We start from the raw sequence: 72,089 nt of genomic DNA, 5'->3' as shown, positions 1-72,089 counted from the left end.
TTGTCATTGTTCTTTCTTCTACATTCTGAGCGCATGTGGGCTTTGGATGGAATTTAAGTCTGCTAAAGAGTCTTGCAAGTCCAGACCTGTTCACTCCTGTTTTCTATATATAAAGAAGATCTTTCTTTTAATTTGACTGCCTTTTTTGGGGACCCCAGTTAGCACAACTGGCCATGATTTTGGAATAACTCTCCCTGCCCCGCTTTGAAATTAGGATCTTTTTTATACTCATGAGAGAGAGCAGAGTGTCTCAGTTTAATCTTTAATTCAGGGTGTCACCAGGTATCAGCAAATCACAAAGCAAATTCACCAGTCTCATCCACATCAAAAACAAATAAAAATAACATTGCAGAGCCAGGTTTTCGATAGAGTATGTCAAAGTTATCAGTAATAAAGAAAGCCTGAGCAGTGATTGCAGAGAGCAATGGATAATGCTCACGGTGCTATCGAGTGGTAGGATTTAGTTGCGGTGCACAGTTGTAAAGTTTTCCAATGGAAGTGCCCACAGGTAAATGCTCGCACTCTGTATTTCAGGGGTGCTGCTTCCAGACACTTGCAGTGTGCCCTATTTCTTTAATATATTCATTGAATGCAAAGCAACTCATTTTAACTTCTCGTTCACCAAGATTATCATTTGAAATTCAGTCAAGCCTTTGCTGTGAATGCACAGGGTAGCCAATAGATGGAACAGAACACCAAAGCTTAGAAAAGTAAAGTCATGAATAACAGAAGGATAGTCACCCCATGTTGGAAGAGTCCGTGGATAGCTTAACTCTCCCCTATGTCCTTGTGGTATCTTGAGACGACTCAATGTGGCAAGTAACAAACTAAAAGATGGATTGATTGAGAAGAACTATGTACAACAAAGGCTTTAACAGCACAATAACACAGGTCTATTCCTGACTCTAACTGACGCCTCTCAGTCCTAGGAATGCTTGCCCTCGATTGGCCCCAGGTCACACGCTCACACTTTGGTCACATGACCTGTGGAGGATTGCCACTTAAAGGGGCCACGCTACTCCATGCCTCTAACTACATCTAAAATCATGCTAAATTCCTTGTTCCTTATTGTCTCATGGTTCAAATTTGGGAATATCACCTTTGTGCCCAATATGTGAAAGGCTGGGCAGTTTTATGTATCATATCTGAACTTATATGGAGATGGCCTAAGCCTAATTTAAGTTATGAGGTGACCTAATTGAGGCATACAAGATGATCAGAGGGTTAGATAGGGTAGATATTGAGAGCCTTTTACCTCGGATGGTGATGGCTAACACAAGGGGACATAGCTTTAAATTAAGGGGTGGTAATTATAGGACGGATGTCAGAGGTAGGTTCTTTACTCAGAGGGTAGTAAGGGCGTGGAATGCCCTGCCTGCAGCAGTTGTGGACTTGCCAACTTTAAGGGCGTTCAAATGGTCAGTGGATAGGCCTATGGATAACATTGGAATAGTTTAGGTTAGAGGGTCATTAGATTGGTTCCACTGGTCAGCGCAACATCGAGGGCCAAAGGGCCTGTACTGCGCTGTAATGTTCTACGTTCTATTTAACAAATAACCCTGTTATGTCACGAGGTATCACAGTGAGGACATTGATTTATTGAAGAAAAGTTAAACCTTCATATGAAAATCTCAATGTAGGTTACAGTTGCACCAACTCCCAGTCTCACATGAGTTTCTCTCCTGTGAGGACCCGCACCCTAACACTTGATGGACGCTGGTTCATGCCCTTCCTCCTGATAGGCCCCAGCAGGGTCCCACAACCCACAAACACCCACACCTTAAAGGGCCACATTCGCAAACACACTTAATGAAGAGAATTCTAAGCTAACCACCTGCATGCATTATGTTAAAGTTTTTTTATTAGTCACAAGGAGGCTTACATTCAGACTGCAAAAATAAGTTACTGTAAAAATCTCCTCATCGCCACCGGTTTGAATACACTGAGGGAGAATTTAGCACGGCCAATTCACCTAACCTGCACATGTTTGGGCTGTGGGAGGAAACCAGGGCACCTGGAGGAAACCCATGCAGACACAGGGAGAACGTGCACACAGTGACCCAAGCTGGGAATTGAACCCAAGTCCCTGATACTGTGAGGCAGCGGTGCTAACCACTGTGCCACTGTGCCACCCATAGAACCATAGAAACTTACAGCTCAGAAACAGGCCTTTTGCCCCTTCTTGTCTGTGCCGAACCATTTTTTGCCTAGTCCCACTGACCTGCACTTGGACCATATCCCTCCACACCCCTCTCATCCATGTACCTATCCAAGTTTTTCTTAAATGTTAAAAGTGACCCCGCATTTTTCTGGCACCTCATTCCACACTCCCACCACTCTCTGCGTGAAGAAGCCCCCCTAATATTCCCTTTAAACTTTTCCCCTTTCACCCTTAACCCATGCCCTCTGGTTTTTTTTCTCCCCTAGCCTCAGTGGAAAAAGCCTGCTTGCATTCACTCTATCTATACCCATCAAAATCTTATACACCTCTATCAAATCTCCCCTCATTCTTCTATGTTCCATTTAATCTTATGTTAATTTAAGTCCCCAAATATATATTTCCTGTAGAGTGCAGATCATCAGAATATTTTCAATGGTTGGTATAAAAGAATTTTGCCCGCAGAAATGAAAGCATGTTAGAAATAACCATTTAAAGAAAAACTTTTTAATTTTATTAGGGTAGATAAATGTGAAAGGAGATTATTACAAAAGATCAAATCCAGATAACAAGATATAACCATGGCTTATGTGAATGGGCTTGGGAATTCCACCTCATCATTGAACAAATTAGAGACGTTTGCCTAAATAGAGTAAAAGTTGTGTTAATTTTAATAATTCTAACTTTGATGAGATGTTGAACCTATTTGGTATCAAGTTGACCCTCTGATCGAAGAAGAGTATGAGAGTGACCGGAATTCATCCCTCAGACGCTAGCATTAAAGCAGATTATCTCATCGTTAATGGCTCTGTTGTTTGTGGGATCTTGCTGTGCCCAAGATGGTTGTTGCATTTCCCACACTGCAATAGTGACTGTTCTTCAAAACGTGCCTGCAGAATGGAGTGGAATGGATCCAACAGATAAAGCATGGATAAGGGTGATACGTGGTACAGTGCTTAGCACCACTGCCTCACGGCGCCAAGCACCCATGTTTGGTTCTTGGCTTTGGTCGCTGTCTGTGGGGAGTGTGCATGTTCTCCCCGTGTCTGCATGGGTTTCTTCCCGGCTTCCTTCCACCGTCCAAAAGACGGGCTGGTTGGGTGCATTGGCCATGCTAAATTTGCCATCAGTGTACCCGAACAGGCGCTGAAGTGTGGTGACGAGGGAATTTTCACAACGATTTCATTGCAGTGTTAACATAAGCCAACTTGTGACACTAATAAATAATCTTAAATCACCTCCTGCGTAAGGAACATTTCTGTATATAACCAGACTGATAACCAGCCCAGCAACTGCTCATAGAAATCGGCAGTGAGCTGGAGAAGGGAACGGCATTTTTATGATAAAAAATTTGGCCAGGCTTATATTCAATATGGTCATTGGGATTGTAAATTACCCATTGTCCAAACTGGTATGTTCATCATTGACATTTACAACAGCTGATTACATAACAGGGTGGCTTTTCTTCCTGGAACTCAAATTGCGAAGCTCTGGGCTGCTCTCTCATCAAAAACTCAGTTATCCTCAATTGAACATTCAAATAAAACCGAGAGTGAAATGTCAACCAAAGAGCACCAGTAAGAATGGAGTCTCGGCAGTTTGTGCAGTGCAGAACTACAAAGAAGTCGTTATTGAAATACCTGGATTCTAAAGATTGCCTATACATGGTGATCAGGGCGATAGAATGTTCTCAGTCTGGTTATATAGAAATGTTACTTACTCAGCACACACTCTGGCAGGAAGCAATACTATATTCTGTTCCATTCCACGAGTTCTCAGTCTGAAGACAGAACCATTTCTTATTCCTGGCTGATGTCTCATTTAAAGCTACTTGTGGTGGGTTTTCATTGTCTTGCCATTTCAGGGACAGTTCAAGGATACAGGTCCTGAGTTTACCTCCAGGAGAGGAGCAATCAAAGCCTCACTGTTGGCATTATTCTAAACCACCTACCAACCATCGAACCCACTGTGTCAGTCAGTCCCCACAGTCGTTCAGCATAGATTACATCAAGAATCCTTTGACACTTGAGATACCTTGTCAAAACAAACACTCCCTCAGATACGTTCTGGTGAACATTAATATATAACAAAATTGCACTTCTTAAAGAATAAAAACCCCAGAATGTGAATTAAATTGACTCGAAACGTCAGCTCTGTTCTTGCTCCACAGATGCTGCCAGACCTGCTGAGATTTTCCAGCGTTTTCTGTTTCAGGTGGCACGGTAGCACAGTGGGTTAGCACTACTGCTTCACAGCTCCAGGAACCTGGGTTTGATTCCTGGCTCGGGTCACTGCCTGTGTGGAGTTTGCGCATTCTCCTCGTGTCTGCGTGGGTTTCCTCCGGGTGCTCTGGTTTCCTCCCACAGTCCAAAGATGTGCAGGTTAGGTTGATTGGCCATGCTAAGAAATTGCCCCTTAGTGTCCTGGGGTGTGTAGGTTAGAGGGATTAGTGGGTAAATGTGTGGGGATAGGGACTTGATGAGCCAAAGGGGCCTCTCTCTGCACTGTAGGGTTCTATGGTTTTGGTTTCAGATTCCAACATTTGACAGGGGAGATACTGAAAGGTTGTTTCCCCTCTGGGAGAGCCTCGGAACGGAACGCATAATCTCAAAGTAAGGGGGTTGCATATTTAAGACAGGTGAAGAATCTGAATATTGAATCTGTAGAAATCTTTATGGCAGAGATCATTAAATGTATTCAAAGCTGAGATAGACTGATTATTAATCAAGGAATCAAGGATTATGGGGATAAGGCAGGAAAGTGGAATTGAATATTAAATCAGATCAGTAATGATTTCATTGAATGCAGAATAGACCCATAGGACATAGAGCATTACAGCGCAGTACAGGCCCTTCAGCCCTCGATGTTGTGCTGACCAGTGGAACCAATCTGATGACCCTCTAACCGAAACTATTCCCATGTCATCCATATGCCCATCCAAACTCGATGGGCCGAATGATCTACTTCTGTTCCTACACCTTATGGTCTCGTGAGCCAGGGTAGTGTTTGGCACAAGTAATGATACCCTTAACATGGAATTAAGAGAATTAAATTGTTCGCAGACGTGTATAGTATATGTGATAGCTCAGCCCCTTTAAAGGGACACTCCCTAAGGGCCATGTGATCGGGTTGGATCGTTGAGGCAGGTAGGTTAGCCAATCGAGGATGCGTATCCTGGGTTGGGAAGGATCGATAGTTGGAGTGAGGGAGGAGGAGTCAGGAGTCACATAATCTTTCTATCTGACCCTATTTGGGTATATTGTTAATCATTGTGTCAGTAATTAAACCTTTTGTTCTGAAACCTCATCGAGTCACCTCGATTTATTGCAGTTTAATTTCTAAATCAATTCTAATTCTCTTATTTTATCTTGGCTGCAACCCTTGTGCCAAACTAATTTTTCCCTTTGTAACTAATATGTAAGCAATAAGAAGATTCAGGTCAGAATTAGAAGGGTAATTAAATCAGAATTTGTTCTAATTTATTTGCAAGGATTGTGATCAATCCAAGAAATTGAATTTTGTTGCATTTTAACTCTTAGTGCAGAGCTACTCGCTCCTGAAAGCATTACCGCAGGAGCCGTGTTGGCTGAATGATTCATGCACCTGGCTAAAAAGACAGAATGAAACAGTCTAGCGGAGGGTAGGCAGTGTCAGTCATCCCCTTGTATCTCACACTGGCACATTAGGCACTCTCCCTGCTGATAGCAGAGAAACCTGGAAAAAGGGGAGACCATTACCCCCTGTTCCACCATCCAGCAGGCCAGAACTGACCTACAGCTTGCCTCCATTTACCCACTTTTTTCATAGATCGTAGAATAGAACCCTACAGGGCAGAAAGAGGCCCATCGAGTCTGCACCGAACACAATCCCACCCAGGCCCTACCCTTATATCCCTACATATCATACCCACTAATCCCTCTAACCTACACATCCCTGGACACTAAGGGGCAATTTCTTAGCATGGCCAATCAACCTAACCCGCACATCTTTGGACTGTGGGAGGAAACCAGAGCACCCGGAGGAAACACACACAGACACGAGGAGAATGTGCAAACTCCACACAGACAGTGACTTGAGCCGGGAATCGAACCCAGGACCCTGGAGCTGTGAAGCAGCCGTGCTAAACCACTGTGCTACCGCATCACCCTTTTTTTCTCTCAATCATGATACAAAAACACACTTGATCTCAATCTTGAAAGCTCCAATTGCCCCAGCACCAACCCTCCCCCCAATGCCCTTTTGAGAATTCGAAATTTCCTCTATTCCTTTTTGTGAAAGTGTGGCTTGAATCTCCCCAGCTGTAATTATAACACCTCACTCCTGACCAGTGGACGTAGTTTTTCTGTGCCGACGGATGTCAGTAATATTTGAAGGTAATAACAAGCTATTTGAGATGGAATTCAATTCACTGACAAACGTCTTGTCCACAGATCCACAAATGATTGTATTTCAAAAAAAAATTAAAAACAGAGTGGAATAGTACTTGATGGGCTGAGAAGCCTTCTTCTGCACTGTAGGGATTCAATGGTTCCATTGTTCAAGAGCTTTGAGATGTTCTTGGATGTTGCATCAGTATTATTCTTCATAGCGTATAACCAGTACAATTCCAGTCATGACTCTGACACTGTAGTAACTGTAGCCCTTCCCCCCATGCCCTTGAGTTCAAATTCCACCTCATTATCTCAACCAGTGAGAGGACAGCTACTGAACATGAAGCCAGAAAAACTGGTGCCACTATAGACACGTCTTGGCGTCTTCTTGCCCTCTTGCCATTTTGGGTGGGGGTGGGGGTGGTTTGACCCATAACCACCAACAGGGTTCACTCTCATAGTATCATAGAATCTCTACAATGCAGAAGGAGGCCATGTGGCCCACCAAACCTGCACTGACAACAATCCCACCCAGGCCCTATCCCAATAATCACACAGTCCAAAGATGTGTGGGTTAGGTTGATTGGCCATGCTAAGAAATTGCCCCTTAGTGTCCTGAGATGCGTAGATTGGAGGGATTAGTGGGCAAATATGCAGGGATATGGGCCTGGGTGGGATTGTGGTTGGTGCAGACTCGATGGGCTGAATGGCCTCTTTCTGTACTGTAGGGTTTCTATGATTTCTATGAACTACTCAAGGGTGGACATAAGTACATATTTACCCTGACAGTCAGGGGTAATTCAGGATGGCCTATCCACCTAACCCACACATCTTTGGTAAAAGCAAAATACTGTGGATGCTGAAATCTGAGTCAAAAACAGTCACTCTTCACCTAATGAAGGAGCAGTGCTCCGAAAGCTCGTGATTCCAAATAAACCTGTTGGAGTTTAACCCGGTGTTGTGAGAGTTGTTATTGCTCCCACCCCAGTCCAACACCGACGTCTCTACATAATTTAAGAGTGACATCGAAAAGAACCTATTCACGCAATCGCTGAAGTGTTACATCGCAGGACTAAAATCATGAATAGGTCACTGAGACAGTGGGACGGCGGCGCGGGCTCGTTGGGCCGAAGGGCCTGTTTCCCGTGCTGTGTTGTTCTTTGTTCTTTTGTTCTTTGAGCAGGCCATTCAGCCCATTGTGTCTGCATCATGACTGAGTGCTACCCTCCTGCCTTTTCCCCTGAACCACTTCACATTGTTTCTATTCAAGTAATCATCCAGTATCCTCTCGGATGTCTCAACTGAACCTAGCTTCATCTTATTTACAGGCAGTGCATTCCAGACTTGCTGTGTGATAAAATTTTCTCTCACATCACATTTGCTTCTCTTGCAAATCATTTTAAACCTCTCATTCTCTATCCGTTTCCGAGCGGGAACAGTTTCTCTCTATCTACTATATCCAGTACCCCTCACGATTTCGAACATCTCTATCGAATCTCCTCTTAGCTTTCTTCTCTCCAAGGTGACCAGACCCAGCCTCTCCAGTCTATCCCCATAGCTGAAATTTCTCATCGCTGGAGCCTCTCTTGTAAACTTCTAATGCACTTTTTCCAATGCGTTCACATCTTTCCTAGATGTGAGCGGCATGGTAGCACAGTGGGTTAGCACTGCTGCTTCACAGCTCCAGGGTCCTGGGTTCGATTCCTGGCTCAGGTCACTGTCTGTGTGGAGTTTGCACATTCTCCTCGTGTCTGCGTGGGTTTCCTCCGGGTGCTCCGGTTTCCTCCCACAGTCCAAAGATGTGCGGGTTAGGTTGATTGGCTATGCTAAGGAATTGCCCCTTAGTGTCCTGGGATATGTAGGTTAGAGGGATTAGTGGGTATGATATATGGGGGTAGGGCCTGGGGTGGGATTGTGTTCGGTGCAGACTCGATGGGCTGAAGGGCCTCTTTCTGCACTGTAGGGTTCTATGATTCTAACTGTGGCACCCAGAACTGCACACAATATTCCAGCTGAGGTCTAACTAGTGTCTTGTATAAGTTCAGCTTAACCTCACTGCTGTTATACTCTATGGTCTTATGAATAAAGTCCAGGATACTAAATACTTTGTCAACTGTTTTCTCCCTCTGTCCTGCCACCTTCACTGATCTAATGCACAAGTGCACCCAGGTCCCTCTGCCCCTGTCCCCACTTTTAGAATTTTATCCCTTATTGTCTCTCCATTTTCTTCCGACCAAAAGGCATTGCCTCACACTTCTCCGCACTGACCTTCACCTGCCTTCTGTCTGCCCACTCCACCAATGTTCTTTTGAAGCTCTACACTATTTTAATGATGAGTTGTCGCAAGCACAAAATTCTCTCCCAGAAACTGCTGAAAAGCTGAAGGTTTGAGCTTGATATGGGTGAGAAATGATTGGGGATAATGATGGTGTGTGCGTTACTCTGCTGTCGTACCCCCAAAGTGGACAGAGGGGTGAATTTTCCCATTCCGCCTGCCACGGGAATCACAGCAGGCGGAGAGTGGGCCACGGAAAGGTCCCGTTGACCTTGGGTGGGAATTTCCGGTTTTGTAGAGAGTACGGCTGGAAAATCCCAGCCTGTGAGTTAAATGGTGCTGAACCATCTTCACCCCTGCTGGTGACTGACACTGTGTCTGTCAGTCCACTGGAACTCAACAAACAGATATCTAAATCTTCCTTTATCATTCCTACACTCAGGTTATGTGTAAGATGTTTTTTTTTTCCATTTCCGATTTTACCTCCAGGATATAGAATTCCAGATTAACTGTGCGTTATTAATATATGACATTAATAATTCTAACTCTAATTAACTAATGCCACTGTAATATTAATTAGAATCCCACCTGATTCCAATTCATTATATTTGACATCATGTTAATAAAATCTTCACTGAAAGTCATTTTATTCAAGGCCCTGTAACACTGCATGTTACATTACCACACTGTCACTCAGTCCCAGACACTGTCACTCAGTCCCAGACACTGCCACTCCGTCCCAGACACTGCCACTCAGTCCCAGACACTGTCACTCAGTCCCAGACACTGCCACTCAGTCCCAGACACTGTCACTCAGTCCCAGACTCTGCCACTCAGTCCCAGACACTGCCACTCAGCCCCAGACACTGTCACTCAGTCCCAGACACTGTCACTCAGTCCCAGACACTGTCACTCAGTCCCAGACACTCACTCAGTCCCAGACGTTGTCACTCAGTCTCAGACACTGCCACTCAGCCCCAGACACTGTCACTCAGTCCCAGACGTTGTCACTCAGTCTCAGACACTGCCACTCAGCCCCAGACACTGTCACTCAGCCCCAGACACTGTCACTCAGCCCCAGACACTGTCACTCAGTCTCAGGCACTGTCACTCAGTCCCAGACACTGTCACTCAGCCCCAGACACTGTCACTCAGTCCCAGATGCTGTCACTCAGTCCCAGACACTGTCACTCAGCCCCAGACACTGTCACTCAGTCCCAGACGTTGTCACTCAGTCTCAGACGCTGTCACTCAGTCCCAGACACTGTCACTCAGCCCCAGACACTGTCACTCAGTCCCAGACGTTGTCACTCAGTCTCAGACGCTGTCACTCAGTCCCAGATGCTGTCACTCAGTCCCAGACACTGTCACTCAGCCCCAGACACTGTCACTCAGTCTCAGACACTGTCACTCAGTCCCAGACGTTGTCACTCAGTCTCAGACACTGCCACTCAGCCCCAGACACTGTCACTCAGCCCCAGACACTGTCACTCAGTCCCAGACACTGTCACGCAGTCCCAGACGCTGTCACTCAGTCTCAGGCACTGTCACTCAGTCCCAGACACTGTCACTCAGTCCCAGACGTTGTCACTCAGTCTCAGACACTGCCACTCAGCCCCAGACACTGTCACTCAGTCCCAGACACTGTCACTCAGTCCCAGACACTGTCACTCAGTCCCAGACGCTGTCACTCAGTCTCAGGCACTGTCACTCAGTCCCAGACACTGCCACTCAGTCCCAGACACTGTCACTCAGCCCCAGACGCTGTCACTCAGTCCCAGGCACTGTCACTCAGTCCCAGACACTGCCACTCAGTCCCAGACACTGTCACTCAGCCCCAGACACTGTCACTCAGTCCCAGACACTGTCACTCAGTCTCAGACACTGTCACTCAGTCCCAGACGCTGTCACTCAGTCCCAGACGTTGTCACCCAGTCTCAGACACTGTCACTCAGTCCCAGACGTTGTCACTCAGTCTCAGACACTGTCACTCAGCCCCAGACACTGTCACTCAGTCACAGACACTGTCACTCAGTCCCAGACTCTGCCACTCAGTCCCAGACACTGCCACTCAGCCCCAGACACTGTCACTCAGTCCCAGACACTGTCACTCAGTCCCAGACACTGTCACTCAGTCCCAGACACTCACTCAGTCCCAGACGTTGTCACTCAGTCTCAGACACTGCCACTCAGCCCCAGACACTGTCACTCAGTCCCAGACGTTGTCACTCAGTCTCAGACACTGCCACTCAGCCCCAGACACTGTCACTCAGCCCCAGACACTGTCACTCAGCCCCAGACACTGTCACTCAGTCTCAGGCACTGTCACTCAGTCCCAGACACTGTCACTCAGCCCCAGACACTGTCACTCAGTCCCAGATGCTGTCACTCAGTCCCAGACACTGTCACTCAGCCCCAGACACTGTCACTCAGTCCCAGACGTTGTCACTCAGTCTCAGACGCTGTCACTCAGTCCCAGACACTGTCACTCAGCCCCAGACACTGTCACTCAGTCCCAGACGTTGTCACTCAGTCTCAGACGCTGTCACTCAGTCCCAGATGCTGTCACTCAGTCCCAGACACTGTCACTCAGCCCCAGACACTGTCACTCAGTCTCAGACACTGTCACTCAGTCCCAGACGTTGTCACTCAGTCTCAGACACTGCCACTCAGCCCCAGACACTGTCACTCAGCCCCAGACACTGTCACTCAGTCCCAGACACTGTCACTCAGTCCCAGACGCTGTCACTCAGTCTCAGGCACTGTCACTCAGTCCCAGACACTGTCACTCAGTCCCAGACGTTGTCACTCAGTCTCAGACACTGCCACTCAGCCCCAGACACTGTCACTCAGTCCCAGACACTGTCACTCAGTCCCAGACACTGTCACTCAGTCCCAGACGCTGTCACTCAGTCTCAGGCACTGTCACTCAGTCCCAGACACTGCCACTCAGTCCCAGACACTGTCACTCAGCCCCAGACGCTGTCACTCAGTCCCAGGCACTGTCACTCAGTCCCAGACACTGCCACTCAGTCCCAGACACTGTCACTCAGCCCCAGACACTGTCACTCAGTCCCAGACACTGTCACTCAGTCTCAGACACTGTCACTCAGTCCCAGACGTTGTCACCCAGTCTCAGACACTGTCACTCAGTCCCAGACGTTGTCACTCAGTCTCAGACACTGTCACTCAGCCCCAGACACTGTCACTCAGTCACAGACACTGTCACTCAGTCCCAGACACTGTCACTCAGTCCCAGACACTGCCACTCAGTCCCAGACACTTTCACCCAGTCTCAGACACTGTCACTCAGTCCCAGACGTTGTCACCCAGTCTCAGACACTGCCACTCAGTCCCAGACACTTTCACCCAGTCTCAGACACTGTCACTCAGTCCCAGACGTTGTCACCCAGTCCCAGACACTGTCACTCAGTCCCAGACGCTGCCACTCAGTCCCAGACACTGTCACTCAGTCCCAGACACTGCCACTCAGCCCCAGACACTGTCACTCAGTCCCAGACACTGTCACTCAGTCTCAGACACTGTCACTCAGTCCCAGACGTTGTCACCCAGTCTCAGACACTGCCACTCAGTCCCAGACACTTTCACCCAGTCTCAGACACTGTCACTCAGTCCCAGACGTTGTCACCCAGTCCCAGACACTGTCACTCAGTCCCAGACGCTGCCACTCAGTCCCAGACACTGTCACTCAGTCCCAGACACTGCCACTCAGCCCCAGACACTGTCACTCAGTCCCAGACGTTGTCACTCAGTCTCACACACTGCCACTCAGCCCCAGACACTGTCACTCAGTCCCAGACACTGTCACTCAGTCCCAGACGCTGTCACTCAGTCTCAGGCACTGTCACTCAGTCCCAGACACTGTCACTCAGTCCCAGACACTGCCACTCAGTCCCAGACACTGCCACTCAGTCCCAGACACTGTCACTCAGCCCCAGACGCTGTCACTCAGTCCCAGGCACTGTCACTCAGTCCCAGACACTGTCACTCAGTCTCAGACACTGTCACTCAGTCCCAGACGCTGTCACTCAGTCCCAGACGTTGTCACCCAGTCTCAGACACTGTCACTCAGTCCCAGACGTTGTCACTCAGTCTCAGACACTGTCACTCAGCCCCAGACACTGTCACTCAGTCCCAGACACTGTCACTCAGTCCCAGACACTGCCACTCAGTCCCAGACACTTTCACCCAGTCTCAGACACTGTCACTCAGTCCCAGACGTTGTCACCCAGTCTCAGACACTGCCACTCAGTCCCAGACACTGTCACTCAGTCTCAGACACTGCCACTCAGTCCCAGACACTTTCACCCAGTCTCAGACACTGCCACTCAGTCCCAGACACTGCCACTCAGTCCCAGACGCTGCCACTCAGTCCCAGACACTGCCACTCAGTCCCAGACACTGTCACTCAGTCTCAGACACTGCCACTCAGCCCCAGACACTGTCACCCAGTCTCAGACACTGTCACTCAGTCCCAGACGCTGCCACTCAGTCCCAGACACTATCACTCAGTCCCAGACACTGTCACCCAGTCTCAGACACTGCCACTCAGCCCCAGACACTGTCACTCAGTCTCAGACACTGTCACTCAGCCCCAGACACTGTCACTCAGTCCCAGACGCTGTCACTCAGTCCCAGACACTGTCACTCAGCCCCAGACACTGTCACTCAGTCCCAGACACTGTCACTCAGTCCCAGACTCTGCCACTCAGCCCCAGACGCTGCCACTCAGTCCCAGACGCTGCCACTCAGTCCCAGACACTCACTCAGTCCCAGACTCTGCCACTCAGCCCCAGACACTGCCACTCAGTCCCAGACACTATCACTCAGTCCCAGACACTGTCACCCAGTCTCAGACACTGCCACTCAGCCCCAGACACTGTCACTCAGTCTCAGACACTGTCACTCAGCCCCAGACACTGTCACTCAGTCCCAGACGCTGTCACTCAGTCCCAGACACTGTCACTCAGCCCCAGACACTGTCACTCAGTCCCAGACACTGTCACTCAGTCCCAGACTCTGCCACTCAGCCCCAGACGCTGCCACTCAGTCCCAGACGCTGCCACTCAGTCCCAGACACTCACTCAGTCCCAGACTCTGCCACTCAGCCCCAGACACTGCCACTCAGTCCCAGACACTGCCACTCAGTCTCAGACACTGCCACTCAGCCCCAGACACTGCCACTCCGTCCCAGACACCGCCACTCAGCCCCAGACACTGCCACTCAGTCCCAGACACTGTCACTCAGTCCCAGACACTGCCACTCAGTCCCAGACACTGTCACTCAGTCCCAGACACTGCCACTCAGTCTCAGACACTGCCACTCAGTCCCAGACGCTGCCACTCAGTCCCAGACACAGCCATTCAGTCCCAGACACAGCCACTCAGTCCCAGACACTGCCACGCAGTCTAGACACAGCCACTCAGTCCCAGACACTATCACTCAGTCTCAGCCACAGCCATTCAGTCCCAGACACACCCATTCAGTCCCAGACACAGCCATTCAGTCCCAGACACTGCCACGCAGTCTAGACACAGCCACTCAGTCCCAGACACTGCCACTCAGTCCCAGACACAGCCATTCAGTCCCAGACACAGCCACTCAGTCCCAGACACTGCCACTCAACCCCAGATACTGTCACTCAGTCCCAGACACTGTCACTCAGTCCCAGATGCTGCCATTCAGTCCCAGACGCTGCCATTCAGCCCCAGATGCTGCCACTCAGTTCCAGACACCGCCACTCAGTCCCAGACGCTGCCACTCAGCCCCAGACGCTGCCATTCAGCCCCAGATGCTGCCACTCAGTTCCAGACACCGCCACTCAGTCCCAGACGCTGCCACTCAGCCCCAGACACTGTCACTCAGCCCCAGACGCTGTCACTCAGCCCCAGATGCTGCCACTCAGCCCCAGACACCGCCACTCAGTCCCAGACACCGCCACTCAGTCCCAGACACTGCCACTCAGTCCCAGACTCTGTCACTCAGTCCCAGACACTGCCACTCAGTCCCAGACACTGCCACTCAGTCCCAGACACTGTCACTCAGCCCCAGACACCGCCACTCAGTCCCAGACACTGTCACTCAGTCCCAGATACTGCCACTCAGTCCCAGACGCTGCCACTCAGTCCCAGACACTGCCACTCAGTCCCAGACGCTGTCACTCAGTCCCAGACACTGCCACTCAGTCCCAGACGCTGTCACTCAGTCCCAGACACTGCCACTCAGTCCCAGACACTGCCACTCAGTCCCAGACACTGTCACTCAGTCCCAGACACTGCCACTCAGTTCCAGACACTGCCACTCAGTCCCAGACGCTGTCACTCAGTCCCAGACACTGTCACTCAGTCCCAGACACTGCCACTCAGTTCCAGACACTGCCACTCAGCCCCAGACACTGCCACTCAGTCCCAGACACTGCAATTCAGTCCCAGACGTCGTCACTCAGTCCCAGACACTGCCACTCAGCCCCAGACACTGTCACTCAGTCTCAGACACTGCCACTCAGTCCCAGACACTGTCACTCAGTCCCAGACGCTGCCACTCAGTCCCAGACACTATCACTCAGTCCCAGACACTGTCACCCAGTCTCAGACACTGTCACTCAGTCCCAGACGCTGCCACTCAGTCCCAGACACTATCACTCAGTCCCAGACACTGTCACCCAGTCTCAGACACTGCCACTCAGCCCCAGACACTGTCACTCAGTCTCAGACACTGTCACTCAGCCCCAGACACTGTCACTCAGTCCCAGACGCTGTCACTCAGTCCCAGACACTGTCACTCAGCCCCAGACACTGTCACTCAGTCCCAGACACTGTCACTCAGTCCCAGACTCTGCCACTCAGCCCCAGACGCTGCCACTCAGTCCCAGACGCTGCCACTCAGTCCCAGACACTCACTCAGTCCCAGACTCTGCCACTCAGCCCCAGACACTGCCACTCAGTCCCAGACACTGCCACTCAGTCTCAGACACTGCCACTCAGCCCCAGACACTGCCACTCCGTCCCAGACACCGCCACTCAGCCCCAGACACTGCCACTCAGTCCCAGACACTGTCACTCAGTCCCAGACACTGCCACTCAGTCCCAGACACTGTCACTCAGTCCCAGACACTGCCACTCAGTCTCAGACACTGCCACTCAGTCCCAGACGCTGCCACTCAGTCCCAGACACAGCCATTCAGTCCCAGACACAGCCACTCAGTCCCAGACACTGCCACGCAGTCTAGACACAGCCACTCAGTCCCAGACACTATCACTCAGTCTCAGCCACAGCCATTCAGTCCCAGACACACCCATTCAGTCCCAGACACAGCCATTCAGTCCCAGACACTGCCACGCAGTCTAGACACAGCCACTCAGTCCCAGACACTGCCACTCAGTCCCAGACACAGCCATTCAGTCCCAGACACAGCCACTCAGTCCCAGACACTGCCACTCAACCCCAGATACTGTCACTCAGTCCCAGACACTGTCACTCAGTCCCAGATGCTGCCATTCAGTCCCAGACGCTGCCATTCAGCCCCAGATGCTGCCACTCAGTTCCAGACACCGCCACTCAGTCCCAGACGCTGCCACTCAGCCCCAGACGCTGTCACTCAGCCCCAGACGCTGTCACTCAGCCCCAGATGCTGCCACTCAGCCCCAGACACCGCCACTCAGTCCCAGACACCGCCACTCAGTCCCAGACACTGCCACTCAGTCCCAGACTCTGTCACTCAGTCCCAGACACTGCCACTCAGTCCCAGACACTGCCACTCAGTCCCAGACACTGTCACTCAGCCCCAGACACCGCCACTCAGTCCCAGACACTGTCACTCAGTCCCAGACACCGCCACTCAGTCCCAGACGCTGCCACTCAGTCCCAGACACTGCCACTCAGTCCCAGACGCTGTCACTCAGTCCCAGACACTGCCACTCAGTCCCAGACGCTGTCACTCAGTCCCAGACACTGCCACTCAGTCCCAGACACTGCCACTCAGTCCCAGACACTGCCACTCAGTTCCAGACACTGCCACTCAGTCCCAGACGCTGTCACTCAGTCCCAGACACTGTCACTCAGTCCCAGACACTGTCACTCAGTCCCAGACACTGCCACTCAGTTCCAGACACTGCCACTCAGTCCCAGACACTGCAATTCAGTCCCAGACGTCGTCACTCAGTCCCAGACACTGCCACTCAGCCCCAGACACTGCCACTCAGTCCCAGACACTGCCACTCAGTCCCAGACGCTGTCACTCAGTCCCAGACACTGTCACTCAGTCCCAGACACTGTCACTCAGTCCCAGACACTGCCACTCAGTTCCAGACACTGCCACTCAGTCCCAGACACTGCAATTCAGTCCCAGACGTCGTCACTCAGTCCCAGACACTGCCACTCAGCCCCAGACACTGCCACTCAGTCCCAGACACTGCAATTCAGTCCCAGACGTCGTCACTCAGTCCCAGACACTGCCACTCAGCCCCAGACGCTGTCACTCAGTCCCAGACTCTGCCACTCAGTCCCAGACACTGTCACTCAGTCCCAGACACTGTCACTCAGCCCCAGACACTGCCACTCAGTCCCAGACACCGCCACTCAGTCCCAGACACCGCCACTCAGTCCCAGACGCTGCCACTCAGTCCCAGACGCTGCCACTCAGTCCCAGACACTGACCATTAGTCACTGTGTGATTTGTGGTGATTGTCCCTTTAAGGATGTTATGGAATGTTATAGTCAGCATCTTCCTGTATAAATGTACAAACAAAGAACAAAGAACAACACAGCACGGGAAACAGGCCCTTCGGCCCAACGAGCCCACGCCGCTATCTTAACAATGTATTTTTCCCCCTCCACCGTTGACCTGTGTCTATGCTTATGATACCCCCATTGGAAACCAGATTCAGGGGAGACTAATTTAGGGGCAATTTGTTACACCAATCAGCCTAACAGCACATCTTTGGGGTGTGGGAGGAAACTGGAGCACCCGGAGGAAACCCACGCAAGCACGGGGAGAATGTGCAAACTCCCACAGACACCGGCCCAAATCCATGTTTCTGCACAGCAAACAGTGATAGTCACTGAGATGTCGTGGTGCCTATCTGCTGGTCCAGTTTTAAGCGTACACAAACGATGCGAAGTACTAGGCTACTCTCGAAACATCCAAGAGCAGCCCTCGTATGACCCACCGCGTGCATGCCCCTCATTAGGCAACAAGGGTGGACCGAATGGGTGGAGAGGGGGACTGGTGGTGTTGAGATGGCGGCGCGGGCTCGTTGGTCCGAAGGGCCTGTTTCCCGGGCTGATTTTGTTCTTTTGTTCTTTGAATGGTCTGACATAATTGACAGATTGAGAATTGAGAACTCTCCATTCATTTGACGGAGGGACGAACCCCGAAAGCTTGTGAGTGTACTATCAAATAAATCGGTTGGACTTTAACCTGGTGTTATTAAAGTTCTAACTGTCATTAATTGCTGCACTCTCTCGGTAACCCCACAATCATCAGGCATCGTAACCCAGGTGATTTGGCATTATCTGCGCCACTCGACTCGTATTATTTGGGTCGAGAATAATCGAAATCACTTGTCGGTTTGGGCAATGTTTGGCCACCTGCTGTCAATTATGTCAGTTCTTAATAAGCTTCAGATCCATACAAAGGGCAGGAATGTGTTAATAGCCTCCTCTTCAAAGCTGAGCAGACACTGATGTGTCACATCCAATCGGACAGACTGCAGTGCCATTTCTCAATGAGGTGTCTAACTGTCAACACACTTAATGTCATTTGCTTTGGCTCATAAAAAATCCACTGTCACGCGCAGTGAAAGGTCTGGACTGTCACTTCTTAAAAAATGGCCATCAACTGCAGAAATCCCTCTCCGTTTAAAACAAATAGATTGTACAACAAAGTCTGTTTGAAGACCCAAATTAGGAATCACTTTCCAAGCGACAGAACAATGAGTAATATCAGATCAATTACTCGCGCTGAGATCAGGGTAGAGCGTGGGGTCAATTATTAGCAGCGAGATCGGTGACTAATTTGGCTCCAACGAGTACTGATGTTTAGTAAAGACAAAACAAGCGAAACGCCTAATCAAAGATGAATGAGGAAAATGTGGCATCAATTATTTGCAGAAATCAATGCTCTCCCTTTGACAAAACGGCTTTGAAAATAGATAACTGCTTTGCATAAAATGGCTTCTGATGAGTGTTCTATGCAATTGAACATTCCCAAAGCAGGATTTTAATATGTCATCAATGTCTTGTATAACAATTCATTCAACAAGTCAGGCATTTCCAATTCGATTTAGCAATGAATGATCAAGACCAGTGTTGGGTTCGCCAGTGATTATTAGGCAAGCAACATTGAAAATAAATTATCAACACAGTTGATTTAGAATGAAAATTGAATTTTTTTTTGTAAATTATTTTTGCTTTTCAGACAGGGTTTGCTGCAGGATCAGAACCTCACTTAGAAGATTTGGTCTGGATCCTCACCATCTCAGTAGCAAAGGGGGTATATTTCTGAAGGGAGTTTGCAGGCCCAGGTGACTATTTCTCAGACATTCGATGGAAAATCCCTGCAGAAATTCCCCTCCGCCAACATTATGTTTCCGACAGCAAATTATTCGTCCTCTCAAACTGGGATTTGACTTAACGCAGGAAAAGTTGACACAGGATGTGAGCAGAGAATCTTTTACACTTGGGTTACCACCTGTACTGAAATGGTGAAGGGTTAGTATTTCTATAATGCCAAACACAAACTGGAGAAGTCGTTTATACACAATGATGTAATTCTGACGCGTTGTTATTGTTGTGGGGTGCAAAATGAACAAAGAACAAAAAAAATTACAGCACAGGAAAAGGCCCTTTGGCCCTCTAAGCATGTACTGCCCAACTTAACTAAAACCCCTACCCTTTCGGGCACCATATCCCTCTATTCCCACCCTATTCATGTGTTTGTCAAGACGTCCCTTAAAAGTCACTTTCGGATCTGCTTCCACTACCTTTCTGAGCAGTGAGTTCCAGGCACCTCTGTGTAAAAAACTTGCCTCGTACATCTCCTTTAAACTTCGCCGCTCACACTTTAAACCTCTGCCCCCTCGTAATTGGCTCTTCCACCCTGGGAAAAAACTTCTGATCATCCACTTTGTCCATGCCCCTCTTAATCTTTTGGGCTTCTATCAGTCGACCCCCAATCTCTGTCATTCCGGAGAGAAGAAACCAAGTTTCTCCTTATAGCTGATGCCCTCCATACCAGGCAACATCCTGGTAAATCTTTTCTGCACCCTCTCCAAAACCTCCACATCCTCCTGGTAGTGTGGCGACCAGAATTGAACACTATATTCCAAGTGCGGCCTAACTAAGGTTCCATAAAGCTGCAACACGAATTGCCAATTTTTAAACTCAATTTAATCGATTTGTCCATAATAATCTCTAATAAATTGCTCACTTAATGATTGCTGATGTTTGTGATTTTACAGCAGGGAAATCTCCCTTAACATAGTGATGAAATAACTTTTCTCTTCATTTGAGAGAGCTGGCTTTGTTTAACATCTAATTCAGCAGACAGAATGATGTAAATTAGTTCAATGTCCTGGGATGCTGTATTTGTATCACGTAGAAATTACCGGGTTGCAAAATCTGATGACAAGGAGCAATCAACAATAAGGGTTTATTAACAGCTCTTTACATGCTTGTGATTTGATCTATTATTGTCACCTGTATTTGTATACAGTGGCTTGGTAGGTATAGATGTGATTGGCGCAACTTGTGGGCCAAAGGGACTGTTTGTGCTGTAGTGTTCTATGTTCTATGATTCCCGGCTTGGGTCGCTGTCTGTGTGGAGTTTGCACATTCTCCTCGTGTCTGCGTGGGTTTCCTCCGGTTTCCTCTCACAGTCCGAAAGACGTGCTGGTTAGGGTGCATCGGGCAGTGCTAAATTCTCCCTCAGTGTACCTGAACAGAGGTCAGAGTGTGGCGACAAGGGGATTTTCACAGTAACATCATTGCAGTGTTAATGTAAGCCAACTTGTGACACTAATAAATACACTTATAAAAACAACAGAGGGGGCCATGTGACACAATTGGTCAATGAGGAATGGGAATGGGGATCTTAGTGCAGAGGGTGGACTTTCCCAGCCCGATTGATTCTCAAGCTGAGATTAAAGATATTACAAATATACGCAGAGTATTATCATCAAACAGTAATAAACCCTCTGTTTTCTGTTAGCTAACTGCTGGTCGTCAAATATTGCAATTTCCACGTACACATAAGCAGAATTGTTTATGACATATCTTTACAGAATGATATCAAGAGTTTTGAGAAGAATAGAATTAAAAAATAATCTAACACAATTTATCAATTTACATATTATACTGTTCAAAATACAAGTGAACCTCCCATGGTGGTATACCGGGGTGGTGGAGATCTGGAGCTTTTGGGAATTGTTTTCATTGTTTACCATTCCCAATCGCCAGCCTGGTGTTCACTCATTTGAACACAATAATTAACGTGCTGACTGTAGTGGTACCCTGGATTAGCAATTCTGATCAGGACCCTGGACGGGAGACTCTAATTCTCATACCTCTCTGTGTCAAGGTTTGGAAAAAACCTTACAAGCGATACATTTCCTGCATGCGATTTGGTGATAAACTTTCTTTAAAAAATGTGCAAGCTGCTTCTTCAGAGCTTTGCTAACCAGTTCAATCCTTCAGTTTTATTGGTTAGAGGGATAGATTATTAAGCTTCCAAGATCACCAATGCTCTGCTGACCCTGAAAACTAAAGGAAATAGTCCAACTGACTCGGTGCGAGATGGCCCACTCCTGCACACTCTGGGCCAACATAAACTTGCTTGGGTCTTTTAAAAGACTTCTGGATGAGTACATGGGATTTAATGGGATTGAGAGTTACAGATAGTTCTATGGCTTGGTAGGTATAGATGTGATCGGCGCAACTTGTGGGCCGTAGGGCATGTTTGTGCTGTAGTTTTCTATGTTCTATGTTTTAAATCTTGGAGCACTGTCCTGCACAATTGTACACCCACAGCAGGTGAGAGTATAGAAACACAGAGGGACCTGGGTGTGCAAGTCCATAAATCTTTGAAGGTGGCAGCGCAGGTGGAGAAGGTGGTGAAGATGGCACATGGTATGCTTGCCTTTCTAGGATGGGGTATAGAGAATAAAAACTGGAGTCTGATGTTGCAGCTGCATAGAACGCTGGTTAGGCCACATTTGGAGTTCCGGTCGCCACATTACCAGAAGGACGTGGAGGCTTTGGAGAGAGTGCAGAGGAGGTTTACCAGGATGCTGCCTGGTATGGAGGATCTTAGCTATGAGGGGAGATTGGGTAAACTGGGGTTGTTCTCCCTGGAAAGACAGAGAATGAGGGCAGACCTAATAGAGGTGTATAAAATTATGAAGGGTATAGATAGGATGAACAGTGGGAAGCCTTTTCCCAGGTCGGAGGTGACAATCACAAGGGGGTCACAGGTTCAAGGTGAGGGGGGGGCGAGGTTTAACTCCGATATCACAGCGACGTATTTTACACAGAGGGTGGTGGGGGCCTGGAATGCACTGCCAAGTAGGGTGGTGGTGATGGACACGCTGGGATCGTTTAAGACTTATCTAGATAGTTACATGAGCAGACTGGGAATGGAGGGATACAAACGAATGGTTTAGTTGGACCAAAGAGCGGCACAGGCTTGGAGGGCCGAAGGGCCTGTTTCCTGTGCTGTACTGTTCTTATTGCTCCGATAGAAATGAATGAGAATTAGACCCGGATTTCCCCAATCGGAATATTCCAAATGGGATTATGGGGAATCCTTCCAGACCAGCAGGAACATGAGGTTATATCTGCTGACTAACAGTGTCAAACCGTGAGTGCGGTGGAGGTTGGAGGCCGGCCAAATCCACTTGTGCAGCAGAAAGGCTGAACAGATCCCTCGATCACAAATCCACAGCAGATTACCTGTGACCCACCGCACCTGCCTCGGCCATTCCACTAAACATGGCAGCTCCTTAAGCAGTTCTCACCAGAGACAGTCACACGGAAGAAGCCACGAATGGAAAGGATGGTGCCTTGTCTGGGGGAACGGGAGAAACTATAACAATAAACTCATTTTGTGTTTCTTGCAGCCTGATTGGCTCCAGGACGTCCGGTCAGCCCTCATCTCCCAATTCATGGATGCCAACAAGGTACCATTCCACCAGTTATTTCACACTAATATAAAAATGTTTCACTGTTTCACTATTAGTCGGTCCGCCTTGTGTCCAACGAGGGGCATACACGCGATGGGTCGTACTGGGGCTGCTCTTGGTTGTTCGAGAGTGGCCTAGTGCTTCATGTCGTTAGTGTGTGCTTAAACTGGACCAGATACTGGGCAAGACGACAGCTCAGTGACTATCGCTGATTGCTGTACAGACACATGGATTTGGGTCGGTGTCTGTGGGAGTTTGCGCATTCTCCCCGTGCTTGCGTGGGTTTTCTCCGGGTGCTCCGGTTTCCTCCCACACCCCAAAGATGTGCTGTTAGGCTGATTGGCAGGAATAAATTGTCCCTAAATTAGTTTCCCTCAATGTGGATGGCCATAAAACAATAGATAGGGGTCATGGATGGAGGGGGGGACTGGTGGTGTTAAGATGGCGGCGCGGGCTCGTTGGGCCGAAGGGCCTGTTTCCCAGGCTGATTTTGTTCTTTGTTCTTTGCTCCTCCTGGGTTTTTGATGCTGCGAGTGCAGGAGGGGATGGGAACCAGCTCCAGGTGAGAATGAGGGGAGCTCTGTTGTTTTTGTTAACTGTACAGAAATTTTTTATTATTATTTATTTTGAATCAAAAATCCAACTTGACCCCACAAGGAAGACATTGCTAATCCAAATCGACAAGGCAGGGCCCATACTTCCTGTCTCGGGCTCAATCAACAAGATCCAAGCTGGTAAGATGAGGCATTACACCCCTTCCTGGGCTTGATCTGAGCTTCATCTTCGCCAAAAGGCCCCTGGTTTTTTAAAAAATTACTTCAGGTGAATGTTCAGTGTAAGTTCATTGGCTTCTGTCTTGTGCAGGATTAGATACTACACTTGATCTTAGCCGAAACATCTTAGGGGCCAGCATGGTGGCACAGTGGTTAGCACTGCTGCCTCGCAGTGCCAGGAACCCGGGTTCAACTCCGGCCTCAGTCACTGTTTGCACATTCTCCTCGTGTTTGCCTGGGTTTCCTCCGGGTACTCCGGTTCCCTCCCATAATCCAAAGATGGGCGGGTTAGGTTGATTGGCCATGCTAAAAAATACCCCTTAGAGTCGTGAGATGCATGGATTAGCGGGTAAATATGTAGGGATGTGCGGGTTAGGTTGGTTGGCCATGCTAAATTGACCCTAGTATCATGGGATTAGCAGGATAAATATATCGGGTTACTGGTATAGGGCCTGTGTGGGATTGTGGTCGGTGGAGACTCGATGGGCCAAATGGCCTCCTTCTGCACTGTAGGGGTTCTGTGAAAAGGCTGAGAATGATAAAGAACAAAGAAAATTACAGCACAGGAACAGGCCCTTCGGCCCTCCAAGCCTGCACTGACCATGGTGCCCGACTGAACTAAAACCGCCTTCCGGGGACCATATCCCTCTATTCCCAACCTACTCATGTACTCGCCCCTTAAAATTCACTCCCATATCCACCTTCTACCTTCCCCGGCAATGGGTTCCAGACATCCACCAACTTCTGTGTAAAAAAAACTTGCCTGTCCTTTAAACCTTGCCCCTTGCACCTTAAATCTATATCCCCTCGTAATAGACTCTGGGAAAAAAAACTTCTGCCTATCCACTCTGTCCATGTCCCTCAGAATCTTGTAGACTTCTTTCAAGTCACCCCTCAACCTCTGTCATTCCAGAGAACAAACCAACTTTCTCCAACCTCTCCTCATAGCTAATGCCCTCCATACCAGGCAACATCCTGGTAAATCTTTTCTGTGCCCTCTCCAAAGCCTCCACATCTGGTATAGTGTGGCGATCAGAATTGAACGCTACATTCCACGTGCGACCTAAGGTTCTATAAAGTTGCAACATGACTTGACAATTTTTAAACTCAGTGCCCCGGCCGATGAAGGCAAGCATGCCGTATATCTTTTTGACTATCTTCTCCACCTGCATTGCCACTTTCAGTGACCTGTGTACCTGTACACCCAGATCCTGCTCCTATCAATACTCTTAAAGGTTCTGCCATTTACTGTATATTTCCTATCTGTATTAGACCTTCCAAAATGCATTACCTCACATTTGCCCGGATTAAACTCCATCTGCCATCTCTCCGCCCATCTCCAACTGATCCATATCCTGCTGTATCCTCTGATGGTCCTCATCGCTATCCGCAAATTCACCAATCTTTGTGTCATTCACTACCCTCTGTCTTCTATGGCATTCTGTATACACAGGATCTGCTCAGATGAGGAGGGTTGCAACAGACACCTCCAGACCCTGAAAGATGCCCTCCTAAGAGTAGGATATGGTGCTCAACTCATCGATCGACAGTTCCGATGCACCACAGCGAAAAACCACACCGATCTCTTCAGAAGACAAACACGGGACACGGCGGACAGAGTACCCTTCATCGTCCAGTACTTCCCCGGAGCGGAGAAGCTACGACATCTTCTCCAATGTCTTCAACATGTCATTGATGAAGACGGACATCTCACCAGGGCCATCCCCACACCCCCACTTCTTGCCTTTAAACAACCGCACAACCTCAAACAGACCATTGTCCGCAGCAAACTACCCAGCCTTCAGGAGAACAGTGACCACAACACCACACAACCCTGCCACAGCAACCTCTGTAAGACATGCCGGATCATCGACATGGATGCCATCATCACACGTGAGAATACCATCCACCAGGTACATGGTAAATACTCTTGCAACTCGGCCAACATTGTCTACCTGATACACTGCGGGAAAGGATGTCCTAAAGCATGGTACATTGGGGAGACCATGCAGACACTACGACAACGGATGAATGAACACCACTCGACAATCACCAGGCAAGACTGTTCCCTTCCTGTTGGCGAACACTTCAGTGGTCACGGGCATTCGGCCTCTGATCTTCGGGTAAGCGTTCTCCAAGGTGGCTTTCACGACACACGACAGCGCAGAGTCACTGTGCAGAGACTGATAACCAAGTTCCACACACATGGGGACGGCCTCAACCGGGATCTTGGGTTCATGTCACACTATCTGTAACCCCCGTGACTTGCCTGGGCTTGCAAAATCTCACTAACTGTCCTGTCTGGAGACAATACACATCTCTTTAACCTGTGCTTAACCCTCCCTCCACTCACACTGTCTGTACCGTTAAGACTTGATTACCTGTAAAGACTCACATTCCATTATTTTGTAAATTGAGTTTGTGTCTTTATATGCCCTGTTTGTGAACCGAACTCCCATTCACCTGACGATGGAGCAGCGCTCTGAAAGCTAGTGGCTTGTGCTACCAAATAAACCTGTTGGACTTTAACCTGGTGTTGTGAGACTTCTTACTGTGTTTAACCCAGTCCAACACCAGCATCTCCACATCATGAAGATGTCGGATATTGAGGTGTGAATTTGGTCCCCGTGGCTGTTCCGTGTGTCTGGATGAAGAACTGATTGTTGAAGGTGAGAACGCCACGGTCCAGGATGAAGCGGACGAGCGGTAAAACTGCATCTGGAGATTAGCAGTTGTCGGCGTTGAGTACTGAGCAGTTGCAGCAATGCCGTCACGATGCTTCACTTCTCCAGCTTCCACCATAAGCATGTTAACGGGGCCATCCCCAACCAACAAGCCCTCTGGGTACACAGGTCTGCTCAGATGCGGGGGGGAGAGGTCGCGGAAGTCACCTCCGGACGCTGAAAGATGCCCTCATAAGAACAGGATAGATCGAACCAGGGCATAGAGCGTAGAACACAGAACAGAGAACATTACAGCGCAGTACAAGTTCTTCGGCCCTCGATGTTGTGTCAACCTGTCAAGCGAATCTAAAGCCCATCTAACCTACACTATTCCAATGTCATCCATATGTTATATATATATGTTATAGGACGGATTCTGCGCTGTAATGTTCTATGTTCTATATGTTTATCCAATGACCCTATAAATGCCCTTAATGTTGACGAGTCCACCACTGCTGCAGGAAGGGCATTCTACGCCCTTACTACTCTTTGTGTAGAGAGCAGGACTTATTCAGGGAGTTGGGGAGAGTTACAGAACTAAGAGATCTAGGAGTACATAGCTCCTTGAAAGAAGAGTCACAGATGGACAGAGTGGTGAAGAAGGCCTCAACAAGCTTGGTTTCATTGGTCAGGACATGGAATCAGAAGTTGGGTTGTCTTGTGTAAGACATTGGTAAGGCCACACTTGGAATACTGTGTACACTTCTGGTCACCCGATTATAGAAAGGATATTATTAAACTAGAAAGAGTGCCGAAAAGATTTACTACAATGCTACCGGGATTTGATTGTTTGAGTTATAAGGAGAGGCTGGATAGACTGGGACTTTTCTCTCTGGAGTGTAGAAGGCTGAGGGGTGATCTTATAGAGGTCTATAAAATAATGAGGGGCACAGACCAGCTAGATAGTCAATACCTTTTCCCAAAGGTAGGGAAGTCTAAAACTAGAGGGCATGGGTTTAAGGTGAGAGGGGAGAAATATAAATGTGTCCAGAGGGGCAATTTTTTCACACAGAGGGTGGTGAGTGTCTGGAACAAACTGCCAGAGGTGGTATTAGAGGTGGGTACAATGTTGTCCATTAAAAAGCATTTAGACAGTTACATGGGTAAGATGTGTACAGAGGGATATGGGCCAAATGCAGGCAATTGTGATTAGGTTAGGGGTTTAAAAAAAGGGTAGCATGGACAAGTTGGGCCAAAGGGCCTGTTTCCATGATGTAAACCTCTATGACTCGATAAAACTGCAGGAATAGACACACAGCTAGTTATGCCACAAAGATGCCTGTGCGCAAACCACCTCCCAGATTCACAGATGCTCACCAAGAACACCTACTGAGTGCCATGGAGGAGAGGCGTGAGTGGATCTTCCCCAGCCAGGACCCTCACCCAAGGGATGAGATCTTATTGAAACTTACAGGATACTGCAAGGCCTGGATAGACCGGATGTGGGGGAGAGGATGTTTCCACTAGCAGGAAAATCCAGAACCAGAGGGCACAACCTCAGGCTAAAGGGGCGCTCCTTTAAAACAGAGATGAGGAGGAATTTCTTCAGCCAGAGGGTGGGAAATCTGTGGAACTCTTTGCCACAGAAGGCTGTGGAGGCCGGGTCAGTGAGTGTCTTTAAGACAGGGGTAGATAGATTGTTGATTAATAAGGGGGTCAGTGGTTATATTGAAAAGGCAGGAGAACGGGGATGAGAGAAATATCAGCCATGATTGAATCTTGGAACAGACTCGATGGGCTGAGTGGCCTAATTCTGCTTCTATGTCTTATGGTCTTAATATTAAGGTATGGAAAGTCATACAAATCAACGGCACACCAGTTTTCCGTGCATTCCCAGTGGTGCCATTTTTCTCCCGTTGGGAGATGTGCCTGTGTTGTAAAAGCTCACAGGGAACCCGTGAAATGACTGACACGTACATCTCCCAGCCCGACCTGCCAGAAAAGTTACAGGTCGCGATGGGAAAATCAGGCCCCACATGTCCAAACCAAGTCTTTTCTCTCTGTTCAAACCCACAACCCTTAACATAGTTAAAACATTACAGAAAGAGGATTTATCTCATTCCTGTGTGCAGCCTGTGCAGTCCCTGTGCACTGTCTGTGCCATCCCATTACACGGTCTGTACAATCCCATTACACGGTCTGTGCAATCCCATTACACTATCTGTGCAATCCCATTACACCGTCTGTGCAATCCCATTACACTGTCTGTGCAATCCTATTACACTGTCTGTGCAATCTCATTACACTGTCTGTACAATCCTATTACACAATCTGTGCAATCCCATTACACTGTCTGTACAATCCTATTACACTGTCTATGCAATCTCATCACACTATCTGTGCAATCCCATTACACTATCTGTGCAATCCCATTACACTGTCTGTACAATCCTATTACACTACCTGTGCAATCCCATTACACTGTCTGTACAATCCCAGTACACTGTCTGTACAATCCCATTACACTATCTATGCAATCCCATTACACTGTCTGTACAATCCCATTACACCGTCTGTACAATCCTATTACACTGTCTGTGCAATCTCATTACACTGTCTGTACAATCCCATTACACCGTCTGTGCAATCCCATTACACTGTCTGCGCAGTCGCACTGCACTGTCTGCACAATTCCTGTCTGCATCCTGTGCGTTGGCTATGCAGACCCAATGCGTGTATGAAACATGAGTTTAATTTGCACAGTGGCAGGTTCAGCAGTTTGGACAGGCCTGGCCCTTAAATGGTTCAGGACTGAAACGAGACCGATGGGAATTTAAGGTGAGCACAAAGGCTGGTAAAAATAGTCCCTGGTGAACTTAGCAGACTGTTCAAACGTAGACACAAGTCGGATGTGGGCTGCATCGCACCCGTTTTGTGGCTGTGAAACAAATGTTTGAATGATGGATTTATGCCCCAGAGTCTCCAGGAGTTCAGGGACCTCAGTGACAACGAAGAGTAATGGTTTCACTCTCTTTATATGGGGGAACAGATTTGCCATGGGCTGGATTGGATGCCCAGCCTGCTGTGTTCCTGAGTGCGCTGCTATTCGGAGGCTGTGCCTGGACAGCAAGTACTACATCATATCCAATAAGGGGATCAGAGGAGTCATCCACATGGATTCCTCGTGGGTGAGAGATTTCAGGGTGCACGGACAAAGAGGGAGATGCACAGTCCTCTGAGAATGCTGCGTGTTACATAGAGAACAGAGAGCTTAGAAACAGCTTAATGAGAAAGCTTCAACTCCAAAAATAATAAACGATGTGATTCGAAAATGTTCCATCTTGCTTGAATTTCAATCAGCTCCATTTAACCTCAGTTCTAACAACAGGTTGCAAGAGAACTTCACTTTGTAACGGCTAAACATGAGCACTGTTGAAGGCCACACGCCCTCATTTATTATTTCAGAATCCATTGACATTAAGACTAACATCACTGTTCGTCACGCAGGGAATTAGCATCCACTCCAGCAGACAATGAATGTTCTGGCAAGAAATCAGCAGCCGTTGTTTTACACGCCCACTTCAGAATGATTTGATAGCAATAAAACTGGAGGCTGAATCGAACACATTTCGCAAGTTGCAAAAACACAAAGGAGATTTTCTTATTGTGGTGTGAAAATGCAGCGCAGAGAGTCACCTCCAAGCGCAGATTAATAACTGTCATTAGGAGAATGTGTTTTAAAGAATATTCTACAGTAAATGCTCACCCTGGCCTCTGCAATTATTCTGCACGCACGCAATGAGTTCAAATCATGCATGTTCAAGGTAGCCAAAACATACTACTGTGGCCTCTTGGGAAGATTCAGTCGGTCTGGCGAAAGACTGGAGCTGAGTCTTTCACTCTCACGCTCCATTGCCTCGATATCTGAAACCTTTGTCACTGTAATATTCTCCCTCACAAGCTACAGGTACGGGAAAAGAGATTGATTAATGGGTCCTATCTTTTTCTCTACTCCCGCAGTCACTATGTCCTGGGTAAATTTCAAGAGAAACTTAATGGGATCATTTTACTTTGAAAATGTTAATCAAATTGTAAAGTAAGCCAAACCTTCCTTTGAAATGCAGGTCAAGTCATTTCAACAACACCAACAAAAAGCAACACAGCACGGGAAACAGGCCCTTCGGCCCGACGAGCCTGCACCGCCATTTTAACATTATGAGTCCCCCCTCCACCCATGACCCTTGTCTATGCTTATGGCATTCCACATTGAGGGAAGACTAGTTTAGGGACAATTTGTTACACCAATCGGCCTAACAGCACATCTTTGGGTTGTGGGAGGAAACCGGAGCACCCGGAGAAAACCCACACAAGCACGGGGAGAATGCGCAAACTCCCGCAGACACTGGCCCAAATCCATGTGTCTGCACAGCAAACAGCGATGGCACGGTGTCGCAGTGGTTAGCACTGCTGCCTCACAGCGCCAGGGACCTGCATTCGATTTCCGGCTTGGGTCACTGTCTGTGCAGAGTCTGCACATTCTCCTCATGTCTGTGTGGGTTTCCTCCGGGTGCTCCAGTTTCATCCTACAGTCCAAAGACGTGCTGGTTAGATGCATTAGATGTACCCGAACAGGCGTCGGAGTGTGGCGGCTAGGGAATTTTCACAGTAACTTCATTGCAGTGTTAGTGTAAGCCTACTTGTGACACTAATGAATAAACTTCAAACTGGTGGTAAAATCGCTGAAATATTCATCCAGAGGAATAAAAAACATTCTCTGGAGACAGCAGTTCAAAGGGCAGCTAGTGGAATTAAAACCCAACTTAATAATTTAAAAAATCCGGAACTAAAATCCTGACTCAGGACCGAATACCGTGAAACTGTCCTTAATCATTGTAAAAAATTACATCTGGTTCTTTAATGTCCTTTAGGAAAGGATATCTGTCAACCTTACCCAGTCTGGCCCACATGTGCAATGGAGCTGCTTGCTAGCTGACGAGCTGGAATGGACTGTCTAAGTTGTGTATGTTTATTGATGTCTTTTCTTTTATTTCACAGGTGATCGGTCCACCTTGTTGTCCAACGAGGGACATACACGCGGTGGGTCGTACGAGGGCTGCTCTTGGATGTTGCTTCGAGAGTTGCCTAGTGCTTCATGTCGTTAGTGTACGCTTAAACTGGACCATCTGACGGGCAACACGACAGCTCAGTGACTATCACTGATTGCTGTGCAGATACATGGATTTGGGCCGGTGTCTGTGGGAGTTTGCACATTCTCCCTGTGCTTGCGTGGGTTTTCTCCGGGTGCTCCGGTTTCCTCCCACACCCCAAAGATGTGCTCTTAGGCTGATTGGTGTAACAAATTGTCCCTAAATTAGTCTTCCCTCAATCTTCCCCAATAGGCGTAGACAGAGGTCATGAGTAGAGGAGGGAACTCACAATGTTAAAATGGCAGCGTGGGCTCATTGGGCCAAAGGGCCTGTTTCCCGTGCTGTGTTGTTCATTGTTCTTTGTTCTTTGGACCTGATTTGTCCTTGGTTACGTCTCACCATTGTGGCTTTGAGCTTCTCAGCCTTTTGGCTAAGATCAAAGAACAGATCAAGCTCAAGATGAGATGCGATGCCTTTTCTTGTCAACTTGGATCGCTTGTTTGTCTTTTGATACTTGGAGCAAGCGAGAAGATGTGTTCGGGTGTGTCTGCTCCACTCTGAGCACGGGCTTTGTAACTTTCCGAATGGAGTGTAATGACTTCATAAGACCTTGGTTCTGAGCAAACACTTGTCACTTTGGCTGGTTGCCACACACACACCTTCTGTGGGATTCTGAATTGTTGTCCCATTCGTAAACTTGGCAGTTCTGTACCTGTATTCTTATCGTACACTCTGGTCATCTTCGCTTGCCGTGTTAAAAATTGCACCTAATTTCAGGAGAATAGAATAGGTAAGAATAGAAAAATTTCTACACATTGGCCTGCCAAACATAGGTTCCACCAGTGATGGAACAGTTGTACTTAAAGGTGTCACTCTCAAATATAATATTGCAATGCATAGATCTTGCTGGGTCAGTCTACATTTGCAGATTGGGATTTTGCTTTGTGAATCATTCATTCAGCTAAGCCATTAAATCTAGGGTCATGAGGAGAAGTTGTGTGATTAATATTTCACTTCTCAGCCATGTTTTGAAACAACTTACAAATTGTGGAATGACCTCTCTAGGAACACCAAATAAATTGGAAATAGGATAGCCCATTATTTGACAATTGCAGAGTACACCAACTAGTGCACACTCTCTACGTGCTATTTTCAGGTTACTTTGATTTGATTTGATCTGACTTATTATTGTCACATGTATTAACATACAGTGAAAAATATTATTTCTTGCATGCTATATGGACAAAACATGCCATTCATAGAAAAGAAAACGTGATTGCAGAATGTAGCGTTACAATCTTAGCTCAGGTATAGAGAAAGATCAACTAATTCAAGGTAAGTCCATTCAAAAGTCTAGCAGCAGCAGGGAAGGAGCTGTTCTTGGTTGGAACGTGACCTCAGACTTTTGTATCTTTTTCCTGACGGAAGAAGGTGGAAGAGAGAATGTCTGGGGTGCGTGGGTTCTTTAATTATGCTGGCTGCTTTGCCGAGACGCTGGGAAGTGTAGACAGAGTCAATGGATGGGAGGCTGGTTTGCGTGATGGATTGGGCTACATTCACAACCTTTTGCGGTCTTGGGCAGGGCAGGGGCCCATACCAAGCTGTGATACAACCAGAAAGAACACTTTTTATGGTGCATCTGTAAAAGTTGATGAGAGTTGTAGCTGACATGCCAAATTTCCTGAGTCTTCTGTGAAAGTAGAGGCGTTGGTGGGGCTTTCTTAAATATAGTGTCGGCATGGGGGGACTAGGACAGGGTGTTGGTGATCTGGACACTGAAAACCTTGAAGCTCGCGACACTTTCTACTTTGTCCCTGTTGATGTAGACAGGGGTATGTTCTCCTTTACACTTCCTGAAGTCAATGACAATCTCCTTCATTTTGTTGACATTGAGGGAGAGATTATTGTCGCCGCACCAGTTCACCACATTCTCTATCGCATTGCTGTACTCTGTCTCATCATTGTTTGAGATTCGACCCACCACAGTGGTGTCGTCAGCAAACTTGAAAAACAAATTGGAGGGGAATTTGGGCACACAGTCATAGGTGTATAAGGAATATAGTGAGGGGGCTGAGAACACAGCCTTGTGGAGCACCAGTGTTACAGATGATTGTGGAAGAGGTGTTGTTGCCTATCCTTACTGATTGTGGTCTGTGAGTTAGGAAGTTCAGGATTCAGTTGCAGAAGGAGGTGCCGAGGCCCAGGCCACAGAGTTTGGAGATGAGTTTTATGGGAAGAATAGTGTTGAAGGCTGAGCTATAGACAATAAATTGGAGTCTGACATAGATGCCCTTGTTCTCTAAGTGTTCCAGGGTTGGGTGAAGGGCCAGGGAGATGGCGGCTGCTGTGGACCTGTTGTAGGCAAACTGTAGTGGATCCAGGTTGTCCAGGAGGTTGGAATTGATTCGTGCCATGACTAGCCTTATGAAGCACTTCATGGTGTCAGAGCCACTGGACGATAGTCATTAAGGCCACGCTGCTTGGCTTTTCTTAGGCACCGGGATGATGGTTGTTTTCTTGAAGCGGATAGAGACCTCAGATTGTTGTAAAGAGAGGTTGAAGATGTCTTTGATTATCCCCGCCAGCTGATCCGCGCAGGACCTGAGTGCGTGTCCGGGTACCCATCTGGGCCAGTCACTTTCCGTGGGTTGACCTTTGAGAAAGTTGCTCCGATATCTGCAATGTTGATCCCAGATACAGGTCCATCCAGGACTTCCAGGGTGGAGGGCATGCTCTCACTGACCTCTTGCTCAAAGTGGGCAAAGAGTGTATTGAGTTCATCAAGGAGGGCTGTATTGGAGCCGGAAATTTGTGTAGCAAAAGAGATCATTTTACAGATAACAATCTGCAGTTAGCTCAGTGTTATCAGGTGTGATAAACTAGTTACCTGGCGCGTACCTAATTACAGTAAAAAGTCTGACAACACCAGGTTTTAGTCCAACCTATTTATTTGATAATATTCTCACTAGCTTTCGAGGGGACAGCCTCTTCGTCAGGTGAATGGAGAAGAGGCTGTCCCCTCGAAAGCTAGTGAGAATATTATCAAATAAATAGGTTGGACTAAAACCTGGTGTTGTCAGACTTTTTACTGTGTTTACGCCAGTCCAACGCCGGCATACCCACATCATGCGTACCTAATTACACAGTTGTAAGCTCTGAGAAAGTCAGAAGAGGTACTGAGAAAAGGGAGTGAGCTGATGTGCTCCCTCAGGGGTACAGCCCCTGTGGAGTCTCAGGGAGCTGCTGACCCTGAAAAGCACATAGCCATGTGAAAACTCTGGCGCAAGTATGTAGACAGCTCGATCACAGAGCTCTGTCCCCAAATACCAATTTTATTTGAACCCTGGCCTTTCACCTTCGCTGGATCGAGGTTGCAACTTAAACATAAAGGCCAATTGGCCCACCTGCCAACCGTAATGACTGACAGGCCAATAAAATCCCGAGCAATTGGAATTTAATTAATTCAAATTCACTTCTTGATTATCAGTAGGTGTTCTTCCAACTCATGCACATGGCCACCACCAAAATATACTGTGTGGTTTCATACACTTCAGGATCGGGTGTAGAATTCTGGCCAATGTTTTGTGTTTCATCATTGTGGGCTGAGGCACACTTACAATAATCTGTCCTTCCTTATGATACATGTGATTGAGTTACACCAATCTTTGTGCTTTTGTACTCAATCATAGAATCCTATGGTGCAAAAGGAGGCCACTTAGCCCATAGGGTCTGCACCAATTGCAATTCCACCCAGCCCCCATCCTCATAACCCCATGCTAGCGCCCCTGACATTAAGGGGCAATTTAGCATGGCCAATCCACCTAACCCTCACATCTTTGTACAGTGGGAGGAATCCAGATCACCCAGAGGAAATAGAGGTTTATAAGATGATGAGAGGGATTGATAGAGAGGACGCGCAGAGACTATTTCCTCAGGTGGATGTAGCTGTTACTAGGGGGCATAACTATAAGGTTCATGGTGGGAGATATAGGAGGGGTGTCCGAGGTAGATTCTTCACTCAGAGAGTGGTTGGGGTGTGGAATAGACTGCCTGCTGTGATAGTGGAGTCGGACACTTTAGGAAATTTCAAGCGGTTATTGGATAGGCACATGGAGCACACCAGAATGATAGGGAGTGGGATAGCTTGACCTTGGGATTGGACATAGCTCGGCACAACATTGAGGGCTGAAGGGCCTGTACTGTGCTGTAATGTTCTGTGTTTCTATGAAACCCACGCAGACACAGGGAGAACGTACAAACTCCACACAGACACTCACCCAAGCCAGCAACCGAACCCGGGTCCCTGGTAGTGCTAACCACTGTGCCACCATGCCACCCCCTCACCTAATGATTCATTCTTCTTTCCACTTTGTCTTATTTGACCCTCAGTTTGTCCAACACGTGGATGCTGTATGTGCACCATCGATTGACGGACTAGCATTCCCCTGCAAGGGTAACATTCCAGCTCCCTTACAAGTGCTAATTTTGTGAAACATTCTGGCTATTTCGTTGTTTGATTATGAATGGAAGTGATTAGAACAGATTCTGATTGGCTTTGTGATTTCTAACTAATCCCATGGATTGTGACTAATGTGTGATGATGACAGACCAATAAATCTGCAAATCACTGAGCCTTTAGCTTCTATCCAGAAGGATTAATTGCACTTACACATCAGAACCACAGAAGCCGCACATGGAATTAGTGAGCTATTGTACACTGGAAATTTCACAGCAGTAGGTATTGCAATGAGCTTCCATTGCTGTGGATATCTGTCTTGGATTCCTAGGGGTGATATGATGGCATTTGTCTCTGTATCAATCTTGGCCAATAATAAATAGCTATCAACTTTTTTTGGGGAGGCAGGGGACAGATAATTCAAATTTGGCAATTATATTGGATGGTTTAATGGCATCAATGTTTTCCATGAGATTGACTGAAACATATGCTCAAACTCTTCATCAGATCATTCACATCATCATCATTTTCTGGTTTGTCAGTCAGCCCATGTATATATGTTTCTGGCAAGATACCACACTGTTATTCTCACTGCTGGAAGGTACCCATTGCGTATACTCTGTTTGGATCAGTGCACGGTTCTCTGTAGCTACATCAGCCTCTGCTCTCGCGCACTGTCACCGTCGATGTCCCTTTCTGACACATTACTTACAGAATTGCTGGGAAGCTGGGCATTGCCTTGGTTCATGCAGACGATCACACGTCTGACTAGGCTTAGGTGTTATAATGAGTGCATCAACAACTGGGGCTGTTGTACACAGGATCTGTAAGTTTCACCAACCTGTGAGGATCGCTTACTTCATCCTTGAGTAGTTCTTCGATGTTTTATGTTTGTCCATCAGATCTTTCTGGAATATTTCCATGGGGATGGATGCAATCACCAACTCAACAATTCTGAAAAATCTTAGTATGTATCCTTATCTCAGTATCTGTTGATCGAGTGGTGGTCTATGGATTCTGTAGACTGTTGTAGGCTGTAGACTTGTTGGTTGTTGTCAAAACAACATGAACTCAATAGAAATGCATAACTCTGAGCTGGTCTTCCAATATATTCCATGGTCGGAACTCAACTATCTTTCCCGTCACTGAATCAATGAGGTTCCGACAGCAGAAATCTCCATTGACCTTGGTGGGAATTTCCAGTTTCACCCAAGCAAAGATTGTAGAATCCCCTCCTATATCTTTTGGGAATCCCTTTGCTGCTTGGCTGTTAATCCTGACAGATTCCGCTTCTATAGACCTTCCTTCCCAATTGCTCAGTGAATTTTTATGGTTTGCTTGCCTGGTTCAGATACGCTTGAATCAAGATGGTTGGGCAACTGTATTCCAATTCACGTTAGGGAAGTTTCTGGACGTTTTGACAACATTCCTTTGACATTCCTTCTTCTGTCGTACCAAGGATGGGTGTTGCTCTAACCACTCTTTTGAAACTTTATCCATGAAAGCCAGTTGTGGTGCGAATTTTATTTCGATTTATTGTTCAATAATTTCCAAAGCCACCTCTCTGGCCCAGCTTTAATGCCAGTTTTCTTTGTTTGACTCTGTCTTGCTAATATTGACTCGCTCAAACCCTGGTCACTCATGGACCTAACAGGCTATGTGCTCCAATCTCACCATCTGTCTCCTTACAAGATCAGGAAGGTGAATGGGATGCTGGCCTTCATAGCGAGGGGGATTGAATATAAAAGTAGGGAGGTCTTGCTGCAACTGTACAGGGCACTGGTGAGGCCGCAGCTGGAGTACTGTGTGCAGTTTTGGTCGCCGCACTTGCGCAAGGATATTTTGGCCTTGGAGGGAGTGCAGAGGAGGTTCACTAGGCTGATACCGGAGATGAGGGGGTTAGACTATGAAGAGAGACTAAATAGACTGGGTCTGTACTCGTTGGAGTTTAGAAGGATGAGGGGGGATCTTATAGAGACGTATAAGATAATGAAGGGGATGGATAGGGTAGAGGTAGAGAGATTCTTCCTGCTTAGAAAGGACAGCAGGACTAGAGGGCACAGCCTCAATATAAGGGGGGGGCAGTTTAGATCAGAGTTGAGGAGGAACTTCTTCACTCAAAGGGTGGTGAATCTCTGGAATTCTCTGCCAGTTGAAGTGGTGGAGGTTACCTCGCTAAATATATTTAAGTCACGGGTAGATAGGTTTCTGATAGACAAGGGAATTAAGGGTTATGGGGAGAAAGCGGGAAAGTGGAACTGGTCCACTTCAGATCAGCCATGATCTTATTGAATGGCGGGGCAGGCTCGAAGGGCTAGATGGCCTACTCCTGCTCCTATTTCTTATGTTCTCCTGACATTTAACACAGTCTAAATCAGTTTACCATGTCATGCCTGTATTAAATTTTCTGATGATGACACTAAGTTATTTTAATATTCTAATACCTTGGGCGTATTGACTGTAGAAGGCGCAAGACAGCAGTCACTCATACGAAAAGGTGCTTACATTGTGATTTCCATTTATTAAGACGTAACACATCTGAACAGTTATATCCTTGAAAGCATCAGAGCTGTGTGTGTGCTTTGCTCAGAGGAAAAGTGAAACTGAGACTGAATGACGTGACACCTTTCACTTCTGGTGATAACTCTTAAAGGTCCAATATAACGCACAGCAATGTGTATTGTAACTCTCTGAAATGGCCCAGTAAGCCGTTCAGTGGATTAGACGGTGCAATTAGACAGGGCAACAGAGGCTAGACTGGCCAGGAATGCTCATCCCCTGTGAAATAATAAAATTTGATAGGAACCAATGTTGCTCCTCCTGACAGGTTCATGTCTTGATAATGAAGGTAACCATCAGATGAAAATCTCTCTTGAAGCTGAACTGATTGACAACCCAATACCATAATATTGCAGCTGGTTGTTTTGAAAAGGGAAATGGTTATAAATGCAGTATTACCCCTCATATATCACACCTCTCAACACTGAACAGCGAGAATCATAGAATCCCTACAGTGTAGAAGGAGGCCATTCAGCCCATAGAGCCTATATCGACCACAATCCCACCCAGGCCTTATCCCTGTAACCCCACTAATAGTTACCCTACTAATCTCCCAAGACATCCCCTAACATTAAGGGGCAATTTGGCATGGCCAATCAACCTAACCCGCACATTTCTGGGTTGTGGGAGGAAACCGGAGCACCCGGGAGAAACCCATGCAGACATGGGGAGAATGTGTAGGCTCCAACTGCAAATAGGGAATAGAGGGATACAAGTGATTGGTCTAGATAGGACAACGTGATCGGCGCAGGCTTGGAGGGCTGAAGGGCCTGTTCCTGTGCTGTACTGTTTTTGTTGTATGTTCCCACACACAGTCACCCAAGCTGGGAATTGAACCTTGCATTGTGAGGCAGCAGTGCTAACACTGTGCCACTTTTTGCCGCATTGAAAACTACTCCCCAGTACAGGAAACTATGTGGGCTTCTGTTGCAACCGAGCCTTACTGATGGAGGGGCGAATAATCAAAGTGTCCAAATTTTCTTTGTCCTCAAGAGTTGCAACAATCCATGATCTCTCATCCCTCAGTAAGCAGCTTCAGCCTAAAATCCTCTGCCTTCAATTCTTTCCTCTGCTTCCCTGCCTGGAAGATTATTGCAAGTGTTTGTATAAGGATGTGCATGTTATTGATGTTTTTCTCTTTTAATCCACAGGTGCTTTGGTCCGCCTTGTTGTCCAACGAGGGGCATACACGCGATGGGTCGTACGAGGGCTGCTCTTGGATGCTTTGAGAGTAGCCTAGTGCTTCATGTCATTAGTGTGTGCTTAAACTGGACCAGATACTGGGCAACACAACAGCTCAGTGACTATCACTGTTTGCTGTGCAGATACATGGATTTGGGCCGGTGTCTGTGGGAGTTTGCACATTCTCCCTGTGCTTGCGTGGGTTTTCTCCGGGTGCTCCGGCTCCCTCCCACACCCCAAAGATGTGCTGATTGGTGTAACAAATTGTCCCTCAATTAGTCCCTCAATGTGGAATGCTATAAGCATAGACAAGGGTCATGGGTGGAGGGGGGGCTTATAGAACATAGAACATAGAACATAGAACACTACAGCACAAACAGGCCCTTCAGCCCACAAGTTGCGCCAATCACATCAACACCTACCAATCCATAGACCTATCTATAACCCCCAATCCCATTAAATCCCATATACTCATCCAGAAGTCTTTTAAAAGACCCCAGCGAGTTCGCCTCCACCACCACTGACGGCAGCCGATTCCATTCACTCACCACCCTCTGAGTGAAAAACCTACCCCTAACATCACTTCTGTACTTGCCTCCCCGCACCTTAAATCTGTGTCCTCTCGTAGCGTCGTAACATTATAATGTTAAAATGGCGGCACGGGCTCGTTGGGCCAAAGGGCCTGTTTCCCGGGCTGTGTTGTTGAATTCTTTGGGGTGTAATGCCTAAAGTTATTGTTCCCTTCTCTGAGGGTTAGTGTCTTGTCCTATTGTTACAGCTAATTCAAATTAGCTCCGTGAATTTACTTCTTTTGGCACTTGGGCTGAAGTCTTAATTATTTTGAAAGGGTCGCCTCTTTTCGAGGCTCGAGGACCCTCGTACCCACAGCCTTCGCTGACAGCTCAACCCTCTGACACGAGGGAACGTGTTAAATGCAGACTGAGCGAAGGCTTCACTTCATGAGCTTGCGGAGGAGCAGGTGAGCTGTAGGGAGCATTGACCCACACAAAAGAAAATAGGCAAATATGAGCACTCGCACTTTGGTTACAAGCTGCCCGAGCCTCCGTCTCGTGCAGAGGTTAAATCCCCAACTGCCTGCTGTCGCTCTGTGACAACTCCAAGTTCGCCTGGTGTGTTCGTGACTGGAAACTGCCCTCCTGCTGTGGTGGAAGTTACAAGCACAGCACAGCGCATTAAAATACATGAGCTGGGTCCTCAGTTTAGACTCAGAGCTGCTGATAATTGCTTTTAAAGTGCTTTACAAATGTACATTTATACACTTTCTCTCATTCCGCATTCCGCCAGCAAACTTTGATCAGATCCTTCCACTGCCAGTGGCAATGGCATCGTTAAGTCTGTGAAACTGAATCTGGAACCGGGAACTTTGACATCTTGCCAGCTTACACCGTCACAGAGTGGTGACCACAATGTCCGTGTCTTAAAGTGACATCTGAATCGTGGTTTGACAAGGATGTGATGAGAAGTGGGTCAATTACAATGCAATTTTAAATGATGCTGCCACTCCAGTGACAGGCACTGAGGGACACTGCACTGTTAGACTCCTGGCTTTTGATTAGACTTTAACTAAAGCTCCATCTGCTCCTTCAAGTTGGGATAAAGATCGTCTGGTTGTCAGAGAAGAGTACTTTTAAAGTTTATTTTGCTACTTATTGTCACAAGTAGGCTTATATTAACACTGCAATGAAGTTACAGTGTGGGTTTGCTCCAGGTATTCCAGTTTCTTCCCACAGTCCATAAGATTTGTGGGTTAAATGGATTGGATGTGCAAAATTGCACCTTAGTGCCTCGGGGGAGCAAGATAGAGTAAATGGTGTTAAACCCTGCTTTAATGGTGGATACACATTTGGTACACACTTATGCAAACTATCCTCTTTTCCACCATCTTCCTGAGCTGTTCAGTTGGCTTGACAATTGGTTTATTGTGCAGAGTGACGTCAACAGCATGGATTCAATTGGCAAAAGCCCCTAGCTTTTGGAGCACTGTTCCTTCATCAGATAAGTTACCTGAGGCTCTGAAAGCTAGTAGCTTTTGCTACCGGCTGAGGTTATTCATGAAGGCCAGCACCTTCTCAATATTGCCTGAGATGTGACAATTCTCAGGTTAAATCACCACCAGCCATCTCCCCCCCTCAAAGGGCTACTCCACCATCAGGTAAGTTACCTGATGCTTTTGCTACCAAATGAACCCGTTGGACTTTAACCTGGTGTTCTGAGACTTCTTACTCTCTCTAAGATCAACACATAACAATTTTTAATCTAACTAACAGTGAGCAAGTTAACTAAACTATTCACAAACTGAATAATTCCCTTCTATTAACCATTCCCGAATAAAACAAGATTCTAGTGGAACGCTGTTCAAATAAATACAATTCCCACTCATTAACAAAATAGAATTTAGTCAGTCTCTAAATTACAACCAGGTTTTGTGACTTCTGAAATACTCTGGGCTTTCCCTGTTGATTGTTCTGTCTAGAACTCCTTTCTCCTTGGGTAACGTTGCTATCTAAGATGGCACTTTCTCAAAGACATAGATGAAGCTATGAGAGACGATGATTCTCCCTCAGGAGAAAGTTTAGAGCTGAGTTGTTAGCTCTGGCAGGTGGCAGTTTCTCTCCCTCTTTGTCCCATTGCCCCCTTCTTTCATACCCGTGATGGCATATCAATATTTCCCACAACAGGATTGCTTGGAGGTTGTCAAAACTATCAGATTTAAATTTAATAGGTTTTTGGTATCTAAGCGCCTGATTTAAATTGATACGCTGAATTCAAAAGCCACTTGACTTGGTAAATACTGCTGCTTGGCCTTTCAATACAAACGCTTCCACTTAGAGCTCTCTATGTCCTTGCATTTTAAATCTCTAAGCCCAGAAAAAGCACCACCTTTGAGCAGGACCATGCAATACTTCCCCAACCCCCCAACCCCCAGCATTTTACAATGTTACAAACACCAAATTTTAACTTCCTACCTTCCAAACTACAATGACTCTATCCAACCTCACAACACATCTGAAACAAAATAATAGTTATGAGAACGAGGAGATGATCTCTGGGGTTCAGTTTCTCTGATCAGGACCTTCCACACATCTGACGAAGGAACACCATTTCTGAAAGCTTGTGAGATTACTATCAAATAAACTGGTTGGTCTCTAACCTGGTGTTAGAACATAGAACATAGAACACCACAGCACAAACAGGCCCTTCGGCCCACAAGTTGCGCCGATCACATCTATACCTACCAGGCCATAGAGCTATCTGTAACTCCCAATCCCATTAAATCCCATGCACTCATCCAGAAGTCTTTTAAAAGACCCCAGCGAATTTGCCTCTACCACCATCGACGGCAGCCGATTCCACTCACTCACCACCCTCTGAGTGAAAAACTTACCCCTAACATCTCCTCTGTACCTGCTCCCCAGCACCTTAAACCTGTGTCCTCTTGTAGCGACCATTTCATCCCTGGGAAATAGCCTCCGAGAATCCACCCTATCTATTCCTCTCAACATTTTATAAACCTCTATCAGGTCACCTCTCAACCTTCGTCTCTCCAGGGAGAAGAGTCCCAGCTCCCTCAACCTATCTTCATTAGGCATGCCTCCCAATCCAGGCAACATCCTTGTAAATCTCCTCTGCACCCTCTCAATAGCTTCCACATCCTTCCTGTAGTGAGGCGACCAGAACTGCGCACAGTACTCCAAGTGGGGTCTGACAAGGGTCTTATAAAGTTGCAGCATTACCTCCCGACTCCTAAACTCAATTCCTCGATTAATGAAGGCCAGTACACCATACGCCTTCTTGACCACATCCTCCACCTGCGAGGCCGATTTAAGAGTCCTGTGGACCCAAGATCCTTAGCTCTTCAACCCAGCTAAGACTCCTACCCTTGATATTGTACTCCTTCATCCCATTGGACCTGCCAGGGATCTTTGTTGTGACTTCTTGCTCAGTTTGTGGCCAGCTGTCATGTCCTTGAAATTCCTGTGTCAATTTGGTTTGCTTTTATGGGAATTTTTATCCAGGCTGACATGCGGCAGGATAATGCACAAATGAATGCTCTGAATATGAGACCTCCAAGGGTGAACGTGCCTGGAGATAACCCCAAGAGTAAGATCCACTATCTCTGATTGACTAAAACAATTAAAGGTAATATCAAACTTCAAGAGAAAACAGGGGACAGTTCAAAGACAGATCAGAAGATTGGACAGAATATTAAAAAAACTTAAAGAATGACCAAAAGATTGGTAAGGAGGTACAAATAGATTAGGATAGCTAGTAATCAAAAGATGAATAGATAGTATAGATATTTAAAGTTAATAAAGTAAGCATTGGTCGTATAGATAGAGAGTCTGGAGAAGAAATAACGAAAAATATGGGAATGGCTGATGGATTGGACAGGAAATTTGCATTAGTCTTTATTACAGAAAATACGACCAACATCCCAGAAGTAGCTGCAACTCAGGAACGTGGGAAAATTACAATTACCAGGGAAGTGATGCCAAGCAAATTGCCGGAGGAGCAGGCTGACAAATCCTCAGATCCAAGTGGACTTCATTCTGAAAGAAGTGGCAAACGAGGCTGGTTTTCATTTTTCAAAATTCCCTAGATTTGGAGGCAATTTGATTAGAAAATGGCAAACTTATTCCAAAAGGCAGGGAGTGCCTCAAAAAGGCAGTGATTAGCTTAAGAGTTGAAAAAGAGGCAGCATGGACGAGTTGGGCCGAAGGGCCTGTTTCCATGCTGTAAACCTCTATGACTGTGAGACAGAAAGCAGGAGACTACAGGCCAGTTAGCCTAACATCTGTCATTGGGAAAATGTTAAAAGCTATTATTAAAGATGTTACAGAAGGGCATTTTAATTTACGTTAAAGGTGCTATATAAATGCAGGTTGTTGAATGGTTCAAAGGATTTCTGTAATGTAGGTGCCCTGATCAGTAGAGAGTGCAGTGTTTTATGTTCAATCTTCTATGCTTCCCTTCACACCCATAACAATGTAGAAAGTTAGAGTTGCGTCCTCACACACAAACCATGCCTAATTATTACTCTTGTCTTCAGGAGTTTTTGATTTAACAGTTTGATAAGCCTGCGTAGATGTCCCTATTACTGACAGCGCTCTTGTGTGTGTTTTGGCTTTTCACGGCAAGTGTTCTTGCAAAGTGGGGAATGAGTTCCGTTGTAGCCTTTCGTGCTTGAACAGTGCTCAGTTAGCTGAGCCTGCTGTACATGTGAAGACTGTGCAATCAGCCATGAGTCACGGAGCTGAGACCTTAAAAGTCATGACTCACTAGTGCAGCTCGACATCTCGGCACAAGTGAACTGTGAAAAGCATCTCCCCGCTGTTCAGCTTTCAGCGGACAAGTGAAGTCTCATCAAAACAAACCAAAACAAAGCAGCAGAAGCCAATCACTCCACTGCTCACAGTCCCACTCCATTTAACAAGGAGACACGCACTGATATTTAAGACATGGCCATTCAAGACGTTTAGAATCATAGAAACTCTACAGTGCAGAAAGAGGCCCATCGAATCCGCACCGAACACAATCCCACCCAGGCCCTACCCCCATATCCCTACATATTATACCCACTAATCCCTCTAACCTACACATCCCTGGATACTAAGGGGCAATTTTTTAGCATGGCCAATCAACCTAACCCGCACATCTTTGGACTGTGGGAGGAAACCGGAGTACCCGGAGGAAACCCATGCAGACACGAGGAGAATGTGCAAATTCCACACAGACAGTGACCCGAGCCGGGAATCAAACCCTCGAGCTGTGAAGCAGCAGTGTTAACCCACTGTGCTACAGGTACAGCTATCTATAATGATCGCATAAGTTAAGATTTATGGATAAGATTTTAAAAAATAGTTATGGAAGACAGGCCCAGGGCATATTTGTGAAGCCTGCAGCATGTAATTTGTACGAACTTTGAACTTCCTCATTCTTGTTCAATTAGTCAGTGCTAATCATGGCCCATCAGATTGTAACGAGACAGTTTCTGGGTCAACGCTCACAGTATAACATATTACAGTGGGGGCTTTTCCTTTGTAAAGAGCTAAGCTGCAACGACATTGTTACAGTGGCAGATGTTGTAAAGGTTCCTCGCGTTACAGAGAGGACAACACAACCTCAAACAGTGCAGTAGGTGTCAATCATGACTTTTCCTTTTAATTCTTTATCCCACCCTCTCTCCATTCCACCGGTTTAAACTCGATCACTTTTCTAACCTTTCTCCGTTTGAATGAAAGGCTTCCATAGATGCTGCCAGGTGTGCGACATTCTGAGCTTTCAATCGCCCTTCACTAAATAATTCTGGCTCTCTTTCATAAATTCACTAAAAACTTCTCACCAATGATGTTAAATGATCAGGGTTCTGATTATCTCCACTTATTGAACAAGGCTGTTTGTCAAGTTTTAGTTTTAGCTTATTTATTAGTGTCACAAGTAGGTTTACATTAACACTGCAATGAAGTAACTGAAAATCCCCTAGATGCCACACTCCGGCGTCTGTTCAGGTACACTGAGGGAGAATTTAGCACGGCCAATGCATCTAACCAGCACGTCTTTCGGACTGTGGGAGGAAACCAGAGCACCCGGAGGAAACCCACGCAGACACGGGGAGAACATGTAGACTCCGCACAGACAGTGACCCAAGCCGGGAATCGAACCCAGGTCCCCGGTGCTGTGAGGCAGCAGTGCTAACCACTGTGCCACCGTGCCATCAAAAGTATCAGTAATTCTCCCAAAAGAACTCAATTGGTGGGAAAACTGTTCCGGATCATGACTGTTTTGTCAGTTCAGCTTCTCATTCGAATCTCCACTCTCTGAGCACTGCAGAGATCCCAGTGGTGCATCCCATTAAAAAGTGGGGCCTATTCGCACCAGAGTCAGACAGTTCTGGAACTCTGCACATGTGCAGTGACTCCGATCTGTCAGACCCCCCCATTTGCTGGTCGGCTCGATCACTGGCCAGCTGTGGACCCCCTCAGTGCTGCCCTTCCATCACCCCCCCCACCTCAACACAGCCCACTCACGGCTCCTACAACAATTCCCGGGCCAGCCCTGATTCTCCCCATCCTAGACTGTCCCTATGTCCTGTCCCGATGACTCTGCGCTGTTGTGTATCATGAAGGCTGCAGAGTCGCTGAGCAGAGACTGATAGCCAAGTTCCACACACATGAGGACGGCCTCAACCGGGATCTTGGGTTCATGTCGCACTATCTGTAACCCCCATGACTTGCCTGGGCTTGTAACATCTCACTAACTGTCCTGTCTGGAGACAATACACATCTCTTTAACCTGTGCTTAACCCTCTCTCCACTCACATTGTCTGCACCTTTAAGACTTGAATAGCAGGTTAGCTGGAAAGGCTCACATTCTAATCAGTATTCTGTAAACTGTGTGTGTCTTTATACACCCTTCTCTGATCAGAACCTTCCACACACCTGATGAAGGAACAGCGTTTCCGAAAACTTGTGAGTTTACCATCAAATAAACTGGTTGGACTTTCACCTGGTGTTGTGAGACTTTTTACTGTGTTTACCCCAGTCTAATGCCGGCATTTCTACATCATGACTACTGTGGGTGGCACAGTGGCACTATAGTTAACACTGCTGCCTCACAGCTCCAGGGGCTTGGGTTCAATTCCTGGCTTGGGTCACTGTCTGTGTGGAGTTTGCACGTTCTAGGAATACAGTATCAATTCTCATCTCCAGATCTGAAACATGTAGGCTGGAATTCTCTGACTTTGCCCGCGGTTGGGATTTTCCATACACGCTGCGGCGAATGGAATTTTGGCTAAATGCCAAACTCTCCATTTTCGCTGGCAAATGGTGACAGGGGAATGACATTAAAGGATTCTGGCCTCATTGAAGCAATATTGAAATTGAGACAAATGTTAGCAGATTTGAACAGATGGAGACTCTTTATTCTGAAAAAGGAAAGAGCCAGCGATCTTTAACATCAGGAAGGGATTCAGTCACGTGGATATGAAAAATTGTTCCCACTTCAAGCTGATTCCACAACCAGGGATATAAATTTAACATCGTTTTAGGAGGAATATTTTTACAAAGTGAGTGGTGAAAATGTGGAACTCACTGCCTCATGGAGAGGTTGAAACAGATATACACGCCCCCACCCCTACTCCACACACACATATAAACGTTATATGGAAATGCCGGTGTTGGATTGGGGTGGGTACAGTAAGAAGTCTCACAACACCAAGTTAAAGTCCAACAGGTTTACTTGGAATCACGAGCTTATGGAGTGCTGCTCCTTCATCAGTTGATGACTTCTTACGTATAACCAAAGACAGAGCACACATCCTTACACACACAGACACACACACACACACACACACACACACACACACACACACACACACACACACACACACACACACACACACACACACACACACACACACACACACACACACACACACACGCCCCAAACAATACCTAAATACATACATGCACGCACACAACCATGCAACTTCTAAATGACCCAACCCAATTAAACAGCCACACATCTCCACACAACAGAAAATAAATACACCAACAAATGTACAGTCCAAAGTAAAAACACGCACACAAATTAGAGGCTGGCCGTTTTTAACATAAGATTTATTGCATTAAATGTTCAATATAACACATTTATTCAGCATTCCATATTTTTTATTAGCAATAACTAAACATACACCTATTGGTGTTGACAACAAAACCCTGCCCAGATGTTTTAGTCAGAGAATTCCAAATATTTTACAGTATTTGTAATTTGTTTGAAGTCTCAGTTCTAACTGGTGACTGGAACGATATCTTTCGGTGACGCACTGCTGAGAATGGGTTCTACCGCTTGTGCAGATGTGACTGTCAGGGTTGAATAGCTGTCAGTTTTAAATTGTGGGTTTTAATCTTTGCAACAGTGAGAGTGAGTGAAGGCAAATGAGCTGATGGATTGAGTAGTGATGGGCAGAGACTGGAGGTAGGTGTGTGATGGGGATGTTAAGGGATTAAGGAGTTGCTGAGGATTACGATGCAGGATATTATTTGCAGATTGAACTCACACAATGACAGAATTATGGAATTGTTACAATAGAGGAGAAGGCCATTTGGTCCCTCGTGTCTGTACTAGCTGAATGAGAATTCGCTTAGCGCACATTACGGACTTCCTGATCTCAGTTCTTCTTGAACATGCGTCTAGAAGGCCTCCTACTTCTCTCTGAATAAAGGATGTCTCTCCTCTCCATTTCTTTCACCAACACCTCTAGTGCAATTTTAACTCACACTTCTGCTATTCCTCAAAGTATCAAAGCATTGATTCAGTTTTCAAATGTTTTCCGCAACCTCTTCCAGACATTATACAATTCCCCTTTAAGAGGTGAAGGCTGCCTTCGAGTAACACGAGTACGGTCAAATGGGCAACTTAAAATGGTGATTTCCAGAGCGCGCTGGGATAATTGGACAAGCACTGAAACAGCAGGCTGCAGCTTAAAAGGCAGAGATAAACAGGCTGCAGCTCCAGACGACTGAATACTAAGGAAATAGGCCATCCCAAAGACAATGGACACTCTCTAGTCAAACATACTTGGTTACCAGATAAAGGGGAGCCTTAATCCCCTATCTGGAAGGGAGGTATGTGACCTACGTACCTCCAGCACCTACAGGCATGGCTGTATTTCTCCAGTTTCCACCCAAAACATGTTAAAGAAGCCATCCCCTACGGACAAGCCCTTTGTCTTACTGATACACTTCAGGAAAGGATGTCCCGAAGCATGGTACATTGGGGAGACCGTGCAAACGCTACAACAACGGATGAATGAACACCAGGCAGGAATGTTCTCTTCCTGTTGGGGAACACTTCAGCAGTCACAGGCATTCAGCCTCTGATCTTCCGGTAAGCATTCTCCAAGGCTGCCTTCACAACACACAACAGCGCAGAGTCGCTGAGCAGAGACTGATAGCCAAGTTCCGCACACATGAGGACGGCCTCAACCGGGATCTTGGGTTCATGTCGCACTATCTGTAACCCCCATGACTTGCCTGAACTTGCAAAATCTCACAAACTGTCCTGTCTGGAGACAATACACATCTCTTTAACCTGTGCTTAAGCCTCTCTCCACTCACATTGTCTGTACCTTTAAGACTTGATTACCTGTAAAGACTCACATTCCAACCATTACTTTGTAAATTGAGTTTGTGTCTTTATATATCCTGTTTGTGAACAGAAATCCTCACTCACCTGAAGAAGGTGCGACGCTCCAATAGCTCATGCTACCCAATAAACCTGTTGGACTTTAACCTGGTGTTGTGAGACTTCTCACTGTTGGGTACACACCCAGAGATCGGTGTGGCAGCACCTGATTGGACTTCTAGCGATCAGGATGATCAAGTCCTGATCGATTGATTGACAAGAATCAGGAGACCACCCAAAGAAACCAAGGAGGGATAAAAAGTGTTGTTCAAAAGGAGAAACTCTCTGCCTCTCTTGCTCTGACCCCACTAACGAACTATGACAATGGTGACCATCACCAGCAACGACCAGCACGAGGAGAGCTACCACAGCTGAGAAGAAACGATGACCAGAGCCAGAGTCCCAGACCAAACCAAAGACCCAGACTATGCCGACAACTACCGAGACCAGCACACAGATAAAGGCCAATATCTGCTTGGGTATTTGCTGGTCATGCAAAGTTAATATCTAGTATTGGACTTGAACTTTAGTATTTCGGTAAAATAACTTATTGTTGGTTGGGTGGGTGATTATTGATTGTGTGTTTAAGTAAATACAAAGAACAAAGAACAACACAGCATGGGAAACAGGCCCTTCAGCCCAACGAGCCCGCGCCGCCATTTTAACATTGTGAGTGCCCTCTTCTACCTATGACCTTTGTTTACGCCTATTGGACTCCACAATAAAGGATTCATAACCAGATTAAGGGGAGACTAATTTAGGGACAATTTGTTAACACCAATCAGCCTAAGAGCACATCTTTGGGGTGTGGGAGGAAACTGGAGCACCCGGAGAAAACCCACGCAAGCACGGGGAGAATGTGCAAACTCCCTGGCTCAAATCCATGTATCTGCACAGCAAACAGTGATAGTCACTGAGCTGTCGTGTTGCCTGTTAGCTGGTCCAGTTTAAGCGTACACTAACGACGTGAAGCACTAGGCTACTCTCGAAACATCCAAGAGCAGCCCTCGTACGACCCACCGCGTGTATACCCCTCGTTGGCCAACAAGGCGGACTGAATGACCTGTGGATTAAAAGAAAAGACATCAATAAACATGCACAACTTATACACACATTCACGGAATCCCCAGAAGCTCAGAAGTAAGACAAGTGAGTCAGAAAAGGTCCATAGGAATCAATTGATTCCCAGGAATGCCCCAAGGCTCTTGATCTTTATTTAGAACAGTCTCCTGTATCCCCCTATCTCTAGTCCGCTCATCTAAGTAAACCTTAAACAACTCTAGCGTGCCTGCCTCCACCACCAAATATTGTTGTATTAACAAGAAGTCTACTCGCAATTCTTCGTCCACCGTATAAGGGTTAAAACAGACTGTGTGGCAGGCACAACGAATGTTAGTTGCAATACCTGGCCTGGTGCCTGGTGCAGTCATTGCACAGCACGGCTCGTTCTGTCTGCATGCAGCAATTGTTTCAAACAGCAAGCTGTACAAATTTAATTTGCTTCCGGCAGTGCAATAAATAAACCGGGGTGAATTATTTAGATGATCCACGCACCCATTTTTCGGGCTTATCAGCTCGAACCTCCACACGCAGCTAGCTCCCTATATGTTAAAGCAAGCTCACTGTAAGCCCACAGATGTGAAGGCACATTGTGAGTGGGCAAAGAGTGCCTCATTCAGTTTAACCAACTTCGGGCAGTCCTTATCTTAAAAACCCTCCTGGAAACCCTGCAGGAAAACCCAGTAAACAATCAACGTGATCAAAGATTGCCTTTGACTCAAGAAGACAAATTAATTAGAAAGAATCATAGAATCCCTACAGTGCAAGAGGCCATTCAACCCATCGAGTCTGCACCGACCACAATCCCACCCAGGCCCTATTCCTGCAACCCCACACATTATCCTGCTAATCCCCCTGACAATAGGGTCAAATTAATCTAACCCACCCATCCTTGGAGTGTGGGAGGAAACCGGAGCACCTGGGCAAAACCCACGCAGACATGGGGAGGATGTGCCAACTCCACATAGACGGTGACCTGAGGCCGGAATCGAACCCAGGCCCCTGGCACTGTGGGGCAACAATGCTAATAATTGTGCCACCGTGCTACCCCTTAAAGGGTTAAAACATTCATATTCCCAACATATTGAACCCCAAGATCTCTCTGTTCCTCCATATTCTTCAGAATCCTGCCGTTGACCCTGTAATCCGCATTCAAGTTTGTCCTACCAAAATGAATCAGGGTTATTACCAAGTAGAAACTGTACAGAGGCTGGCACCCTGGCTTCCCCAGAGCAGCCCATCAGCTGCTCCAATCCCTAACTGTCTACCATATTGCCATCGAGATGTCTTCTGTCTAAGAGAGGACTCCACCCCTCCCGGGGTGATTACCCACTCTCGGTCCCTACTGGTCCCTCAAACCAGGTGACCCTCGCCTGCTGTGCCGCTCTTAAAGGGACAATCGCCACAAATCAGCATGGGCAGAACCCACAATGACAGAGCCAGACAGAAGGCAGCGGAACTTCTTTATCTTCACAATTGAATTGTCTGCAACTGTCCCAACTTAATTGTTTTTGACTTGAAGAGCAGAATTGCAGATGACGCCAAACAGAGAGCTGCTTTCTTTGAAGCTGTTGTGCTGCTTTTATTAGCTTTCTCGGTCGGCCTGTCTGATTTTTGAAGGCAGGATGAATAATGTAGCGTGTCATTAGTATGCGGGAGCTCTGTTTAATTTCTCTTTTGGGGACGGGGATAAACTTTGCAGCACATAAACAAAGATTGGAAATCGGAGTAGATTGGATCATAGAAAGTTCGAAAAGGACCTAGGTCAGCCCGATAGTGAGTCGGGAGCTACAGGTTATGTCCCAGGTAGCAGGTTCACTGCACCATCCGAGATACGTCACTAAGGTAGAACCATAGAAAATTACAGCTCAGAAACAGGCCTTTTGGCCCTTCTTGTCTGTGCCAACCATTTTTTTGCCTAGTCCCACTGACCTGCGCTTGGACCATATCCCTCCACACCCCTCTCATCCATGAACCTGTCCAAGTTTTTCTTAAATGTTAAAAGTGATTTATCCGGCAGCTCATTCCACACTCCCACCACTCTCTGTGTGAAGAATCCCCCTCTAATATTCCCTTTAAACTTTTCTCCTTTAACCCATGCCCTCTAGTTTTTTTCTCCCCTAGCCTCAGTGGAAAAAGCCTGCTTGCATTCACTCTATCTATACCCATCAAAATCTTATACACCTCTATCAAATCTCCCCTCATTCTTCTACACTCCAGGGAATAAAGTCCTAACCTATTCAATCTCTCTCTGTAACTCAGCTTCTCCGTACAAATAGCTATTCCGTGAAGCTAGAGTTAGAAGAGAGATTTGTGTTATTTGTGTACATCTTTACAGAACAATGGCCTTGTAGGTCTCAACAACGTTCATGGGATCTGAATGAGTGATCACAAAACCAGCAGATTTGGTATCTTCTGACTCAGTGAACAGAAATATTTACTCATGAATAGTTAGAAGGATTAAAATCGCTTCTCACTCCTGGGTAACAAACTGGTGATCGCACCACCCTCTCCCAGTTTTCCCCCTGTTTCTCTAGCTTCACTGTATCTCCCCCCCTATCAACATCCTGGGGGTCAGCATTGACCAGAAACTGAACTGGACTAGCCATATAAATACAATGACTTCAAGAGTACGTCAAAGGCCTACAGTGACTAGCTCACCTCTTGACTCCCCAAAGCCTGTTCACCATCAACAAGGCACAAGTCAGGAGTGTGACGGAACACTCTCCACTTGCCTGGACGAGCACAGATCCAACAACACTCCAGGACAAGGCAGCCCACATCATTCAGAGCAAAGCAGTCTGTCAAAGCGTCAACTCCTAAAACATCTGTAAAAATTCCAGAACATACATGACTAAAACATGACTTCCCCATTCATTGCGAAACAATTGGAGTCATCCCTGTCCCTTGGAGCAGTGTTTGTGTTCTGTTTAGAACCATGAGATCAAAGTCTCTTCTGCTTATTTGCTGAGGAAATGAATAAAATTACTTTGGGCAGCCTTCATTAGATGAGAATTGAAAAACCAATCTATCCGTAATTCATTATTAATTGGCATTATGTTCCCACATACAGGAAGTTAAAGACAGTTTGATGAAGACGGGATATTGAGTTTAAAAATTGGCAAGTCACGTTGCACCTTTATAGACTCTTAGTTAGGCTGCACTTGGAATATAGTGTTCAATTCTGGTTGCCACACTACCAGAAGGATGTGGAGGCATTGGAGAGGGTACAGAAAAGATTTACCAGGATGTTGCCTGATACGGAGGGCATTAGCTATGACGAGAGTTTGTTTGTTCTCACTGGAGCGATATAGGTTGAGGGGAGTCTACAAGATTATTAGAGGCATGGACAGAATGGATAGTTAGAAGCTTTTACCCAGGGTGGAAAGGTCAATTACTCGGGGGCACAGGTTTAAGGTGCGAGAGGCAAAGTTTAAAGGAGATGTACGAGGCAGATTTTTTGCACAGAGGTTGGTGAGTGCCTAGAATCCATTGCCAAGGGAGGTAGTGGAAGCAGACACGATAGTGACTTTTAAGGGGCATCTTAACAAATACATGAATAGGATGGGAATAGAGGGATATGGTCCCCGGAAGGGTAAGGGTTTTAGTTAAGTTGGGTAACATGGTCGGTGCAGGCTGGGAGGGCCAAGGGCCTGTTCCTGTGCTATAATTTTCTTTGTTCTTTGTGTGGGTACAGTTAGTGTGGGACATTCAGACTGATATCGTAAGAGGTTTTTTTAATTGATTTATGGGACATGGGTGTCACTGGCTCGATCACCATTTATTGCCCATCCCTTATTGTCCTTGACGTGGCGATGGTGAGCTTCCTTTTTGAAATCCCTGCATTTCATGTGGTGTAGGTACACCCATAGTGCTGTTAGGGACAGAGTTCTAGGATTGTTACCCAGCGACAGTGATGGGGCGGCGATATATTTCCAAATCAGGATGGCGAGTGGCTTAGAGGGGGGCATCCAGGTAGTGGTGTTACCATGGGCGTATGGCCCTTGTCCTTCTAGATGGTAGTGGTTGTGGGTTTAGAAGGTTCTGTAGAAGGAGTCTTGGTGAATTGCTGCAGTGTATCTTGTGGACCGTACGCACTGCTACTACTGAGCGTTGGTGATGGGGGGAGTGAATGATTGTAGATGGGGTGCCAATCAAGCATTGCTTTGTCAATGGTTTGATGCTTACTTTTGTCAAACTCTACACCTTCTGTTGCTATTGTTTCACTCTCAGACTCAAGAGTTGAAGACCTTCAGGTTTGTAAAGCTGGCCACATAGCTCTGGCAGGAGATATTTCATCATTTGAGATGCTCCTTGACAGATGATTGGATGTAGCATTGTTGGAGGATTCACAAGCTATAAGAGATGTGACAGAGATACTCCTTTTGGTGGCTGCCCACCTCGTACTTTCCCACGGAGAACAATGGAATGTCGAGGGTTATATCAATCTGTGCATTCCAACCTCCACTTGCGGACAAACAGAAGCTGATTTTAGGAATCGATCTCTAAATTTGGCAAAACGGTGGCGCAGTTGTTAGCACTGCTGCTTCACAGCTCCAGGGACCTGGGTTCGATTCCCGGCTCGGGTCACTGTCTGTGTGGAATTTGCACATTCTCCTCATGTCTGCATGGGTTTCCTCCGGGTGCTCCGGTTTCCTCCCACAGTCCGAAGATGTGCGGGTTAGGTTGATTGGCCATGCTAAAAAATTGCCCCTTAGTGTCCAGGGATGCGTAGGTTAGGGGGATTAGTGGGTATAATATGTAGGGATATGGGGGTAGGGCCTGGGTGGAATTGTGTTCGGTGCAGACTCGATGGGCCGAAGGGCCTCTTTCTGCACTGTAGGGTTCTATGATTCTACGATTCTATGATTCACTGCTGCCTCACAGCATCAGAGACCCGGGTTTGATTCCAGCCTTGGGTCACTGTCTGTGTGGAGTTTGCACATTCTCCCTGTGTCTGCGTGGGTTTCCTTCAGGTGCTCCAGTTTCCTCCCACACTCCAAAGATGTGCGGGTTAGGTTGATTGACCTTAGTTAATTGCTAAATAGCAATTAACACTTGCCCCTGAGGGGTTTTAGGGGTATTAGTTTGCTAAATATGTGGGGTTACGGAGATAGGGTCCAGGTGGAATTGTTGTTGGTGCAAGTTTGATGGACTGAATGGCCTCCTTCAGCACTGTAAGGATTCTATGATTCTACAGACAGCCCAAGGGAGTGTTTTACATCCTCAGATTTCTTTATAAGACGCACAGTGTGTCTGCTCATTGGGTCCAACAATACCTCAGCTGTCACTTAGTTAGGAAGCACTGAGAGCCAGTCCCTGGATTGACAGGTATAGCTGTATGATCTCTCGAAAAAGACTCTTGATTGAAATGTCCATCAGCAATCACTCAGATCCTGGGGATATATACAGGCCGAAGAAAGTATGAGTGAAGAGTAATATTGATTCTGCCAAAACTTATTAATGCAACATTTCATCAGGACCCAGCTGTGTGTGCAGCAAAGTGGATGAATTCACTAGATTCTGCCCCGTCCTACACAGATTTACCAGAATGACATTTTCACATTTGGGGAAAAAATAGTGGCTTGACGATACTGGTGATATTGACGATTCGGTTCGCCTTGTTGTCCAACAAGGGGCATACACGTGGTGGGTCGTGCGAGGGCTGCTCTTGGATGTTGTTTCGAGAGTTGCCTAGTGCTTCACGTCGTTAGTGTACGCTTAAACTGGACCAACTGGCGGGCAAGACGACAGCGCAGTGACTATCACTGTTTGTTGTGCAGATACATGGATTTGGGCCGGTGTCTGTGGGAGTTTGCACATTCTCCCCGTGCTTGCGTGGGTTTTCTCCGGGTGCTCCGGTTTCCTCCCACTCCCCAAAAAACGTACTGTTCGGCTGATTGGTGTAACAAATTGTCCCTAAATTAGACCTCCCTTAATCTGATTATGGTTCCTTTACTGTGGAGTCCAATAGGCATAGGTCATAGGTAGAAGAGGGGGCTCACAATGTTAAAATAGAGGCGCGGGCTCGTTGGGCCAAAGGGCCTGTTTCCCGTGCTGTGTTATTCTTTGTTCTTTGAATCGGACAAAAAAAGGATAGTTCATCACTTTTAATCCTTGGACAACATTCTGAAGTCCTGACTGATATTAAACTCCAATAAATTAATTCTAAAATAAAATCCAAAGAACTCTGTCTGTGGGCAATATGAAGATGATCAGTGGCAAATTTAACTCCGTTTACAACAGTCACCTTCTCCGCAAATTTCAGGATAGATTAGTAATGCTCCATTTTTACCTTTTGTAACACACCTGCCATCAACAACCCAGCTTTTCTCACTTTTCCATTCCATGTCACTTACACAGCTTTTCCTTCTCTCTTGGAACATTTTATTTTTCAGAAAGAAATATAAATTAGAAGAACAGAGTAGACCATTCAGCCACTCTAATCTTCTCAACCATTAAATAGGATCATCATTTGTCGTCACTTCAACTCAACCTACAGCCCAGTCCCCCATTCCCTTGAATTCACTTAATGTCCAAGTATCTATCAATCTCAGCCTTGAATGTACTAAATAACGGGGTGTTGAGTGCTCTCTGGAAGACAGCATTCTGAAATTGCGGCATACAAGATGATCAGAGGGTTAGATAGGATGGATAGTGAGAGCCTTTTTCCTCGGATGGTGATGGCTAACACGAGGGGACGTAGCTTTAAATTAAGAGGTGGTAATTATAGGATGGATATCAGAGGTAGGTTCTTTACTCAGAGGGTAGTAAGGGCGTGGAATGCCCTGCCTGCAGCAGTTGTGGACTCGCCAACTTTAAGGGCGTTCAAATGGTCAGTGGATAGGCATATGGATAACATTGGAATAGTTTAGATTAGAGGGTCATTAGATTGGTTCCACTGGTCGGTGCAACATCGAGGGCTGAAGGGCCTGTACTGCATTCTATGATCTATGTTCTATGTTCTAATTCCAAAGATTTGCATTGCTCTGAATGAAGAAATGTCTCCTCATTTAATGCCTAGTTGCAGACACCTAACAGTGAAACTAAGGAACCTAGTTCTAGATTCTCCAACCAGGGGAACCAACCTCTCTGCATTTACCCTGTCAAACCCTCAAGGAATTTTATCCATTTCAATAAGATCATCTCTCATACTTTTAAATTCCTGAGAGTATAGTCTTATTCTACTCAATCCTTCTTTATAGGACTACCTCTTATCCCAGGAATCGATCAAAAGGAGCTGCGGTTGACCTTGTTTTTGCTTTAATGTGCATGCGTTATTCATGGACAGAATCTCCTGTGATTACTCCTTTGATGTCCCTTCTGAGACACAAAGCTCTCTCTATTAAAGTATCCAGTCGCAAATTGCTTTCAATTATTCAGACCAAACACCTCAATGAGATATGGTAATAAATCATTCCCTAGTCTCCCGACTCCAGAAAGAAAGATGGAATTTCGAAGGAGGCAGAGATTTCCAAGATTGTCTTTATCTGAATCATTGACGTAAAACAAATAATGAAAATAATTTAAATCGCATCACAAGGAAAACCCATGAACACATTGTGCCAGTAATAATCTTTCAGTGGAATTGTCCACTCAAATCCAGTACTTTGTCCATTCCCTTATCTTTTTAAATCCTTCTTTTTGGACACTTACCTTTTAAGACTTTTGAACAATATTATATCTTCCTCTTGTGACTATGTATTCCGTGATCCAATAATCCTCTGCGTGAAAACATTTCTTCTAACTTCCCTTTTGTTGTTTCACTGCCTGCCCTGAGTCTACATCTCTTTGTTTCTAATCTTTCATTATTTATTCTCTCAGAACAATTCATAGAGAATATTAATGTAGCATTGTGTGTAATATGACCAGGTTGGCATCCTTTAACACAGGAAACATATGCTGCTTTGATTCTGACAGTCTTACACAGGCTGGGTTAGGTCAAAATGGCCAAAATCAATTTGGTGGCTTCCCTTCTTAACCATCTCTGTTTTGGTGAAAAGAAAATTACCCATCCTTATAAGCACTTCTTAATAAATATAAACCCTTTTCCCTGGTATAATTGCAGTAAATCCTCATTTTCATGGTGGCACAGTGGTTGGTACTGCTGCCTGTCAGCACCAGGGTCCCAGACTCGATTCCGGCCTTGGATGACTGTCTGTGTGGAGTTTGCACATTCTCCCCGTGTCTGCGTGGGTTTTCCTCCGGGTGCCCCGGTTTCCTCCCACACTCCAAAGATGTTCGGTGGATTGGCCGTGCTAAATTGCCCCTTAGTGTTACAAGATGTGTAGGTTAGGGCGATTAGTGGGGCAAATGCACAAGGTTAGGGGGGTAGGGTGGGGGATAGGCCTGGATAAGATACTCTGTCGGAGGGCCGATGCAGACTTGATGGGCCAAATGGCCTCCTTCTGTACTGTAGTGATTCTCATCTGGTCCATACAAGATTGTTGTTGGAATCACAGACAAAACTGCAATTGTGGCCTAAGCCATTTCTTGTATGAACTCGAGAAGACTTCTCACTTTTTACATTCAACGCTCCAATATTCAACACCTCATTCTTGGCACCCCCATACATCCCTGCTCCTCCACTCCTCACTCAGAATTGAGCTACTTAAGATGCTCTTCCCTCCACTGTCCTTTCTCCCAAAGGTATTATTCTACAATGCCCTGGATCTCCTGTTCTCATCACCCAAAATTGCCTTGGTCCTCCCTCATAATTTGATTCTCAATTTGACATTCTCAACAAATTTTAAATTATCATTCTGATTTTGCTCTGACCATGTCATTAATGAACCACAAATCGGTCTCAGCACAAATCACAAACACTTCCTGCCAATTCAAGAACAATTTATTGTGATGCTCTGCTTCTGCCCATTAGTTATCTCTCACTCACTCACTCTCTCTATCTACAGAATTACATTCCTTTTTAATAGCATACTGGTGAAAAAAACAGCTATCCAGTCTAATCCTATTTCCTAACTCTTCATGTTACAACTGTACAAAACTCTGGTGCGGCCTTGGAGTATTGTGTACAGTTCTGGTCGCCGCATTATAAGAAAGATGTGGAAGCATTGGAAAGGGTGCAGAGGAGGTTTACCAGGATGTTGCCTGGCATAGTGGGAAGGTCTTATGAGGAAAGGCTGAGGGACTTGAGGTTATTTTCATTAGAGAGAAGAAGGTTACAAGGTGACCTGATTGAGGCATACAGGATGATCAGAGGGTTAGATAGGGTGGACAGTGAGAGCCTTTTTTCTCGGATGGTGATGGCTAACACGAGGGGACATAGCTTTAAATTGAGGGGTGGTAATTATAGGACAGACGTCAGAGGTAGGTTCTTTACTCAGAGGGTAGTAAGGGTGTAGAATGCCCTGCCTGCAGCAGTTGTGGACTCGCCAACTTTAAGGGCGTTCAAATGGTCAGTGGATAGGCATATGGATAACATTGGAATAGTTTAGGTTAGAGGGTCATTAGATTGGTTCCACTGGTCAGCGCAACATCGAGGGCTGAAGGGCCTGTACTGCGATGTTCTATGATCTTGAACCTGTGGGTTTTGGCACCTCAAGTCCATCTCCATTTTTTTTTAAATTGCAATGCAAGTTGCTGCCTCTACCACCTTTTCAGGCAATGAGCTGTGGAGCCCCCACCGCCTAGGTGAAAAAGACACTCCTCAACTCTCCCCTTTTACCAATTCCTTTCCATTCTACCAATGATTAATGACTGCTCCACTAAAGTTTTTCCAATCCACTCAAATGAGGCCCTTCCTCATTTTACACAACCTCAGATAGGTTTTTGGTAGGCAAGTGGAATTAAGGGTTATGGGGAGAGGGCGGGAATGTGGAACTGATCCACTTCAGATCAGCATGACCTTATTGAATGGCGGGGCAGGCTCGAAGGGCTAGATGGCCTACTCCTGCTCCTATTTCTTATGTTCTTATGTTCTTATGTTCAATTAAACTTCCCCTCAGCCTAACCCCAACCTATTCTGATCTTTCCTCATCATCACCTTCTCCAGTCCAGGCAACATCTCTTAACTCCTTCACTCCTTTGAAAGTAGTCACAACATTTCTATAGTACGATGACCAGAACATTAAGCAGTAGTCTAATTGTAATCTGATGATCCTTTCATATCATTAACTTTCATTAATTTCCTTCTCTTCTGTTTTAGTCTTTAAATAACATAAAGCATTTCAGACACCATTCCTATATCCAGGGAAATGTATGGACACAAGGAGCTTTTATCTCTCTACACTTCCCAGTGTTGTTATGGAGACCAATAAACCAATGGACCAATTTGACCCATAAGAAACCACTGAAGAGGATTTTACTTTTATAACTTTAACAATGAAACCAAAATCAACATAAAAGCAACATGAATTAACAGGCTAATTGAGGTCAATATAAATTATAAATTTCACCATTAAGTCGCAATGTCTCACAGATTTGTAGGTAGCCCATTCAGCAGATACCACACTAATTTCAGCCACAAAATCCTTCAAAGCTCCAAACAGATTATTTCACCAGACCCTCTCCCACTGCCCTATCCCCATAACCCCACGCATTTACCATGGCTAATCTATCTAACCTACGCATCATGGGCCACTAAGAGGCAACTTAGCTTAGTTCATCAATCTAATCTGCACGTCTTTGGAGTGTGGGAGGAAATCGGAGTACCCGGGGGAAACTCCACACAAAAGATGGAGAGAACATGCAGACCGTCACCCAAGGCCGGAATTGAACCCAGGCCCCTGGCGCTGTGAGGCCGCAATGCTAACCACTGTTCTACCGTGCCCACCTAACAGTGGGCCCTACAGTTACAATAATGCCCAGCAACCATTATCCTTTGCTTTCTGTCACTGAACCAATATTGAATCAAACTTACCACTTCCCCTTTTAATTTCCTCACCAGTCTGCTATGTGTCAGGAATCTTGCTGAAGTCCAAAAAGAATACATCAAACTAATAAATTATTCTATCCATAATGTCATCCATTTAATATTTCATTGACAAGCTTTATCTACAGCTAATATACAGTTTATCTTCTGCCCATATAGAATGTGCAATTTGAGTGCGCATATTCCCTCTGGTACTATACAGCATAATACCATTTCTCTTTTACACTGAGGATTGCCATTAATTAAGAAGGCAAAATGAAATTTTGTCCTTCATTGCTAGAGGGATGGAGTTTAAAAACAGTGAGATTATGTTGCAGCTGTATAAGGTGCTGGTGAGGCCACACCTGGAGTACTGTGTACAGTTTTGGTCTCCTTACTTGAGAAAGGATATACTGGAGGGGGTGCAGAGGAGATTCACTAGGTTAACTCCAGAGTCGAGAAGGTTGATTTATGCGGAGAGACTGTGTGGACTGGGACTCTACTATTGGAATAAATTCAGAAGAATGAGGGGAAGATCTCATAGAAAAAAATATTACGACGGGAACGGATAAGATAGAAGCAGGGAAGTTGTTTCCACCAGTGGGTGAAACCAGAACTAGGGGGGGGGTGTAGCCTCAAGATAAGGGGGAGCAGATTTAGGACTGAGTTGAGGAGGAACTTCTTCACCCAAAGGGTTGTGAATCTGTGGAATTCCCTGCCCAGTGAAGTAGTTGAGGCTGCCTCATTGAATGTTTTTAAGGCAAATACAGATTGATTTTTGAACAATAAAGGAATTAAGGGTAAGTGGAGCTGAGTCTACGAAAAGATCAGCCATGATCTTATTGAATGGTGGAGTAGGCTCGAGGGGCCAGATGGCCTATTCCAACTCCTAGTTCTTATATTCGTATAAAACCAGAGCTATCACTGTGGTCATTACTGAGATGATGTAGATGATGTATGACTTGCGTTGGTTTGTAAAATCTCACTAACTGTCCTGTCTGAAGACAATACACATCTCTTTAATCTATGCTAATGCTATCTCCACTCACATTGTCTGCATCTTTAAGACTTGAATAGCAACTTAGCTGTAAACACTCGCATTCTAATCAGTATTCTGTAAACTGTGTGTGTCTTCATACACCCTTCTCTGATCAGAACCTTCCACATACCTAACGAATGAACAGCGTTTCCGAAAGCTTGTGCGATTACAATCAAATAAACTGGTTGGACCCTAACCTGGTGTTGTGAGACTTCTTACTGTCAATACTGAGATGCCAGAGGTTGAGGAACCCACCAGTATGAAGATCAGTGATAAACAAAATTATGTCAGCTGTGCCAGCCATTGGGAATGCCCAACACAAGGGATTTGGGATTCCATAAAACGTTAGTGAGGTTGGCATCAGGATGGGAATGAAAATGTCAAAGACACTGACTCCCCAGAACCGCACAGCTTTGCAGTATTGAGTAGGAATCTGGTCAATCAAGCCACAGAGAGCAATCATTCTAATCTGGGAACATGGATACAGGGCACAATAGGTGAAGCAAGTGGTCCCCTTATTTCAGCTGCGTCGGTGAGAAGTGAAGCTTGGAATGATGAGATAACCTGCAGAGCTGACAGTATAGAATGCAATATTACATGACTCAAGTTTCAGAGAAATGCCAAAACTTCATGGGAATCTCTTTGAAATTTGTCCCTATCTCTTGAGTGTCGTTAACTTGACCCAATTCTCTGTTGTTTCACTGATTTTTTTCCAAATCTCAGCATCTTTTTATCACTTAACTCACCGGATATTTCCACAGTCCCCATGGACGAGGATGTGATATATTGTTCAGCTGTGCGCTGAGATTATTACACCTCGACAAAACAGGCCTCTGAGTGACAGAGAATTTGGAAATTGAACTGAAGTTTGATTTGCCTATCTCCCAATGGAAATCACTTACAATGAACTTCAACGCCTGGGAGAACTTTACTCAAATAGGGTTGATAAAAATTCCGCGCTTCTTATCCGTTATCCTCTGCGATGCCTCAGGAATGGGATCCTTCATACATTTCTTAGGGGAGAAAAGAATCTCGAATCATTCATCTCCCTCCTGTGCAATGAGACATTTAAGGATCTCTTCCCTTCCCTGTCTCACCTTCCCTGGAAGATGAATCCGGAGGCAGAATTTCTGCTTCTTTGTGTCTCTCTGTCACTGACTGACACCATCAGCAGTTGTCAAGAATTGTGCGAGAGTGATTAGGCCAGAAGTGTATAAAAAATGTTAGCAGTTTTGATTGGCATCGCCTAGGCTGGGCAGTTAACAACATTAACCATGATCCACAGCACAATTTATCCCGGGGTCTGTCAGAAGCGCGAAACATCTCGCGTGCCACTTTTCGCCCCCTTCCTTCCATCGATCACGATTTCTCAGAGTACATATTTATTTTGGCACGCCATCAACGGAAGGTAGGAGGCATTAAAAATATAATGATAATGTACAGGCTCACCAAGATGCGATTATGCTGCCCATCAACTTGACCCTGCCCCTGAGAGAATAATGCACGGAGTATAATGAGGTGTCAATGGTTGACATGCTCATCTTATCTCAGATGACTGACTGGCAACTCCCAGCCTGATAGCAGCGTGTTACTGGACACACTGCCCACCAGTTGAAAACAGATTTTCTAATTGGAGACTTTGCAGGATGGAATTTCCAAATTCTCTGTCACTCAGAGGCCTGTTTTGTCGAGGTGTAACAATCTCAGCGCACAGCTGAACAATATATCCCACCCTCGTCCATGGGAACTGTGGAAATATCCAGTGAGTTAAGTGACATAAAGATGCTGAGATTTGGAAAAAAATCAGTGAAACGACAGAAAAGTTAACAACACTCAAGAGATAGGGACAAATTTCAAAGAGATCCCCATGAAGTTGTAATGAGGTAAATAGCCCAGAAGAACATCTATGTTTGGTGAATAAAGTGCTTTCGGTTTAGAGGCAGCCCCATCAGCCTGGAGAACACTGCATGTTAAATTGGAAAACAGTCGTCATTCCAGCTGTCAGTAATATGCTGGGGTTTAATTAATCCCTGCCCACCCCCACCCCACCCAGTTCGTGCAATGGTTAGGGTTAAAATCACAACCTCGTCTCCCCTTTCCCCGTGTATCATAAGAACATAAGAAATAGGAGCAGGAGTAGGCCGTCTAGCCCTTCGAGCCTGCCCCGCCATTCAATAAGATCATGGCTGATCTGAAGTGGATCAGTTCCACATTCCCGCCCTCTCCCCATAACCCTTAATCCCCTCGCTTATCAAAAACCTATCAACCCGCGTCTTAAAAATATTTAGCGAGGCAGCCTCCACCACTTCAACGGGCAGAGAATTCCAGAGATTCACCACCCTTTGAGTGAAGAAGTTCCTCCTCAACTCCGTTCTAAACTGCCCCCACCTTATCTTGAGGCTGTGCCCCCTAGTCCTACTGTCCTTTCTAAGCGGGAAGAGTCTCTCCACCTCTATCCTATCCATCCCATTCATCATCTTATATGTCTCAATGAGATCTCCCCACAGTCTTCTAAACTCTAACGAGTACAAGCCTAGTTTATTCAGCCTCTCCTCATAGCTCAACCCCCTCAACTCCGGCATCAGCCTAGTAAACCTCCTCTGCACTCCCTCCAAGTGCCTGCTATCAACCAAACTGAGTAAGGAAGAGCTAATCTAGCCTTGTCCTTGCTCCGTCATGCCCCAGTTGAATATAGCGTGGCAAATATTTATACATCCTCAACAGCAAGCTCTCTCGATTCTGCCAAGGGAAACGGTCACAAGGTGTGGGATTGTCACTGGGCGCAGGATACTCAAACAGGGTAGTTCGCTGTGTAAAGATATTGGGAGCGATTCTCCCAGCCCACTGTGCAGCTCCAGGACAGTACGAAGCCTCACAACACCAGGTTAAAGTCCAACCAGTTTATTTGATTGTAAACCCACAAGCTTTCGGAAACGCTGTTCCTTTGTCAGGTGTGTGGAAGGTTCTGATCAGAGAAGGGGATATAAAGTCACACACAGTTTACAGAATACTGATTAGAATGCAAGTCTTTGCAGCTAACCTGCTATTCGAGTCTTAAAGGTACAGACAATGTGAGTGGAAATAGCATTAAGCACAGATTAAAGAGATGTGTATTGTCTCCAGACAGGACAGTTAGTGAGATTTTACAAGCCCAGGCAAGTCACGGGGGTTACAGATAGTGCGACATGAACCCAAGATCCCGGTTGAGGCCGTCCTCATGTGTGCGGAACTTGGTTATCAGTCTCTGTTCAGCGACTGCGCTGTCATGTATCGTGAAGGCCACCTTGGAGAACGCTTACCCGAAGATCAGAGACCGAATGCCCGTGACTGCTGAAGTGTTCACCATCAGGAAGAGAACAGACTTGCCTGGTGAACAGCAACAACCAAGCCTCCCCTGGCATCACAGTAGGATACAGTACCACTGCAGAGAAGTCTATTGACGAGGGAACAGCGTTTCCGAAAGCTTGTGGGTTTACTATCAAATAAACTGGTTGGACTTAAACCTGGTGTTGTGAGACTTCTTATTGTTTTTACCCCAGTCCAATGCCAGCATCTCCACATCAGCTCCAGCAGCACAGAGGGCCAAGAGACATAATCGGAGACGGTTAGCGGGATTCTCGCTGGGCACTATGGCCTCTACATATCTCTGGCCATTGAAAATCCAACGTCATCAGCTCCACACCAGAAATCAATGTAGAGCTGATTAAAATATGTAAATTTAGATTTACTTCCCATTAGCAGGCTCGGGACTGAAATCTCTGGGCCCACTAGAGTCTCCCCCCACCCCCACCAGGAGTTGTTCACTCCAGTGGGGTATATAACTGTTCCCCACGAGCGGGGAGCTGGTGGTCTGTACCCCATTGGAGTGAAGCAGGGCTATGGGAGGTCTCCGCAGGAGTTTGGGGGTAAGGTGGGAGTGCCCTCTGGGCATTATCAGCCCGGCCCTCTGGCACTGCCCAAGGGATGGAATGGCAAAGACCACTGGGCATCAGGCAGTGCCAAGAAGCCAGAGTCTTTGGGGGGGCAGGGGGGGTGGGGGATCAGTGGAGGTGGGGAATCATGCTGCCACTCTGCTCTTGGGATCAGTGACAAAGGGAGGGAAGGGGTTATTGTCGGGATGGGGGTTGGGGTGGGCAGAGAGGGGCGACCTGGGCTGCTGGTTGGGCTGCGGAGAGGGGGGGTGGCTGGCGGCCCAGAGACATCCAGGAATCCTGCTACTGGGGGAACGTGGGGAACAGAAGGCCAGCAACGTGGGGTCACGGGGCGGGCCAGCGATCGGGAGGCTGGCAGTGCGGGGCATTTGTGCATATGCCGAACTGCGGTGACAGACCAATGCACGCGCAGTGACCACGCAGTGCTATGCTGCTGCTCTCCCCAGCGGGAGTAGGTCCCGCGCACTGATTTTTTATCGAGATACACACCAGGGATCTCAGTGATGAACTGAATGTGGGAGATCCATTTTGAAAGTCCTGCTGAAAAAACCAGTGGGATTTATCCATAGAATCTTTACAGTACAGAAGAAGGCCATTCAGCCCATCAGGTCTGCAGTAACCACAATCCCACCAAGGACCTATTCCTGTAACTCCACATATTTACCCTGCTGATCCCCTGGGTCAATTTAGCATGAACAATCAAACTAACCTGTATATCTTTGGACTGTGGGAGGAAACTGCAGCACCCCGAGGAAACCCACAGGGAGAACATGCAAACTCCACACAGACAGTGACCCAAGCAGGGAACTGGGTCCCTGATGTAGTGAGGCAGTTTGGGATGCTGTGTCAGTTTGGGGTGTTGTGTCAGTTTGGGGTGCTGTGTCAGTTTGGGGTGTTGTGTCAGTTTGGGGTGCTGTGTCAGTTTGGGATGCTGTGTCAGTTTGGGGTGCTGTGTCAGTTTGGGATGTTGTGTCAGTTTGGGGTGTTGTGTCAGTTTGGGGTGCTGTGTCAGTTTGGGGTGTTGTGTCAGTTTGGGATGCTGTGTCAGTTTGGGGTGCTGTGTCAGTTTGGGGTGTTGTGTCAGTTTGGGGTGCTGTGTCAGTTTGGGGTGTTGTGTCAGTTTGGGATGCTGTGTCAGTTTGGGGTGCTGTGTCAGTTTGGGGTGTTGTGTCAGTTTGGGATGCTGTGTCAGTTTGGGGTGCTGTGTCAGTTTGGGGTGTTGTGTCAGTTTGGGATGCTGTGTCAGTTTGGGGTGTTGTGTCAGTTTGGGGTGCTGTGTCAGTTTGGGATGCTGTGTCAGTTTGGGGTGTTGTGTCAGTTTGGGATGCTGTGTCAGTTTGGGGTGTTGTGTCAGTTTGGGGTGTTGTGTCAGTTTGGGGTGTTGTGTCAGTTTGGGGTGTTGTGTCAGTTTGAGGTGCTGTGTCAGTTTGGGATGCCGTGTCAGTTTGGGATGCTGTGTCAGTTTGGGGTGCTGTGTCAGTTTGGGGTGCTGTGTCAGTTTGGGGTGCTGTGTCAGTTTGGGGTGTTGTGTCAGTTTGGGATGCTGTGTCAGTTCGGGGTGCTGTGTCAGTTTGGGGTGCTGTGACAGTTCGGGGTGCTGTGTCAGTTTGGGGTGTTGTGTCAGTTTGGGATGCTGTGTCAGTTTGGGGTGCTGTGTCAGTTTGGGGTGCTGTGTCAGTTTGGGGTGTTGTGTCAGTTTGGGATGCTGTGTCAGTTTGGGGTGTTGTGTCAGTTTGGGGCGCTGTGTCAGTTTGGGATGCTGTGTCAGTTTGGGATGCTGTGTCAGTTTGGGATGCTGTGTCAGTTTGGGATGCTGTGTCAGTTTGGGGTGCTGTGTCAGTTTGGGGTGTTGTGTCAGTTTGGGGTGCTGTGTCAGTTTGGGGTGCTGTGTCAGTTTGGGGTGTTGTGTCAGTTTGGGGTGCTGTGTCAGTTTAGGGTGTTGTGTCAGTTTGGGATGCTGTGTCATTTTGGGGTGCTGTGTCAGTTTGGGGTGCTGTGTCAGTTTGGGGTGCTGTGTCAGTTTGGGGTGTTGTGTCAGTTTGGGGTGTTGTGTCAGTTTGGGGTGCTGTGTCAGTTTGGGGTGTTGTGTCAGTTTGGGATGCTGTGACAGTTTGGGGTGTTGTGTCAGTTTGGGATGCTGTGTCAGTTTGGGGTGCTGTGTCAGTTTGGGGTGTTGTGTCAGTTTGGGGTGTTGTGTCAGTTTGGGGTGGTGTGTCAGTTTGGGGTGCTGTGTCAGTTTGGGGTGTTGTGTCAGTTTGGGGTGTTGTGTCAGTTTGGGGTGTTGTGTCAGTTTGGGATGCTGTGTCAGTTCGGGGTGCTGTGTCAGTTTGGGGTGGTGTGTCAGTTTGGGGTGCTGTGACAGTTCGGGGTGCTGTGTCAGTTTGGGGTGCTGTGTCAGTTTGGGGTGCTGTATCAGTTTGGGATGCTGTGTCAGTTTGGGGTGCTGTGTCAGTTTGGGGTGGTGTGTCAGTTTGGGGTGCTGTGACAGTTCGGGGTGCTGTGTCAGTTTGGGGTGCTGTGTCAGTTTGGGGTGCTGTGTCAGTTTGGGATGCTGTGTCAGTTTGGGGTGCTGTGTCAGTTTGGGGTGGTGTGTCAGTTTGGGGTGCTGTGACAGTTCGGGGTGCTGTGTCAGTTTGGGGTGCTGTGTCAGTTTGGGGTGCTGTATCAGTTTGGGGTGTTGTGTCAGTTTGGGGTGTTGTGTCAGTTTGGGGTGGTGTGTCAGTTTGGGGTGTTGTGTCAGTTTGGGGTGTTGTGTCAGTTTGGGATGCTGTGTCAGTTTGGGGTGCTGTGTCAGTTTGGGATGCTGTGTCAGTTTGGGATGCTGTGTCAGTTTGGGGTGCTGTGTCAGTTTGGGGTGCTGTGTCAGTTTGGGGTGTTGTGTCAGTTTGGGATGCTGTGTCAGTTTGGGGTGCTGTGTCAGTTTGGGGTGTTGTGTCAGTTTGGGATGCTGTGTCAGTTTGGGGTGCTGTGTCAGTTTGGGATGCTGTGTCAGTTTGGGATGCTGTGTCAGTTTGGGGTGCTGTGTCAGTTTGGGGTGCTGTGTCAGTTTGGGGTGCTGTGTCAGTTTGGGGTGTTGTGTCAGTTTGGGATGTTGTGTCAGTTTGGGGTGCTGTGTCAGTTTGGAATGCTGTGTCAGTTTGGGGTGCTGTGTCAGTTTGGGGTGTTGTGTCAGTTTGGGATGTTGTGTCAGTTTGGGGTGTTGTGTCAGTTTGGGATGTTGTGTCAGTTTGGGGTGCTGTGTCAGCTTGGGGTGCCGTGTCAGTTTGGGGTCTTGTGTCAGTTTGGGGTGTTGTGTCAGTTTGGGGTGCTGTGTCAGTTAGGGATGCTGTGTCAGTTTGGGGTGTTGTGTCAGTTTGGGATGTTGTGTCAGTTTGGGGTGTTGTGTCAGTTTGGGATGTTGTGTCAGTTTGGGGTGCTGTGTCAGCTTGGGGTGCTGTGTCAGTTTGGGGTCTTGTGTCAGTTTGGGGTGTTGTCTCAGTTTGGGGTGTTGTGTCAGTTTGGGGTGTTGTGTCAGTTTGGGGTGTTGTGTCAGTTTGGGGTGTTGTGTCAGTTTGGAATGCTGTGTCAGTTTGGGATGCTGTGTCAGTTTGGGATGCTGTGTCAGTTTGGGGTGTTGTGTCAGTTTGGGATGCTGTGTCAGTTTGGGGTGTTGTGTCAGTTTGGGATGTTGTGTCAGTTTGGGGTGCTGTGTCAGTTTGGGGTGTTGTGTCAGTTTGGGGTGCTGTGTCAGTTTGGGATGCTGTGTCAGTTTGGGGTGCTGTGTCAGTTTGGGATGCTGTGTCAGTTTGGGATGCTGTGTCAGTTCGGGGTGCTGTGTCAGTTTGGGATGCTGTGTCAGTTTGGGATGCTGTGTCAGTTTGGGATGCTGTGTCAGTTTGGGGTGTTGTGTCAGTTTGGGGTGCTGTGTCAGTTTGGGATGTTGTGTCAGTTTGGGGTGCTGTGTCAGTTTGGGGTGTTGTGTCAGTTTGGGGTGCTGTGTCAGTTTGGGATGCTGTGTCAGTTTGGGGTGCTGTGTCAGTTTGGGATGCTGTGTCAGTTTGGGGTGTTGTGTCAGTTTGGGGTGCTGTGTCAGTTTGGGATGCTGTGACAGTTCGGGGTGCTGTGTCAGTTTGGGATGCTGTGTCAGTTTGGGATGCTGTGTCAGTTTGGGGTGTTGTGTCAGTTTGGGATGCTGTGTCAGTTTGGGGTGCTGTGTCAGTTTGGGGTGCTGTGTCAGTTTGGGGTGCTGTGTCAGTTTGGGGTGTTGTGTCAGTTTGGGGTGCTGTGTCAGTTTGGGATGCTGTGTCAGTTTGGGGTGCTGTGTCAGTTTGGGGTGCTGTGCCAGTTTGGGGTGCTGTGTCAGTTTGGGGTGTTGTGTCAGTTTGGGATGCTGTGTCAGTTTGGGGTGTTGTGTCAGTTTGGGGTGCTGTGTCAGTTTGGGATGCTGTGTCAGTTTGGGGTGTTGTGTCAGTTTGGGATGCTGTGTCAGTTTGGGGTGCTGTGTCAGTTTGGGGTGCTGTGTCAGTTTGGGGTGCTGTGTCAGTTTGGGATGCTGTGTCAGTTTAGGATGCTGTGTCAGTTTGGGGTGCTGTGTCAGTTTGGGGTGCTGTGTCAGTTTGGGGTGCTGTGTCAGTTTGGGATGCTGTGTCAGTTTGGGGTGCTGTGTCAGTTTGGGATGCTGTGTCAGTTTGGGATGCTGTGTCAGTTTGGGGTGCTGTGTCAGTTTGGGGTGCTGTGTCAGTTTGGGGTGCTGTGTCAGTTTGGGATGCTGTGACAGTTCGGGGTGCTGTGTCAGTTTGGGATGCTGTGTCAGTTTGGGGTGCTGTGTCAGTTTGGGGTGTTGTGTCAGTTTGGGGTGCTGTGTCAGTTTGGGGTGTTGTGTCAGTTTGGGATGCTGTGTCAGTTTGGGGTGCTGTGTCAGTTTGGGGTGCTGTGTCAGTTTGGGGTGCTGTGTCAGTTTGGGGTGTTGTGTCAGTTTGGGATGCTGTGTCAGTTTGGGGTGTTGTGTCAGCTTGGGATGCTGTGTCAGTTTGGGGTGCTGTGTCAGTTTGGGGTGCTGTGTCAGTTTGGGGTGTTGTGTCAGTTTGGGATGCTGTGTCAGTTTGGGGTGTTGTGTCAGTTTGGGATGCTGTGTCAGTTTGGGGTGCTGTGTCAGTTTGGGGTGCTGTGTCAGTTTGGGGTGTTGTGTCAGTTTGGGGTGCTGTGTCAGTTTGGGGTGCTGT

The sequence above is a fragment of the Carcharhinus amblyrhynchos genome, unplaced genomic scaffold (genome assembly GCF_965287045.1).
Source record: "Carcharhinus amblyrhynchos unplaced genomic scaffold, sCarAmb.v2.hapA scaffold_41, whole genome shotgun sequence".
Taxonomy (NCBI): Eukaryota; Metazoa; Chordata; class Chondrichthyes; order Carcharhiniformes; family Carcharhinidae; genus Carcharhinus; species Carcharhinus amblyrhynchos.
This window is presented reverse-complemented; position numbering follows the sequence as displayed.